The sequence below is a fragment of the Poromitra crassiceps genome (assembly GCF_964638095.1).
Source record: "Poromitra crassiceps genome assembly, chromosome: 29".
Lineage (NCBI taxonomy): Eukaryota > Metazoa > Chordata > Actinopteri > Beryciformes > Melamphaidae > Poromitra > Poromitra crassiceps.
The window spans coordinates 14414477-14486565 of record NC_139641.1 but is presented as its reverse complement, the minus strand read 5'-3'; the positions used below and the strand labels follow the sequence as shown (position 1 = coordinate 14486565).

The following is a 72089-nucleotide window of genomic DNA, read 5'->3' as shown; positions in this document are numbered from 1 at the left end:
GTGGACATGCATGTTAATTGTCCAGATTGCTATAGTAGTTTCACAAGTTATATGTGAAGTTGATCTATGTTTGGGCATAACGGTACTTTAGCGCATCATCAGTCTCAATAGCAGCGGTGGACATAACGTTTGTTGTTGTTGAACATAGATTTGTTTTAACAATCATTTTCTACATTATGCCAGAATTTAAACTATTTGGACAAATTAGTGGCGTTATTACTGCAGTCACTCAATCAGCAAATCTAGTTCAGACAAGACAAGAGTGCTGGGTTTAGTCCAATCAGATCGCAGTTAATTTGTAAACAACCTCTCAGAGCCAATTGAGGGCTCTGCTTTTCCCCAGGTTGGTCCCGCCTACTACATTAGTTATGCCAGAATGTCAAAAGCCCTGCTTCCTGGTTGTATTCGAGACCTTTGACGTGAGTTGAGCGTTTTTATTGGGGGGGGAAAAAACTCAGACTAGTCAACTACCTTTAGGGACGACTAGCCGACTAGTAAAATTCACTAGTCGTGAATGCCCTACAGTACATGCATGCTCATATACTCTCTCTCACACACACACACACACACACACACACACACACACACACACACACACAGAAACACAAGCAGAATAAGACAGACAGACTCACTGAGGGTCTTCCTGTTTTCAGCGCAGGTCTTGTTGAGGGTCTGCAGTTTGTTGAGCGTCTCTTCTAAGATGGCAGCTTTTGACACAGGAAATACAAACAATGGTGGACAAATGTGCACATCATCTTCTAGCTTTATACAGAAATAATAGTCTGCAAGAGGAGAGGATCTGAAGAGTGAGCAGCAAATAAAAGCACCAATCTATGCACACAAATGTACAGTACATTTGTACACACACACACACACACACACACACACACACACACACACACACACACACACACACAGACACACTTACTCACACACACACACCTACACACACACACCTACACGCACACACACCTACACGCACACACACCTACACGCACACACACACACACACACACACACACACACTCACTGAGCTCAAATAAATCAAAAAAGCAAATAAAAGCACAAATGTATATGCAAACTCATGTTAATGCACACACACACACACACACACACACACACGTGCGCGTGCGCGCACACACGCGCATATCCCTCGGGCACACACACACACACACACACACACACACACACACACACACACACACACACACACACACTAGGGATGCAGCGGTTTCCGGTTTGAAGGTATACCCCGGTTTGAAAAAGTCACGGTATCAAAACCACTAAGATTTGCCGTCATACCTTCTCCACGGTATCAGCTGTTTCCCCAAAACAACGTGCCGGTTGCTTGCAGAGTGCAGCTTACGCGGCCCCTCCCCCTTGCTGCATGCCTACCTAGACGCACAGTAGTGAGGAGCTGCCCTTGACTGTGTTTACAACCGTGTGTGTGATAAAGCAGGAGAACGCAAGGAAGGACCCCCCTGAACTTTCCCCCCATCTAAAAAGACGACGTCGGCTGTATGGGAATATTTCGGCTATTGTAAAATCACAGATGGCCATAGCCTCAACGCGAGACTCATCAGAATGACTGATGAGTCTCGCGTTGAGCCTAGGATGGCCAGGGCTTAGATCTGTGTGAGCACGACTCGTTATTTGTCAAATTCAAGCTACATTAAAACGTTGTCTTGCTTCAACATACATCGCATTGGACATAAACTATTTCCACCCGCAGGTTTGAGGAGTAGCTAACAAACGTCAGATAAGTGCTAAATGCTGAAGAGTGCTAATCTCTTGTGCGATAGAGGAAGTGCATGCCTTACAGTGGACCACAACGCCTATGAGGGCAGCCAGTAGGAGAAGACATGTCAGCAGCAGACACACCGTAGTCGCCTTGCAGGGCTTGGTCACTGGCTGGATAACAACACCTGGAAGAACAAGACAGGCCAATAGAGGTTAGATTCCGAGACCCGAATTTCCCCTCTATTCCTCGGGCTCGGGCCGGGCCGTGCTCATGGTCATATAATACCTTTTTAGGGGTCCAAGCACGAAGTGCGTGGACCCCTATTGTAATTGTTCCGATTATTGTTTTTCTTCTTCTCTGGTAAAACTGTATGTACAGCAGAAACTGTAATGCTCAGCGTAGCCAGACTGGGCACATAGATTGTAAATGTGCCTCACTACTCAGAAACAAAAAATGACCCATATCGGCCAGATGGTGGCGCTATAACAGACCATTTCGCGTTATGGTCCATATCTTCTGAACCGTGTGTCCTATACTCAAAATGTCACTTCTCCTGGATTCCTTGGATCAATACGCATCTATCCATATAGGCCACGCCCATTTGCGTGTGCCTAGATTTTCCGCCATTTTGAATTAGATCAAAAACCTACTTTTGCGAACTCCTCCTAGACCGTTTGGCCAAATCACACGGAAATTCTTCTGGGTCATCTATGGACTACCCCGACCTAAAGTTATTAAAGGATTTCGGATACGTGAAACCGTTTTGAAATTATAAATGTCTAAACTTTTGTGTATTTGCTTTTGTTCTTTTCCTGCCCTAAAAGTGTGTGGATCTCAGAAACCATACACCCCCCATCACCCAAACTTTCCACACAGGTTCACGACATCACCCACTACTCAGAGAGTAAAACAATTACACCAATCCACCAGATGGTGGCGCTATGACAGTTAATTTCACGTTTTTTGGTCCATAACTTCTGAACCACGAGCCGTAGAATCAAAATTCCACATCTACTGGTTTCCCTGGAGCATCATGCATCTAACCTACTAGGCCACGCCCATTTCTGTCTGGTAGATTTCCCGCCATTTTGAATTTGATCAAAAACCTACTTTTGCGAACTCCTCCTAGACCGTTTGGCCAAATCACACAAAAAATGTTTTGGGTCATCTACGGACTACCCTGACCTAAACTTATCAAAGGATTTTGGATACGTGAAACGGTTTTGAAATGATAAATCTCTAAACTTTTAATGAAACACACCCCATCAATTACAACTAGCGCTGCTACTACTGCTACCACTCCCACTACTACCAACACTACTACTACTACTATTACTGCTACTACTACTACTGCTTGGAAACCGTCAGGTCACCGGATCTCAACCAAACTTTGTTTACTTGTGCACATACCAACTCTGAATAAATGTGCACTATTCAGTGTCTATATTATCTGACATATACCCCCCAAGTCACCTGAAGCTTGAACCCCGCATCGCCGCTTGCAGCTATATTTAGGGGTCCAAGCACGAAGTGCGTGGATCCCTATTGTATCTGTTCCGATTATTATATTATTATTTTTTCTTCTTCTCCGGTAAAACTGTATGTACAGCAGAAACTGTAAGGCTCAGCATAGCCAGACTGGGCACATAGATTGTAAATGTGCCTCACTACTCAGAAACAAAAAATTACCCATATCGGCCAGATGGTGGCGCTATAACAGACCATTTCGCGTTATGGTCCATATCTTCTGAACCGTGTGTCCTATACTCAAAATTTCACTTCTCCTGGATTCCTTGGATCAATACGCATCTATCCATATAGGCCCCGCCCATTTGCGTGTGCCTAGATTTTCCGCCATCTTGAATTTTATAAGAAACCTACTTTTGCGAACTCCTCCTAGACCGTTTGGCCAAATCACACCGAAATTATTCTGGGTCATCTATGGCCTACCCCGACCAAAAGTTATTAAAGGATTTTGGATACGTGAAACCGTTTTAAAATTATAAATGTCTAAACTTTTGTGTATTTGCTTTTGTTCTTTTCCTGCCCTAAAAGTGTGTGGATCTCAGAAACCATACACCCCCCATCACCCAAACTTTCCACACAGGTTCACGACATCACCCACTACTCAGAGTAAAAAAATTACACCAATCCACCAGATGGTGGCGCTATAACAGCCAATTTCACGTTTGTCGGTCCATAACTTCTGAACCGCGAGCTGTAGAATCAAAATTCCACATCTACTGGATTCCCTGGAGCATCATGCATCTAACCTACTAGGCCACGCCCATTTCTGTGTAGTAGATTTCCCGCCATTTTGAATTTGATCAAAAACCTACTTTTGCGAGCTCCTCCTAGACCGTTTGGCCAAATCACACAAAACTTTCTGGGTCATCTATGGACTACCCCGACCTAAGGTTATTAAAGGATTTTGGATACGTGAAACTGTTTTGAAATGATAAATCTCGAAACTTTTAATGAAACACACGCCAACACTAAATTGCCCACAACTCATTAACCGGTCAATTACAACTACTGCTGCTACTACTGCTACCACTCCCACTACTACCAACACTACTACTACTACTATTACTACTTCTGCTACTATTACTACTACTACTACTACTACTACTACAACTACTGGAAGTTGGAATGTAGCATTTTGGGTGGGGTTAATGTGTTTTGGGGTTCTGCATCTGCTGTAGCATAATACATAGTTCGTTTAGATGTCACACAGTAATGCCCGATCCACAAAGACTTGACACCCACGTTTGAATAAAAACTAGTTTATGCCATACTAAGGTTACATCCGTGCCTTGTCATTGCTGTAGAAGGATGGTTTAGGGGTAGGGTAGCAGACACCAAAGCTGGAGGTCCTGGGTTCAAACCACGGCCAGGTAACTGTTTTATTTTTTGAAAATGTAGAATAAAGGTTAATCTGGATATAATTATGTATAACGCTGCTGAATACACACTGTGTACATAGCAGAATAACTGAATATGCCTATTCATGGTAACGTCATATTTTGACGTCATCTTGACATTCCTGTGTAGATGTCTAAATGATCCCCAAATCGGCTGTGATTTGGCCTAGTCCTGGACGTCACTGAAAGATGATATCAGAACATCATCATGATGTAATTGTGTTTGCTGGGAGCCTTCTTTCAGATATATGAGAGGAAAAACATTCCAATACATTATTGTGTCTTCAGATGTGAAAGGTCCAAAAAGAGAATTATCCTTGTCACTCATGTGCTCATTGTAACAGCACAACCCACACCAATTAGTTCAAACACCTCCATTCACGGCAGACTTTTAATGTAAAGTGGTGCATTATGTGTGTAATACAAAACTGTCCTTAATGGTAAATAGACTGCATAACAAGCTGCCATGCAGGGTGCTGGCTATAGTCACCAAAAGCAATTTCAGGGATAAAACCCATCAACCATCTGTAGTGGACGCCACTACGCCCTATGGTTTGATGTGTGTGTGGGAAAGACACAATGACAACTGAAAATTCTGATTTCAGAACACAAAATCTCTATCATGAGACAAGAACTAACCTCTCCTGTTGCAAAACACGTTCTTGAACACAGCCACGCAATCTCCAGCTAACATTTCCAAGATATTGAAAAAGTTCATGAAACACCGCAAAATAAGGAGGCAACATGTGGGGTTTTAATTACTGTTACTGACTTAACTGTTTGAAGTTGAAAGTTGTTCATCCCACGTGGGGTTTGAACTTTGAGCCGCAATGGTCTTTAGTTAGCTTAAGTCAAGAGCTTTACCAAGTGAGCTATCCAGACTGTTGTATTTTATTTTGTAGACCATATTATATGTATCTGCAGAGCCAGAGAAGTACTTGATGTATTGACAGTATGTTCTACCCAAATACCACTTTCTGTCCAGATACTTAAAGGGATATTGTACACAAAAACTGACACCCTGACTGACCCCATCACCCTTACTGACCACTACACCCTTACTGAACATGCTTGGACCCCGTCATCGCCGCTTGCGGCTATATTTTTAATATATAATTGGTGTGATAATCAGAATGTTATAACATTGTAACCTTAAAACCTTATGTATTCATAGTGAACAGACAACATGGATATAGTTTAGAGATAATAAGCCAACTTATTAAGAATATTTTGGGTTTGAGCCGGGCTTGGGCCCATAAATGCAGCCAATGGGATGGGCCAGGTCGGGTCAGGCTTGGTTTTTTTTGGGCCGTCTACGGCCAGGTCATGTTTTAGTAACACAAGCACCACAGGGACTGTTACACAATTACTGAATATTGCTGTTCATTACCAGTGTTGGAGGTAACTCATTACAGAAGTAACATATTACATGTAATATATTACTTTTAGCAGTAACTCAGTAATATAACTTATTACTTATAGGATTTCAGTAATATTATACCAGTTACTTTGTAAAGTAACTCAAGTTACAAATTGAGTTTCTTTTTTAATCAAAGCACATATTTAAAAAAGATACAATCATGTCCTAATCAAACTGTGTGTTTTTATGCAAATAAACACTATAGATGACAATAACAAAGGAAAATAATAACATTTAGAATGTTGGATTGTTTACACTGACTTCAAGGCAGTTGAAATTATTTTTTGGGATGGTTCCGGGACGGCGATGTCATTCTGCTGCTGCTGTTGTTTTGGTGAAAGTAATGCAAAAGTAGTGTAATAAGTAACGAGTTACTCTACACAGACAGTACTATTGTAAAGTAACTTATTACTTCCAAATGAAAGTAACTAGTAATATGTAGTATATTACATTTTGAAAGTAGCTTGCCCAACACTGGTTCTCACCATGTATAAATTACATGTACCTAAATACTTATTCAATTAGGCTATGAATGTAGTGTAATAATAATAATAATGAATGATTGTACTGACATCAAACAATACACTCATTAACACAACATAAAATAAAGACAAATGTATCCTAAGGGAGACAATAGGCTAATATAATCTAAATGAATTGTATCTTGTAGAGTTGGATCTCAGAGGTGCCGTGGAGACAGAACTCCAGCAGCAGAAGCAACGTTACTGTAAGTGTTGTGGTTTGTGCTTTATGATTTTCATCTTTTATGTGAGCACAGGCAGCAGGATCAGCCACAGTACTCTATCTTGTGGCAGGTCTAGACATGATATTTCTAGTATACTGTTGAAGGCCACAATCTTCTAGCATGTTTTTAGCAGGCAGCAAGCTCAGACTTGGACATGAAGCTATGCGGAAGTGATGAAATCTGTAGTTACTCAAATGGCCATGATGTGAGGCTGGCTCCAAAAGCCAGTCAGTCCCTGTTCACCCCCATGTTAAAATGCACTGTCTTTACAACAGGATTAAACATGTTTACAGCCTGGTTCAAAACACGGTTTTGTTTTGGTGAGTTATATAACTCACTAAATGAGTGAGTTCTATAACTCACTTGTTTAGTGAGTTATATTATATATTATATTATTATTACAGCATGACGCACTGTGTGTGTGTGTGTGTGTGTGTGTGTGTGTGTGTGTGTGTGTGTGTGTGTGTGTGTGTGTGTGTGTGTGTGTGTGTTACTCACCTAGTTGTTGATCTGGTGTGTTCTTTGTATTTGATCTGGGGTCAGGACAGCGATAGTTGTCTGCCCTTTCATAGATGTGAACGTGCTCACACATCTCCATCTTCTGTCTCAATCATCAATCACTGACATATCTGGACTTATCTTATGTTCAGTTTGCATTCATTTTTTGTGATCTAAGTCAAAATAAAGCCTGTGTTTCCTCGCTCCATCCCTTCAGTATCATGTGTCTCTGTGCAGCTTCTATACAATAGTTTCTGATCATTTCCTCCTCACCTCTCTAGGAGTGGGACTTTATATTAGACTATTTTTAGCCTGGGTGCTGTGGCCGACCAATCACACAGCTCACAGGAACCTGTCTTAACAGGAAAGACTCATTGTGGTAGTGGGGTAAAGTTCAAGTCAAGTCAAGTCAAGTTTATTTATATAGCCCTAATTCACAAGCATGTCTCAGAGGGCTTCACAGAAAGTATGTCTAGCTAATTCTAGCTGACACAACAGTAACAAGAATATACAGAATAAAGATAACATTTGAACAATTGATAATATAGAAAATATAGGAATGAGGGGAGAGCAGAGGAGAGCGCAGGAGAAGGGAGAATAGCAGGGGGAATGTGAGAGAGTGATGGGGTGGGGAGGGTATAGGAGGTGGGGAAGGAGCAAGAGGAGAGAGCAGGAGAGGGGAAGGGAGGGGAGGTGTGGGGGAGAAGAGAGCAGGGGGAGGGAGGAGGTGGGGAGAGAATGAGCAATATAGACGGAGGAGAGGTGGGAGGTGGGGAGAAAATAGGAATGTGGAGGAGGAGAGAAGGAGAGATGGGGGTGCAGGGGAGGGAGAGCCAGGGTAGAGAAGCAGGGGGAGCGCGAGGGAGGGAGGAGGCGGGGAGACCTCTCCGCCCCCCCCCCCCCCCCCCCCCAGAGAGGACAGAGAGGAGGAGAGAACAGAGAAGGAGAGGTGGGAGGGTGCAGGGGAAGGAGTGCAGGGGGAGAGGAGGAGAGAACAGAGAAGGAGAGGTGGGAGGGTGCAGGGGGAACGCGGGAGGAGGAGGCGGGGGAGGGAACAGACCTCTCCGCCCCCTCCTCCCCCCCCCCCCCCCCCCCCCCCCCCGAGAGGACAGAGAGGAGGAGAGAGCAGAGAAGGAGAGGTGGGGGGGTGCAGGGGAAGGAGTGCAGGGGGAATGTGAGAGAGGGGAGAGGACAGAGAGGAGGAGAGAACAGAGAAGGAGAGGTGGGAGGGTGCAGGGGAGGGAGAGCAGGGGGAACGTGGGAAGAGGCGGCGGGGGAGGGAAGAGCATGGGAAGAGAGGAGGCGGGGGGGGGGAGTGGGAAATGTGGGAGAGGGGGGAACAGGAGGGGGAAGAAGGGAAAGGAGCGGGGGAAAGAGAAAGAGAGGGGGGGGGGAGATCAGACAACTGACTACTCTAAGCATTAACCAGAGCTAACTGGGACATAGTATCTAGCTAATCTACAGCCTAATCTGGCCTATCCTACTCTGCTCTAGTCTGATCTTTGCCTGAACACTATAACAGGTCAGCCTTAGGCTGTAGCTAATCTATCGCCTACCTAAACTGTTCTAAACCAACCGGCAGCCCTCGACCAGTGATGAAGGGCACCGATGCCCCCCGCCCCGGCCCCCCCCCCCCCCCCCACATAAGGCGTGGGAGAGAAGGCCGGGCCGGGACACAGCGGCATCCCCACACCCCCAGTGAACGCAAGAAAACCTTTCCACCATATGGATTGCCTCAGTGACTTGGCTTGGCTGAGGAGGAACCTTGTGAGGTCGTTGTGCTACAGGGGCCCAGCAATGGTCGCCTGGGTAAACCCACCCCCCACGCGACCCGCTCCCAGACCCGCCCCCAGCTAGTGACTGGGAACTGAGAGAGCAGGCCACGCGGGGGGCGGGCCCACCCAGGCAGTGGACCCAGCAGTGGACCCCCATCCGGGGACTCCCCTCCGAGACAGGCCGAGAGATGCCGGGCTAAACCATGTACAGAGTTTTCCGGCAATGAAACTCTGTAAATGGTTTATTATGGAAATAAAATTTACAAAAGAACAGAAAATTGAAAATGTAAAAAAAAAGAGTCCAACAGAGGGATATAAAAATGTAGTTTTTAAATTATCCTAAAATCAGGGAAGGGAGTTGAAAATGTAAAAAGTAGAGTCCAAAGGAAATAGAAAATGTAGTCTTTAAGTGTTCGTAGGTTTAGAGAATACTAGCTAAGAGGAGGGGAGGGGAGGATAAGAGTCGGAGGTGATGATTAAGGGGAGGGGAGGATAGGAGTTGGAGGTGATGAGGCCGGGGGGGGGGGGGGGTCCCCCCCTTCCCTTAGGCAGGCAGGTGACCAGGATGATGAGGATAGGGGTCGGTGGTGGTGAAGAGCCCGGGGTGTCAGACAGTAGAAGGAGTAGCGGGTAGATGGCCTAGAGTGACGACAGGTGGCTAGGGCGATGACGGCCGGACCTAGGGCTGCAGCGGCGGGGGTGTACGTCAGGCCAATGAAGGACACCTGAGGGGGAGAGAGAGAAGAGAGCGGGGGAATCTGCGCAGAGGTGGAACTAACTCTATAGACAATAAAATTAGGTCAAAACAAAATTTATTAGGATTTTTTTTTTTTAGGATGACTAATACTATACTGCTAATTCAGGTCTAAGTACCACCTAACACCACTGTCAATGATTCAGCCCTGTTGATGCGGACCGTTAATCATGACCTACAACAAACAAAACTAAATTAGGTCAAGTCTAAGTTTATACTGATACTGCTGGCTTGTGATTGCCCGCTCAGCAGTTCAGGACTAAGTTTATTCACCAGCTATTAGATTTTGTATCTAAGCTACTGGGTCGACTGATGCCATATTATTAAATTAGGTCAAGTATAGGTTTATACTGATATTGCTGGCTTGAGACAGCCCGCTCAGCAATTCAGGATTGTATGTACTCAAGAGCTAATAAATATTTCTAGAGAATGACATCATCAAACACAACCATCAAGCACAACCAAATGATTGGGAGAATAAATGGGTTTTGAGTCTAGTTTTGAAGATTTCAAAGGAGCCAGCTTCCCTAACTGACAGAGGAAGCTGGTTCCAGAGATGTGGAGCACGGTAAGAAAATGCTCTGCTACCTGCTGATTTTTTCTTAATTTTAGGGACGGTAAGATAATTACCGTCCTGTGAGCGGAGAGTACGCGTGGGAACATAAGGAATGATTAGCTCAGATAAGTACGGGGGTGCGAGCCCGTGCAAAGATTTATAGGTTAACAGAAGCACCTTAAAGTCTGATCTGGCCTGAATTGGGAGCCAGTGGAGGGAGATTAAGACCGGAGTTATATGATCAAACTTCTTAGTTCTAGTTAGAATTCTAGCAGCGGCGTTTTGCACGAGTTGTAATTTATTTGTGCTACAAAGTGGAAGGCCAGAGAATAAGACATTACAGTAGTCGAGTCTAGATGAAACAAAGGCATGTATTAAGGTTTCGGCATCCGTTGCATTTAGCAAGGGACGGATCTTTGAGATATTGCGAAGATGAAAGAAAGCTATTTTAGTGATATCCTTAATGTGAGCATTGAATGACAGAGTAGGATCAAAGGTAACACCTAGGTTTTTCACCTTTGAGTTTGGAGTAATTACGCAGTTCTCAATGTTCAGACTAAGATCAGTGAGAAATGGAAGTTGGGTTTTTGGGCCAACAACTAGTAGTTCAGTTTTGTTGGCGTTTAGTCGTAAGAAATTATTTGACATCCAATCTGTAACAGCGATTAAGCAGGATTCAAGATTAGCGAGTTTAGAGCGATCGTCTGGTCTAATTGGTATATAAATTTGGGTATCATCGGCATAACAGTGAAAGTTAATGCCATATCTACGGAAAATTTCGCCAAGAGGCAGTAAGTAAACTCCAAAGAGTAAGGGACCCAGGACTGATCCCTGCGGTACACCAAACTTCACTGAGGAGAAAGTGGACATAATATTTTTATATGAGACACAGTGTGTCCTATCAGACAAATATGACTTTAGCCAGGATAGGGCAGTGCCCCGGATACCTACGTAGTTAGATAAGCGGTCTAGGAGGATCTTATGATCGATTGTATCGAAGGCTGCGCTTAAGTCTAATAAAATGAGAAGAGAGGAGAAATTAGAGTCGGACGCAAGGAGAAGGTCATTGGTTACTTTTGTAAGAGCAGTTTCAGTACTATGGAGTGATCTAAAACCAGATTGAAAGGGATCGAGAAGTTTATTATGTGAGAGGTAGTCAGTTAATTGTGTCGAGACTACTCTTTCAAGAACTTTAGAGAGGAAGGGGAGATTTGAGATTGGCCTGAAGTTGTTAAGAACCTCAGAATCAAGGTTTGGCTTTTTAAGTAGAGGTTTGATTACAGCAGATTTGAAGGAGGCAGGGACAATGCCAGAGGAGAGGGAGCTATTGATAATGTTAAGTAAGGGGGGGCCTAGTATTGGAAGGAGTTCCTTAATCAACTTTGCAGGGAGAGGGTCGAATAAACAGGTTGTGGATTTAGATGAAAGTACAATTTTTGAAAGTGCATTTAGAGAGATAGTCTCAAAATTCGAGAGTATAGTACTCTCGTCTAAGGTTCTAAGGACAGGGCTAGGAGAGGGGTTAGCACCCTTTGTGAGTAATAGAGAGTTGCTAATTTCATCTCTAATACAGATAATTTTACGGTTAAAGAAGTCAAGGAAGTCATTAGCTGTAAATGGAGAGTTTGTATTGGGGGAGGGTTTGCGAGTAAGATTTGCGACCGTGTCAAATAGAAATTTAGGATTATTTTTATTAGTGTTAATAAGATCTGATAGGTAGGAGGCTCTTGCAGCGGAGAGCATACATTTGTATTTTAGTAGGCTATCACTCCAAGCTAGTCGATAGACTTCAAGCTTGGATGATCGCCATTTACGTTCTAGTTTTCTGCATATTAGTTTTTGTGCGCGTGTATCGTCAGTATACCAAGGCGAGGGTTTTTTAGGGCGACGGATTTTAGTACGTAGAGGTGCGATAGAATCAAGCGAGGCGAGTAGGATTGAATTAAATTGATTTGTGAATTCATTAATGGAGTCGATCCGCTCTGGGAGAGAGGAAAGCGGCCCCGATAACAAATCAGCGAGTTCAATGGGAGTAGAACTATCGATACGCCGGGCGGTGTAGGTATCGGCTAGGTTTGATTGCCGGAGGGGCAGGTCTATTTTAAATTTAATGAGATAATGATCTGACAGTGCTGGAGGGTATATCATGACTGACAGATCTGAGACGTTAATCCCACGAGCGAGGACGAGATCAAGCGTGTTGCCGTTAGAATGCGTTTGTTCATGAACCAGCTGAGCAAAGCCAAGGGTGTCGACTAAAGATAGAAAGGCTTTGCAGAGTGGGTCAGCTTTACAGTTAACATGAATATTGAAATCGCCAATGATAAGGATACTATCCGTGCGGGTTACGAGGTCAGAGAGAAAATTGGAAAATTCATCAAGAAAAGATGAATAGGGCCCAGGTGGGCGGTAGAGCATAACTAGGTAGAAGGCTCCGAGGCCAGCTATATTAGAGTGTCTCATAGTAAGTATCTCACAAGATAGGAGCTTATACTTTTGATCCTGCAAAAGACCTAGATTTGAGTTATAAATTAGGCCAACGCCCCCACCATTTCTTGACATTCTGGCAACATGCGAATTGTCAAAGTTAGGGGGGGAGGCTTCAATGAGTGGAAGAACAACGTCCGGTTTTAGCCAGGTTTCGCATAATCCCATAACGTCAATATTATGTTCAATGATTAAGTCATTGACCAGGAGGGCTTTATTGGTGATTGATCTGATATTAATGAATCCAAATTGAATAGATTTATCATCAATGTTAGTTAATTTAGAGCATTCGATACCAGGAGTAGATTTAATCTCAATGAGGTTGGTGTTTAACGTTTTGGGGGGTGGACGAGAGCGGCGTGAGGGGACGGAGCGACGAAGAGAAACTGTGTTAATTTGAGAGATCGTGGTATAATATGGAGACGGAGCGGCGGTGGTAATAGTCAGATTAATAACAATAAGGTTTGGGTTAGGATATTGCAGAGCGTTTATGGGTCGGTTACTAGTAATAGTGCGTCGCGGACGGAGCACAGTCTGTATTGGATAGACTAAGTTAATTAAACTAAGACGTTTGTTATAGTTCTAATTGTTGTGAGACACATAAACTACATGGCATTGTAAATCTACACTTCATTTGAAATCTATGCATCCATGCATTCATAAAGAAATATGAAATCATAAATGAATCAATCTATTTTGAGTTGCCATGTCATTTGCACAATCAAGACTTCTGTTCAAGTTGCACATGCTCAGAATGCAGTTTTTGCACACTGCTAAAACAGACTTTTCGTAAAAGCATAGCCTTGATCGTAAGCCTTTAATCCAGGGATACTCAACTTGCTTTGCCGTGAAATGATAGAAGGCCAGGGGCCAGTTAATAAACAAACAATATACATTTTTCTGTCGCGGATTGGAGGTTTTTGGGGTGTCAGCCGGAGTTTAGTCTGACAATGTTGTGCACACCGGATAGTTAGTTAGGTTAAGTTAGTTAGATTAAGTACATACATAAGTACGGGTGACACGGGCCAATTCGACCCGTGTCACCCGGGCCATTACGAACAAGGTCTGTGAGGTCCCCTTTAGAAAAACTTCCTTTAGCCAGAAGACCTTATCCTTTACGGGAAGCACCCTCTGGAATAATCTACCTCCCTCTATTAGAGAATGCCCTAGTCTCGCCACTTTCAAAGGCCAGTTGAAATTATGGCTCAGATCAAAACAACAATGTGACCACACTTAACATCTGTCATGTTTCGCTGCATGCTCTGTGTGTTTTATTCATTTTAGGTTCTACTAACCTTTTGTACTATTAATTTTTTGGTTCTATTAATTGTGTGTGTTTTAATCATTTTTGGTTTTACTAATCTTCCGTATTATTAATCTTTTTTGTACTATTAATCTTTTTTCTCCTTCATGATTACATCAACCTGCCATGGGACTACAGGTGGAAACTAGCCCTTGGGCTATAACCTGACATGTTTACTGTACGGCTGTACTGTTCATTAACGTGTAATGTCCCATTCTTTAAATAAATGAATCTGAATCTGAAGTGCCTGGGTAGCGAGCAGACGGCAGTATTTGACGATTTAGCAGCTAAATTATAGATTATTGAAAGATATTCCATATTCCAGACTGAAATGCTATCACAGAAGTGGAGTATTGGCCAGAGTGACATGAACATTTGGACATTTATTCAGCAGGTATCTTGCATGTTGCATTCAGGTGCACTGTACATTTTTTTTTTTTTTTTTCCCGCAATTCCATGCGGCCCGCGGGCCGCAAGTTGAGTATCACTGCTTTAAGCCTTTACAACATGTAGGCGGCTGTGATCTGAATGGGTAGTTACACCCAAAAGGAACAATGGCCAGAGGATTATTCGATTTTGATTTGGGGTGGCCGTACCAACAAAACAGATTTTATTTGACACTGATTAAAAAAATATTGAAAAAGTCCAGGGCACAATTGCATCTGTGACAATAGGAAGAGGAAGAGAGAGAGCATGACATGCAAACACTGCCAGAAACATTGTATGTTGGCTCATTGTATCTGGACACACAGATCCGACTTGAACACTTGCCCAAATCAGATTTGTGGCAGTGCGGACACACTCCCAAATCAGATTTGGGAAACCAATCAAGATAATGATGATTGATTAATGACTTTAGCAGCAAATCGGATTTGCCTGTAATGTGAACATGGCCTATGAGCCCCACTCTGAGGGACATGTGCTGTCTGCACTGCATTGTCGGAGGCCACAAAGCACACACACAGAGCTGGCTCATCAGAGTATTCACACAAACACACACACACACACACACACACACACACACACACACACACACACACACACACACACAGATCCCGTGTTGATTTTGTTATTATTATATTTATTTAATTGGTGGTTGTTTTCCTTATAATGATCACCGACTGGAGGTCATAGTTTGCCCACTTTTTTATGTAGCCCACCACCACAGCACATCACCAGCAGGCTATGTCATATGTTTCCGGATTTTCTTAGATTGGTGAGGTTTGGTATATGGATTTTCTGATCCATAACCCTGAACCCTGACTTAATAACACCAGTTAGAATTAGGGATGTCACAATATATCGCAATATCAAAACGTGACAATATGTATCGTTGAGATGAAATCTCATATGGCGAGAAAAAGAAGCTGAACATGGTGGCACTGATCTGCATCTCATTGCATGCTCACTCTCCTTTTCATTGCTTTGTTTGAACAGACGAGGGACGTTACAGACACGGAGGATGAAAATGGTGAAATGACTCAAATTAGCGTGGAGGATGCCCCCTCAACTTACAAAATGATCGCAAAAAAATATTGTTAAAATATCGTATCGTATCGTTATCGTAAACCCAATATCGTGTATCGTATCGTATCGTGAAGTGAGTGTATCGTGACACCCCTAGTTAGAATGCATTGTGTTGACAGGGCGTATGCACTGAAGGCTATTACATTTCTTTTTCGGTTCTTGTATACGAGGGATCAGCCGATCAGCATTTTGGTAAACAAACGGTGTCACTGGGGGTGGAAACGGATCACTTTATAATGGGACCCTAATGGAGCCAGCCTTAAGTGTCTCACTCAGCCGTGCTGTTTATTAAATTCACTTCACATTTTAAACACTGCAACACATCACACAACTTTAACACGACATGCATATATTGGTAACCCTTTATTTTACAGGTACCCTAGTTACATATGAACTATTTGTAATTACACATGAACACCAAATGTAATTACACAGTAATTACCAATAGTTATAAATGAAGTTCATATGTAGTTACATTGTAACAGACCTGTAAAATGGAGTGAGTCTATTCAACTGTAGTTCATATGTACTTACATTAACAGACCTTGTAAAACGGAGTGAGTCTGTTCAACTGTAGTTAATATGTAGTTACATGGTAATGGACCTGTAAAGTGGAGTGAGTCTATTCAACTGTAGTTCATATGTAGTTACATGGTACCGGACCTGTAAAGTGGAGTGAGTCTATTTAACTGTAGTTCATATGTAGTTACATGGTACCGGACCTGTAAAGTGGAGTGAGTCTATTCAACTGTAGTTCATATGTAGTTACATGGTAACGGACCTGTAAAGTGGAGTGAGTCTATTCAACTGTAGTTCATATGTAGTTACATTGTAACGGACCTGTAAAGTGGAGTGAGTCTATTCAACTGTAGTTCATATGTAGTTACATGGTACCGGACCTGTAAAGTGGAGTGAGTCTATTTAACTGTAGTTCATATGTAGTTACATGGTACCTGGACCTGTAAAGAAGCTCCGGGCTGGGACAGAGATTGCTAAAACCCAGTGGTGGATTCGAACCACTGAACTTCAGATTGCAAAGCTGGCAGCTTTAACCACTCAGCCACGAGGGCTTTCCAACTTTCTTAGTGGAGTTTGGGAGGATAACTGTATGTCAGTCAGATGTAGTTGCCACTTCATAGCTTTGTTATTATAAACAGAGGCTTGGGAGTTTTTTTTTTATACTTTGTTAGTTGTAGCTTGAAAGACAGGCAATATTGATTAATATGAATGCATTTCTGCAGTGTGACTGTGCCAGACAGGTGTCTTACGAAAAGTGTCAGACGAGAGACTGAGGTCACACACACACACACACACACACACACACACACACACACACACACACACACACACACACTCACGAACTATAACCATAACTTTCAAAGTCTGAAGGGAAAGAAAAGTCAGTTTCCTGTTATTGACTGCAGTAGCGATGGTTGTGGTCTCGGTGCTACAGATATCTGTGTATCAGTGCACGGCATTTCTGCAGTGTGACTGTGCCAGACCCCCCCACCCCCCCCACACACACACACACACACAAGCTGTAAATGGCTCATGTGACTATTTCCACCTCAATTCAGAAAATGATTAGAATGTATTTAAAAAAAATATATATATATATATATAAATAAATGTTTCTAGAGCACAGTGCATACAATTTATTTAGCAAATTGGGGGGAGTTCCCCCTTATGCTTCACATCGGGGGGATTTATAGACTTGGGGGGAGGGGGTAGACTTTGGGGAGAGATGATCCAGGGGTCTGGTGACCACAGGGGCTTCGACTGGATCCCCAACTAATTGAGAAATTGGGAAATTGATGGGGAAAATGACTCATTTACAATAAGCTAACAATTAGAATGTAGAAGAATGGCTATTTTGATTATAGATTCACTGTTACCTCTATACCTACAATACCTTTATTTTAATTTTTGTATGGGAATTCTGGACAAAATCATATCTACAACTAAAAATAAATATTTTCAATATTATAACAATCAATATTTTCCCCAAGTCTCTGTTTATAATAACAAAGCTATGAAGTGACAACTACATCTGACTGACATACAGTTATCCTCTCAAACTCCACCATGAAATTTGGAAAGCCCTCGTGGCTGAGTGGTTAAAGCCGCTTGCTTTGCAATCAGAAGTTCAGTGGTTTGAATCCACCACTGGGTTTTAGCAATCTCTGTCCCAGCCCAGAGCTTCTTTACAGATCCGGTACCATGTAACTACATATGAACTACAGTTAAATATACTAACTCCACTTTACAGGTCTGTTACCATGTAACTACATATGAACTACAGTTAAATAGACTCACTCCACTTTACAGGTCCGGTACCATGTAACTACATATGAACTACAGTTGAATAGACTCACTCCACTTTACAGGTCCGGTACCATGTAACTACATATGAACTACAGTTGAATAGACTCACTCCACTTTACAGGTCCGGTACCATGTAACTACATATGAACTACAGTTGAATAGACTCACTCCACTTTACAAGTCCGGTACCATGTAACTACATATGACCTACAGTTGAATAGACTCACTCCACTTTACATGTCCGGTACCATGTAACTACATATGAACTACAGTTGAATAGACTCACTCCACTTTACAGGTCCGGTACCATGTAACTACATATGACCTACAGTTGAATAGACTCACTCCACTTTACAGGTCTGGTACCATGTAACTACATATGAACTACAGTTGAACAGACTCACTCCATTTTACAGGTCTGGTACCATGTAACTACATATGAACTACAGTTGAACAGACTCACTCCATTTTACAGGTCTGTTACAATGTAACTACATATGATCTACAGTTGAATAGACTCACTCCACTTTACAGGTCTGTTACAATGTAACTACACATGAACTTCAGTTATAACTATTGGTAATTACTGTGTAATTACATTTGGTGTTCATGTGTAATTACAAATAGTTCATATGTAACTGGCGTACCTGTAAAATAAAGGGTTACCCCTATATTATACATCAGACTCTTGAGCTCCTTCTAGACTCACTCAGAATGTCAAAATATAAGCGATGTCATGTATAGTTTTTGAGATATTAACGTTTGTTTGGCACAACTCATACTAGTTAACTGTTGCGGGGTTCTGCATTTCTTTTCTTTTTTTCTTTTCCAGATTTTGTATCCCATTTTTTATCCCCCATTAGTGCTAATTTAATTTATTTATCCTGGTTGCTGCTCCACCCTCTGCCGATCTGGGGAGAGCCGAAACTGGCTCCATGCTTCCTCCGAGACATGGGCAGTTAGCCAGCCGCTTCTTTTCACCTGACAGGGGAAGCTTCACCGGTAGGACATAGCACGTGGGAGGATCACGCTATTCCAACCAGTTCCCCTCCCTCCGAACAGGCGCCCTTAATGACCAGAGGAGGAACCACATTAGCAACCAGGATATTGTATGTTTTGGTGAAGGGGGTTCCTATATGAAGGAAACCCCCGGGAGGCACAGGGAGAACATGCAAACTCCACACAGAAAGGCCCTTTTGACGACCCCACCCGGGCGGTGGGCACTCGAGGACATGCGGACGGGCACGCATTCATTCAGCGTTCACAGCGTCCCAGGTGGGAATCGAACCCAGGACCTTCGAGCTGTGAGGCGACAGCGCTTACCACTGCACCACCGTACCCCCACTCTAAACACTTTCTTAGGCTTTGATTGCACTGCTTGTTTCACATCTTAATGTATGGGGCCTTGTGTTCACAGTTTGCTCTCTCCCCTTCGACCTTCATCTTCAGCGCCCTCTGCTGCCGTTTTGGCACAGCTGCAGTTTCAGCTTGAGAGGCTGAGGGGTGGGATTAAGAAGCCTGTAGCCTCTGTGGCCTTTTGTGTGACACATCTCTCAAGTCCGTCCATAACCGTATTATTTTATGATGCTGCCTGTGTGTTTACATAGTTTCTTTATGTCACACACATCCCACCAGCCACTCCCCTACCCACCACTTGAACCCCGACTCTACGACCTGCCTAGTCTGGGGGCAAAAGTGACGTACTTGTGACGTGTCTTGTGACCAGAGTAGGAAATTATCTTTTTTAAATTAGGGCTATTTTTGCCCCTGTGAAATGTAGTTCTAACGTAAGTTCAAGCCAGGAAGACTATAATATGCATTTTACACTTCCTTAATTCACTTTTTATATCTCCACTCTTCAATCTACTCACAAGCTCATAATAAGCTGTCAATTTCCAGGTTTCAATTGAATAATCAGCTGGTTGCCGCCTAGTCTCTTTTAACCAATAGCATAGAGTCACATCACTGCTCATCACCTCTCACCCCACACACCTCCAGTGTAAGCCTATCACATTGCTTCGCACCCCCGTCGTAAAAGCCAATCGCTTGGAGGCGGTTTCCTTAAATATGTTTTTTCTGTCTCATTCAGCCTTTCAACACCGCTGCTGTCAGTCTCGCACCCTCCTCCTCCCCCTCTCCTCCCAGTCTTTGCAGACTCCTCCTCCCCCTCTCCTCCCGGTCATCGCAGACCTATCCGTTTCTTCAGTCGGAAGAGTCTCATCATGATGAGTCTCAGAAGGAGATCACCAGCACTACCAGTATCTAGACTCCACAGGGGGATATCTGGATGCTGATCTGGGCTGATGCAGCTCTCTCAAGATCTCCCTGCGGTGTCTAACCGCCAAAGACTAATAACAATACCTTATTCTCATCATTCTTTCTGTAAAGCATCATTCACGTTATAAATATAATTTTATTCATTCTTTGGTCTCTAGTCTCTCCTGATTGAAATATATTTTGGGGGCATTTTGGATAATTTCCAGGGCAATTTCATCAAATGTCGGGAAATACCTATGTAGCATGAGAGACCGATCAATGACTCTTATCTAAGCATATTTTATTTCTAAAAGTTCATAAACAATCACAGATCTCCATTTCCTATCTCAACAACACTGTTGATTGTGTGGCATGTTATTAATGTACTTGGCAAAAACATGAGTGAACTAGCTGACCAGCTAGCTTGTGCTGCCTGTCACTGAGCTAAATAACGCTAGTAGGAGGAGGGGCGGGGGTTGTACGGATGCCTAGCTGGCCATTTTCGAGTCACGCTTTGCAAATACAGAATAATGTTAAAATACATAAAGTATTAAAAAGTATTTTATTAAAAGTATACTTTATTTTATGGGGGAATTTAAAAGCCCCCGTCACCCCAATTCCAATGGCAATTCTAGATTTTTTAGGGGAATTTTGCCCCCGAGCCCCCACTCATTTCCTACCCTGCTTGTGACGTTTTCAGAAAATGGCGTTGATGTGGATGGAAAGTAGGCTACCAAAAAAAATCGATAAAACCCCCCAGAAATAATTGAATTGATAAATGACCCAAAGACAGCAAACATCAAACTGTCTGGACTGATACTGCCTCTTTTTGCAGAAATGATGCATTGCTGCCATCTACTGGATGCTAGTACACACTTTTAATCATATTCAATCAGTAATAAGTTAGTTCTATTCATAATGGAAAGCACAGAAGCATATTATTCACAATCGAGCCGAGCCTCAGTTGTCCTTAAATCCACAAATGTAGTCATACTTTTACCATATCAAATTGCATATTGAATGTTAGGCTCTTGAAACCTACAGGAAGTGGATTGCAAATGTAATGCATATTTTGAACATATATTAATCAATGTTTACATTTCTAATCCAATTCAGTCTGTTGTTCTGACCATGTTTACTGGAATCATAGAGACAGTCCGCATGTGTGGGAACGCCCACAAAATGTTAAACGGCTGACGCGCGAGTGGGGTAAAACCGCCGATATATCTCATGGGCTGACTCACCAAAAGACGGTGCTGCTGCTCTAAACTACAGGTTTGGGGGTTCTAGAGCAGAACACAAGACGTCTGCTCAGATGTGCGTTTACTGCGGTGGTTAAATCCCCGATCATGTCTGCCTGGGCTGGGCTATCAGCTAAATTCTAACTTTGCTGAATGGATAGAACGGGGGATTTACCCCACCCTGACCCCACCCCCAGGCTAACCCAGCGTCTATTGTGGGCGTTCCTAGAGCCTGTATGGGCGTTCCCAGACATGCGGACTGCTCTCTATTCTGCAAAGCAAGATACTGACCAACTGACTGTGTTGATCCCATTTGTTTAACTGATGAGTCAGTTTGTGAGAATTGTCTGTGGCCACACTCAGTGAATAAAACCATCACAAGCTCATACAAAATATCCATTGTCGTGCAAAAGTCTAAGCACGTTTAAGGGGGGCCTGGGGTAAGGCATGAAGGGGTTCAAGGCTGAGGGATGCCGTAGGTTAGAATAGTTTAGGTTAGGCAGATTAGAATAGATCACATTTTTTTAAATGTTATATAGTTCAGATTAGATTAGAGTATGTTAAGATGAGCTAGATTCCTTGTTTGCTAGTTCATTCTGGTTAAGGTTAGCATTGTCAGAATGTCTGCAGCTGTTGCTCGTTTGGCTGCCGGCCGAAATGAGTAACAGCTGTATGCCCATAATTCAGTACTATCGTTTGTTGTCTTTCAGTGGTATAATATCGTGACATGACAATTGCCAAGTAATTATAATATTACCCTATTATTAATAATTAATTAATTAATAATTATTATTAATAATAATTATGACCCTTATGATCATCGTGAGATTGATTTCACCCGTTACGCCCAGCCCCAGTATGTACCCTGTTTGTTCTGCTCTCTTCTCTCCCTCACCCCCCTTGTTCGCTCCTTTCTCCCCCCTCTCCTCCCCTTTTCTCTCCCCACCTCTCTCTCTAAAAAAATGTCAATCCTGTTGATTGATAGTGCTTAGTAGACATAGGCCCCTATCGTTGCATCGGCGCTGTTTCTAGGCCGAGCGCCTGGCGCAGCGCAAATCAGTGGGCGTGGACCAGCGCACTTGATATCTTGGTCTTGGCGCTAGACGCAGCCCCAACCATTACAACCACGCCTTTTAAGCGTAAAATTATGCACCGTCAGTTCATTGGATAAGTGCAATAAACGAATCGCATGCTTGCCTTTTAAGCTCCATTCCAGTGGTCCAACAAAACCAGACGAAAGCCAAGCGCTCTGCCCCCCCCCTCCCTTCATCCAGTCTGTCTGTCTCCATATTATAGGATATTATTCCATATTATTATGCTTCTCAAACCAATCTAACTGCAGTTTAAATACTGCAAGCATGTAAATATGCTACACTATAGCAAGATCAAAGTGAAAAGAATGTTCTAAATGCATCAGCTAGAAAAATATAGCCTATCCCTATATGATGAGATTCATTTTATATTGGTGAAAGTTTGTCCAGAAATATATCGTTTTCTCTCCCCTGCTGCAGGTAGAATTATGCACATAAATATACCCTACAATACATTATGTAAAGTCATTGCATAAATGTGTTTTTATTGTAAAACTAAATGTGAAGTAGGGCCAAGTTATTGGAGCGGACATCACAGTATAGCACATGACAGAAGCGCGTTCCGCTGTCACTTATCTAAATCACGTTAAATCCACAAAGGGTATATATAGGCTCAGCTCAAGAGGACATATATGTTTCACATAGGGTGGTGTTTCATTTCGATGTTTTATTTGGTCCAATATTGAAATGTTCTACAATTGCAGGTTGTCTTACCATTACACATTCTTTTAGATCTACCTTTTATATCTATTTCGGCTCATTTGGTTGCTATTTAGTAGCGAAATGGAGGACCCAATTGCATGCTGGGACATTCACAGGCAGTAAACTTACAACTGCTATTTCCTATGGGAAGCTGGGTGCTGCTATGTGTTGTGTCTGTCAGAGCGAGGGAGTCAGAGAGAGAGAGAGAAGGGTGACAGAGAAGAGGCAGAAGAGCACTGGCGCACTGAATAGGCCTGGTTTCAGAGAGAGACAGAGAAGGGTGACAGGGGAGAGGCAGAAGAGCACTGGCGCACTGAATAGGCCTGGTTTGAGAGAGAGACAGAGAAGGGTGACAGGGGAGAGGCAGAAGAGCACTCCTTGACACTGGCGCACTGAATAGGCCTGCTTTTCAAAGGCGCAAAGCGCTAAATGTACGCCAGGTCGGAAGATATCAGTAGGCCGGTATTTAGCGCCGACACGCCCACTTTGGCCCATTCTGGGACTGCGCCACGCCCATTCGGCCTAAAGCGCATTTGGCAGCGTAAAGCCATATTGATATCGTCCCAAAACAGGCGCAAGGCACGTTTTTTTTGCGTTTAAGGCCCGTTTTAGCGCCGAAGGCCTGTGGGAGAATAGGGGCCATATTCTCTGACATGCTTGTGAATTAGGGCTATACAAATAAACTTGACTTGACAATTTTCTAAATATAAAATGACTATAAACAGCAGTCTACTGACACCAATGCAGGAAACAAATAAATAAACTGTAAGACAAAAAAAATGAAAACATTGCACAGTGCTGTATGGGAACCCTAATAAGTATGTTCTAAAAATGGACCGAAAAAAGTCTGATTGTCAAAATAGTTTATTAAATGTGACAGTTTAGAGAGCCTTTGTATTGTTAATCTATTCTATGCAGTTTTGGTGGAATTAAATATATACAAAGTGAAGAGCTGCAATATTATATAACTTATTAACTGGATTTAGGCCGGGAGTCAGGCCCACTCCTCAGGGTGTTTTCTGCTAGCCTGGGTAAACCCAGCCCCCAGTGACCTGCTCTCAGGCTCACCCTGCTTACAGTCACAAGTGACTGGGAACTGAGAGAGCAGGTCACGTGGGGGCTGGGTTTACCTAGGCTAGTTTTCTGCTACCTTGGGCCATCTCAAGTGCATAGGGGCCACGTTCAACTCGGGGCCACGTTCAACTCGGGGCCGTTTGGTCTCAGGGGCCCAAAAAAAAAAACGTTTTGGGGCAAAAATCATGTAAATGCTGGAACATAGGGGCAGGTAGCAAAATAAGATTTTGGGGCTTGCTGCAATTCTATTTTAAAATGTACCCACAAAAATACAAAAAATACTGTCCGTTTTACAAATTCTCCTCAAAAATGATTATTTTCCAGCACTTTATGGTGAATATCACTTCCTCAATTGTATTTAGAAAACTGCCCAAGTTCATAAGCTTCAATTTGAGCCCAAGATGAGCTTCCTACCTCAGACATTACACTTGCTTTGGCCAAAAACCTGCACTATACCTCAAATCAGAGAAAACAGCATTTTCACTCACTGGTCGTCCAGGTGATGTTAAAATTATGTAAATTTTTTCATAAAAGCATGAAACTTGGTGTACTTGTACAGTTTGGGGCTCTGAACATTTTGAGACAGGGAGCCATGTGGCCAACGCCTTGTGGTGGCCATGGCAGCCATTTTATTCTCTGCCATAACCGGATTATGCATTTTGAATCATATCTCCTGAACCACACATGATAACGCAGAAAAGGTGATGTCTACCCCTATGTTTTGATGGTCAAGGATTACAATGAAACTATAACATCATAAACTACTCAGGTAAATAGTTAATGGTGAATTCAATGACATTGTGGGAAGGAAATAACAGTATCTGAGAATAGTCTATTTGCCAGCCTATAGAGAGCTCTATTGTGAACCCAGAAATGTTGAGTAGCCCCAATGTTTATGTTAAAAATGTACAGTATTGTCCCCAGCACATAGAAACTGTTGGATGTTAACTTGCATATGTTGGGCAATTTGCATAATTAGCATTAACATACATAATTTATATAGACAATATTTCAGCAACTGATTGGCCAATTTGGACCTATATATATATATATATATATTAGGGCTGCACGATATGGATTTTTCAACCGATACGATAAATATCTGCTTCTCCTGGCCGATAACCGATACAATAACCGATAATTATTATAATAAATAAATATATATATAAAAAAATATATATATATGCACACCTGGGGTTAAAAAAAAGTGACAATGTGACAGTGAGTGTGGCTCCCTTTCTGAAAAGTTTCAGAACCCCAGACTGTACAAGTACACCAAGTTTCATGCTTTTATGAAAAAGTGAACATCATTTTCACATCACCTGGACGACCAGTGACTGAAAGTTCAGTTTTCTCTGATTTGAGGTATAGTGCAGATTTACGGTCACAGTGTAATTTTTGAGGTAGGGAAGTTCATCTTGGGCTCAAATTGAAGCGTGTGAACTTGGGCAGTTTTCTCAATACAAAAATGACAAAGTGATATTCACCATAAATTGCTGGAAAATACTCACTTTTGAGGAGAATTTGTAAAACGGGCAGTACTTTTGTGTGTGTGTGTGTGTGTGTTTTGTTATGTTATGTTATGTGGCCCCTATATGCACTTGAGATGGCCCAAGGTATAGGATAACAGGAAATCATAGTGGGAGAAACCATCCTGAGGAGGGGGGCTGGCTCACAGCCTAATTGAGATAGCTTCTCTCATCAGCACCATAATAATCACTTGTGGGACGGGTAGCAACCGAGTTGATTGAATGACTCTGTCATCAAACTGACATCCATGCATAGTCTTTCAACTCCTGGTAATACAAAACCTGAATCAATTTGGATCAAAAGCACATGCTTAGAAATCTGATATTTTCAAATTTTCAAGTATTCATTGTAAGAACACTACTATTTAGTGAAATCACTAAGCCACAATATTTCATAACCTCCTTCCATCATAGAAAACATGATCAGTGTGCTCGGCAAAACTGTCGTCGGAGCTGGAAGGCATCAGCAGAACTGAAATTGAAGGGGGAAAATTAATTAATATTAAATATTTAATTAATTAATTAATTAAAAAAAAGGTATTTCTAAAAGTAAAAAGAGAATTACACTAATTACAGACAGATACACTGTACAACATAATACATCATATAGAGACTCACCTTCCAACGGTTTCCACACTCGTTACACAGGACAAACGTGGTCATTGGCTCGTCAGCGCTACGGGTCTGCACCTGAAACACACACACACACACACACACACACACACACACACACACACACACGCACGGAGCTGTGATGCACAGGACTCAAGAGGTGATGGTGGAGGTATACAATCTAGGGACCTGCTGCAAAACCAATTACTCCTAATTACTTAATTAACGAGTAATGACTCCTCTCTAAGTGGAACTGGTGTTTTTCTGCCACTTAACCTGGAAGAATTGCAAAACTGCCAATCCTCCATTCCGGTCCCAAGTGATAGAAATGCTGCAGCCCAGCACTCACTTTCTCAATTTAAACAAGACATCAACCCATTGGACCTCAGACCAAGCAGTAAGACCCTCTAGTCTAGCTCCTGTTATCCTCCTGTACTATTGATAATGGGTTGTCTCCTTGACCACTCAAAAGCACAAAACATGAGTGAAATATTTCCGGCCTCAAAGTCTCTATTCACTGGCCTTCTCTAAATGCATAGTGATTTTAAAGTCGAGCTGAACCCAAAAATGACTTTTCTTTTCTTAAAGTTCAAATACCTGGGTATGCAGTGCACCTATTTAATAATCGTTTTTCACACTTTTTCACATCAAAAGTTCATTTTTCAAGATTTCATTGATAACAGTAATGTACAGTTTGCTGACGTCACCTAGTACTATCAAATTTCTACCCCATTTCAACCAATCATATCACGACATGCAGCTGTCAATCAAATCTTCATTTCAGGATCATTTTCTCTCCCAAAAGAAAGAGAAAATGGCGCCTAGCGCCTGTCATCTGGCAGAATTCCTATCCCATAAACTAACTACTAACTTGGCCAATTGTTAGAAACATGAACAAAAAACAAAAACTATAATCTCCAAGAATGCAAAGAAATGTAACTGGCTCATTAAAACACGCATTCCAGGAATATTAATGGCGCGCGCCTCCGAGCCTGACAGCCTCCCTGGCTGTCAGGGGTCGTCTCTCGGAGATTCCAGGCGGGCGGGCAGCACCCATGCATCGGATTGTCCACTCGCTCCGCACGAAGCCGGTGGCTGCCTGGTGCTCCGCGGATCCCACTCGCGTAGCACGACAACACGCTGAATCCCACCCTATTTGGGGGTGGAACACGCCAGGATTGGCCGATGCCAAAGCCAGTCGACAGAATTGTCAAATCAAATCATCGACACCGTATATGGTCCGCCTCTCAATTTGTTTGCAGTCTGAAACGGACTCAGATGCACGTGACGAACGGGTTCACCTCGACTTTAAAGCCATGCAACTGACTTCCAAATCCTTCTCTTATAGGGGCCCCCTCCCTCTGGCATAAGCTATAATTGTATATTCTATAATTGTTTTGTACAGCTTACAAACCATCTTCACTTCCCCATTACCAGACACACACGCGCACAAAAGCTCTGGTTCCATTTCTCGGTTTGTAACCTCTTGTTTCTACTCTGGCAAAAATACATTCAAAATGTATTCTGTAAATGACAAAGAGTTACTCATTAAATGATCAAAATCAAAAATAAATACTGGTGTCAAGAAATCTATTTAATTAAAATATGTGTGATTACAATGAAGAATTTTTAATTTATTGTCATTATGATTATGGTTTAATTAGCATTGACTAAAATGAAACCTTTTTTAATTGCAGTTTTCTTTTCTACATTTTGCCACGGGGATCATTAATTTCCTCTCATATCATGTAATTAAAATACTACCAAGACACCATGACCCTCAGATTCAGTTCAGTCAGTCTGGATTGAGGCATTTCACTTACTTTATATCTGTGCGCTATTAGACTTCATCACAGTTCACAGCGCTTGGGGAAATAATTCTCTACAAATCCTTTACCAGCAGGCGGACCATATACGGTGTCGATTATTTGATTTGACAATTCTGAGGACTGGCTTTGGCATTGGCCAATCCTGGCGTGTTCCACCCCCAAATCGGGTGGGATTCAGCGTGTTGTCGTGCTACGCGAGTGGGATCCGCAGAGTACCAGGCAGCCAGGCTGCTTCGTGCGGAGCGAGCGGACAATCCGATGCATGGGTGCTGCCCGCCCGCCTGGAAACTCCAAGAGACGACCCCTGACAGCCAGGGAGGCTGTCAGGCTCGGAGGCGCGCGCCATTATCGTTATAAATGTAAATAATATTCCTGGAATTCGTGTTTTAACGAGCCAGTTACATTTCTTTGCATTCTTAGACATTACCGTTTGATTTAGTTTGCATAATTTGCTCAAGTTAGTAGTTAGTTTATGGGCTAGAAACTCTGCCAGATGACAGGCACTAGGCGCCATTTTCCCCTTCATTTGGAAGAGAAAATGATCCTGAAATGAAGATTTGATTGACAGCTGCATGTCATGATATGATTGGTTGAAATGGGGTAGAAATTTGATAGTACTAGGTGACGTCAGCAAACTGTAAATTACTGTTATCAATGAAATCTTGAAAAATGAACTTTTGATGTGAAAAAGTGTGAAAAACTAAAGAAATTGGATTTTTGTGATTTGTTTTGCATACATTATTAAATCGGTGCACTGCATACCCAGGTATTTGAACTAAAAGAAAAGAAAAGTCCTTTTTTGGGTTCAGCTCGACTTTAAAGTCAGAATTCTGTGGGGGGAAAGAAGCATACTATCAGTATGTGACATCACTGACGATCTCACCGATGATATTATCGATGGTGTACAGGAATTTGAATGTCTCGGGTACCTAGATTTTTGTGACATCAAAAGGGGCGTTCACACCGAGATATTTATTTTTCGCTCTGTCGCTCAAGTCAACCCTTTGGAATCGCTCTGTCGCTCTGTTTAAATCGCTCATCAACAGGCACACGAAATGACGGACATGTGGGGGATATAACGTTACGCAATGTCATGCTGTTTGTCCACTACGAGCCACCGTCATTGTTTACAAGCTAAGCCTATCAGCGTGCTCCTAATGCGAGCTGCATACCGGTAGTACAGACTTCACTTCATGTCAGCTGTCAGCCTGTCAATGCGGTTTGTTGCCACACAATAAACCAGCGGTTTGTTCCAAGCCAGAGTGATCCTTGACTCGCTCTCACACGGCAGCCAATCAGTGTTGAACAGCCAGCGACTGATGCCAGCGTATTTTCGCTCGAGTTGGAATATTTCATCTTGAGCGACAAGCGTATTTTCTCCCTATCGCTCTGTCTCTGTCGCTCGGACGCCCAGCGATTATTCTCCCAGGCGAATATACGCTCAATCACTCGTTTGCATTGACTTTGTATGTAAACTCGACGCCAGCGACATACTTTAATAGGTCGGTGTGAACGCAGCTAAAGAAGGATCACGAGCCCAAAAAGTTTGGGAACCCCCCTGCTGTAGAGAGTGAAATTTGGAAGTGAAAACTGCTGACATGGACATTCAGAACTAAACATACGCCTACGACACGCAGCCTGGATCTGTCTCTCACTGTCTCACTTTCAAAGTCCTATCAGAGCTACCATGGCTGAAGTAAAGCAAGTAAAGCTGGCCTTTGGTGCACGTTTGTGTGTGTGTGTGTGTGTGTGTGTGTGTGTGTGTGTGTGTGTGTGTGTGTGTACGTGCACAGTATGTTTGTAATGTGCCTGTCTGTTTACCTGATTGTAGGTGCAGTTCTTCTTCCTGCACTTGCTGCACTGCAGCAGGTCGGTGGTGGTGCCACTGGTTTTGGCCAACTGATGCTCCCTGATGGCATCCTGGGTCATATGACTCCTCAGCTGTTTCAGCTCATCACTGGCCATTTCCTAGGCAGGAGAGGAGAGGAGAGGGAGGGGCCGCAGAGAGAGAGTGGGAATGGAGATGTGTGTGAGAGGCAGTGTTGGGCAAGTTACTTTCAAAATGTAATCTACTACATATTACTAGTTACTTTAATTTGAAAGTAATATGTTACTTTACAATATTACTGTCTGTGTAGAGTAACTCGTTACTTATTACACTACTTTTGCATTACTTCTACCAAAATAACTGCAGTAGCAGAATGACATCGCCGGCACAGAACCATCCCGAAAAACAATTTCAACTGTCTTGAAGTCAGTGTAAACAATCCAAAATTCTAAATGTTATCTTTTTCCTTTGTTATTCTCATCTATAGGGGTTATTTGCATAAAAAAACAATTTGATTAGGAAATGATTATATCTTTTTTAAATATGTGCATTGATTTAATAAAATATAACTCAATTTGTAACTTGAGTTACTTGACAAAGTAACTGGTATAATATTACTGAAATCCTATTGTAATAAGTTATATTACTGAGTTACTGCTAAAAGTAATAGATTACATGTAATATGTTACTTTTGTAATGAGTTACCCCCAACACTGGTAATATGTTAAGGAGTTAGCTCTGCAGCTGCTGTACCTCAGCACTCATGCTGGCAATGCGTTGCAAGTCGATGGCTCCGGCGAGGACGTTCCTGCGAAGCCCCGGGTTCTTGGGGTCCTTCAAGTTGCTGATGCGACTTCGCACCCTGTTCTTGTATTTCATATCCGTGGTCTTTGACTCCTGGTAGATATGTGCGACCGCAGAGTTAAGGCAGCATCGATTCCACTGTGAGCGAGAACACAGATCTTTTTCTTTTCTTTTTATCCCATTTTTATCCCCCATTAGTGTTAATTTAATTTATTTATCCTGGTTTCTGCTCCACCCTCTGCCGATCTGGGGAGAGCCGAAACTGGCTCCATGCTTCCTCCGAGACATGGCAGTTAGCCAGCCGCTTCTTTTCACCTGACAGGGGAAGCTTCACCGGTAGGACATAGCACGTGGGAGGATCACGCTATTCCAACCAGTTCCCCTCCCTCTAAACAGGCGCCCCTAACGACCAGAGGAGGCACCACATCAGCAACCAGGATATTGCATGTTTTGGTGAAGGGGTTCTTATATGAAGGAAAACCCCGGGAGGCACGGGGAGAACATGCAAACTCCACACAGAAAGGCCCTTTTGACGACCCCACCCGGGCGGTGGGCACTCGAGGACATGCGGATGGGCACGCATTCCTTCAGCGTTCACAGCGTCCCAGGTGGGAATCGAACCCAGGACCTTCGAGCTGTGAGGCGACAGCGCTTACCACTGAGCCACCATACCCCCCAAGAGAGAACACAGATCTAACCACAGTAATCATATCAAATGGGATGTTTTCCATTAGACCTGTCAGTGAAGGAATGACGAGTCATTCGTGCCATTAGGCCTATGCAACAAAGTCAAGCCAGCCATAACTGCAAATTATGGACTAAATTGCAGGATATGATCCTCGAGCTCTGCTGCCATGCCGTCACAGTTTGCTCCGAAGTCTTTGTAGTCATCTATGGAGAGAAAGAAACAATTCAAGCTCATCTGCAGTCATATTTCTATGTTTTTTATGGGGTGCAGTGCTACTGACTTACACCATACAGTTTGTCTATGACAGATTCCCTGCTACAGTATAATGTATATTATTTTTATTTATTTTATTTATTACTGTCAGAGTGCAACTCTGCTAATATAATACCAGGCAATAATGCTATGCAATAAATAAATAAATGTTCACTGCAATCACTATCTATACTCCAAAAAAGAGCCATAAGGATAATTCATAATGCCAGATATCACACTAATCCACTATTCTTAAAGTCCAAAATATTAAAATTCACTGATCGTGTGGAATTTCTTGTGGAACAGCACAAATAATGTATAAAGCCAAAAATAATCTAGTACCAGGAAACATTCAAAAAGTGTTCTTTAATAATGGACTGCTTTTAATAGAGGAGGGGGTTATAATTTGAGGGGGGAATTAAATTATAATAAAAAAAGATGTATATATATATATATATATATATATATATTTATATTTATATATATATATATATATATATATATATATATATATATATATATATATATATATATATATGTATTGTATATATAAATATTGGATTATAATAGGTTAATAGGACATAATTATGGAAGTCAATAGATGATTATTAATTACTGAGTAATGGAGATGGGGTAGGAGTAAATAAGTTTATACTTCTTCCTATCCCTTTTCAGACATGTTAAGTTAATATTGTTTATTTGTTTTAACAATTTTTATTTTATTTTTTTATTGTTTTTATTTCTCAGATGTTCGAAAAACAAAGATTTCATTCATTCCTAATTGAGTCACGTCTGCCTCACCGTCAGTGCGCAGGGCAGCAGCCAGCATCTCGATGCACTTGTCTCTGATGGACTCCCCGGTGGTGAGGCGAGGGGACAGCGGCCCGCCCGCAGAGCTGAAGCTGGGCGACATGGGGCTGGTGGGGGTGGTGGGCATCTTAGGCGCATCGCTTTTGCTGCCCCTTCTGCAGAGACGGAAACACAACGTGATTCTGTGCAAAACTGCCATAAGCAGAAGCGGTCTCGCAAGATCATGGCTGACCCCCTCCCACCCTGGCCACAAACTCTTTAAGACACTCCCCCACGGCAAGAAACTGAGGTCTGCCAAGACCAGTGCCACCCGCCACAAGACCAGCTTCTTCCCAACCGCCAAGGACCTCACCAACAACCCCCCCCCCCACACACACAAACTCACTACCTCCTCCTAAACTCAACTGAACTCCCCCCCCCCCATAAAACTGGAACTCATACTGTATCTAATTTAATGCCTGTCTAACTGGGACTGTAAATTCATGTAAATTCCCTGCACATTAATGCCTATTTAACTTGGCCTGTACATTTCATGTACATTCAATGTAAACTCTTATTTAACTCTGACTGTAAATTCATGTAAATCCACTGCCTATTTAACGTCTATTTAACTCAGTCTGTAAATCTCATGTAAATCCAACGTAAATTCATATTTATCATCCACAGAACACTTCAACAATTGTATATATTTACTCGATTTGATTGCACTTGCAACTTTGCGATTGTCTTTAGTTCTCTTCCTACTTCTTATCTCTGTATATTGATGTGACCGCTACGCTGCATACAGACACTAAGGCAAATTCCTCGTATGTAACTTGCATACTGTGGCAATAAAAGTTATTCTGATTCTGATAATTAGGGATGGGTTTAAATTTCGATAGATCGAATAGTTATGAAAATGGAGGTGATGGTGAAACAATTGTCATTAATAAAAACGTCTTTACTGAAATTCTTCTGCAGTAGGCGGCTTTAAATGACATTATCAATGGAATGTTAATCATAGAGTAGAGTCCAAATGACCATTGTTTGTGTGCTGTGATCAGCTAGTTACGTTCTCGCCAGGCCCGGCGCCACGAGGGGGCCTAAGGGGGCTTAGCCCCCTCAGTTCAATTTTCGGCCCCCTCACTTGAAAAAAATAAAATAAATTTAAAGAATAGTTAATCTATAAAGGCCAGTTAGGCAATGTTTGTACCTGACATTTTTAGGCTGCTGTTTCTGCAGTCTTCATCAAATTTGATCAGTTTAAGTTGATGTTGGCTACCCCCTGTAAACATAGCTCTGTTGTTTCAGAATTGGCAGGGAAGCACTATTTGCTGTGCTTTGGTTGTCACAAGGTGTCATAGATGTAGCTATTCATTAAATTTGAACCTATGAACCCTTGAACCTCTATTAATGCCTTAATCTGCTGCTGTGAAATAAATGTTTTATTTGATTTTGAATAGTAGACTTTCTTGTGTTGTTATTGCGCTTTTCAGAGGTTATTATGGTTAAAAAGTCCAGAAATAGGCATAGCGGGTATATAACCTATGTTTTACGATATAAAAATATCATATAAAAAAATAAAAAATAAAATATATATATATAAAAAAAAAAAAAAAAAAACAGCCCCCTCGCCAGTTATAACAGCCCCCTCAGTCATTTCATCCTGGCGCCGGCCCTGGTTCTCGCTAACCCTGATTGGTTGTTTGGTGTCAGACTGTAATACCTACTCAACCAAAATTTCAATGAACTAATATTGCCTACTGCAGCTTTACCTCCAGCCAAAAACGTCCTTCCTATTTCCTGGCCCTTTTTTTTATTTTTTATATACAAAGACAGGTTACAATACAAAGGAGACTTGTCCTCAAAGACTTGCGACTTAACTTGAGATTTGGGACCTGTGAACAATTTGTATTTTTTATTTGTCGCATTAACATTAAGCAAATGTCTAATGATAATGTCAACTCATCAATGCTGAGACTGTATTTTAATAGATAAGGGAGTGAGTGAGGATAATACAGTAGCTTTGAATTCCTTAGTTTTAGCTATGCGGTGTTTTAAGCAGACATGATGGCATGCAGCCGATGATAGAATGCTCATCCATAAGCAGTGGTGGAAATGACCAGGTTTTACTCTGGGAACCCTACTGCTAATAAATGGGAAGCTATCAGGTGTTAAGAGTAGGTGTTAAAGGAACACTCCGCCCATTTTCAACCAGCTTTGTATCATTAGAACATCAGTAGTATATCAGAAAACTGTAAACTGTTTTGAAGTCGGTCATTTAATTTGACAGTTATTGAGTGTTAAGTGTGGACCAGTGACATCACTGGTCCACACTAACTCAAATTAATAACTCATTAACTCAAATCAACTCTCAATAACTGTCAAACTAGATGAATGATGAATAGTTTGACAGTTATTGAGAGTTGATTTGAGTTAATGAGTTATTAATTTGAGTTATTGTGGACCAGTGATGTCACTGGTCCACACTTTAACACTCAATAACTGTCAAATTAAATGACAGACTTCAAAACCGTTTACAGTTTTCTGATATACTACTGATGTTCTAATGATACAAAGCTGGTTGAGAATGGGCGGAGTGTTCTTTTAAGTACCGTTTCTGGCTGGTATTCCGACTTAGATATTATCTGTTTATTGGGCTTAAAAACAATACAGTATCATATCATAATTATTTTTTTCATTTGTTAGCCTACATTTTGGCCCATGGACCATCTAAACCAAAACATTACAGCACCCTAAGAGGCACAATTTATGATGAATCTATACTGGCTGGAAAATGTGATCATTTTGACATTAAAATACCTTTCAATGCCATCAGAAGAGGTCTTCCTCTGCAGGGGGGCCAGGTGAGAAGACTTGGAGCCCTGAGACTCTCTCCTGGAAGACAACGTCAGTATCACCATCTTCATGCTTTCCACAGAAACACAATCATTTTCACCAAGTGAGGGCTGTTAATGGCGACTGTGTTACTAAAACCCTAGTCTCGCTGGCCAGCCTCCCCTCGCTTCCGTCCGAGGAGTCTGTCGCCACGGAAACAGGCAACAGGGATAAACCCTCCCCTGCTCTACAGCTGCTCTCCCATTGGAGCGACTGTTTTTCGGTGGCAGCCGGATGTCCGCTCCCGGGTTATCAAAAACTCTGTCGTTGGCTCCGACCATGTCAATCAGAGCGGCATCCGCTCCCTCCTCCCTGTGTGTCGCTGTAAATAGTGCCCTGCCGCCTCAGTGAAAACAACAACGCTAACTAGCTAGCAAGCTAACGGCAGAAACCTACACGCTAGCTCGTTGCTGCTACACGCTGAAAACGGCAAGTTGGATTGGTGAAAACTATTTTCCAAGGGCACTGCCGCCAAGCGCCGCCCATCGCAATCCCACTATGAAGACCTGCGGCGCCAGACTCCTCGGACGGAAGGGAGAGAAGGCTGGCCAGCGAGACTACTAAAACCCTTTTCCGCACTAGTGCCCGCCTCTGGTCGGTCGGGGCGCCTGTTTGGAGGGAAGGGAACTGGTGGGAATAGCGTGATCCTCCCACGTCCTACTGGTCACCGCTGTCGGGTGAAGAGAAGCGGCTGGCTACTGCGCATGTCTCAGGGGAAGCATGGTGCTAGTCTACGGCTCTCCCCAGATCAGCAGAGGGTGGAGCAGCGACCACAGGAGGGGGTAAAATTGGCAAAGTACAATTGGGGAGAAAATAGGGTAATTATAAAAATAATATTATTATTATAAAAATTCTAATAATAAACCACACACACACACAGCTGGGTGATTAAAGTGAATCAGCACTTACCTTTCACCTGTAAGCTTCTTTGCTGGTGGTGAGCTGCCTTTCTTGGAATCTGTGGACTCCCTCCTGAATAATTTTACTTTGTTTTAGTCTATTGTTTTATTGTTTATTTTTTTTATAACTAAGAGTGAGTAATTGAACAGTCCCTCCAGGAAATTGCGATTTTGCGATCGCAATAATTAACACGAATTCAACCAAACTCCGCGATATTTGCTTGCAATTTTTCAAAATTCCCGCGATTTCGCCGCAAAAAGTTAGTAAAATGCTGCATCTCTACCTGGGTTTGAGATATGTGTGCGCTGTCATATTGCCTGGTTGCCGTGGGAACGAGGGACAACAATAGGAAGTGACGAGAGTATGGGACGTAACGTAACACGTCATCGCACTGCGATGAGGAGGGCAAACCCCTCACATTTGCCAACAAAAATAACCGCAAAACAATTACCAAATGTTTTGCATGAAAGTGGAGGCAAACTATTTTGCACTCCGTGCAACACTGTCGTGGAGGAACACAAACGGAAATCGTCACTGGACGGCCACTTTGCTAGCGCGAAGCATTTGAGACTGCTCTCACTACCCTTACCCCACTAGCCGGGCGCTTCTCGCTCATACTGAGCATTAGCGCCCGGCGACCGTCAACGCATTTCCAATCAAACAATCGTGCCGCTCTCACGTCTAGGTATAAAAAGCCAACCCTTACCTGAGCCAAACACGTGAAGTGAAGACGCTATCCGATGCGCAACATCCTCTTCTTTTAAATAGGTGCCTCTTCCAAATTGTTGCATAAAATCCACTTTTCTGTCTTTGAAAAACCGAAAATCATTCATCTGGAGCAACCCGGAAATATGACTCACTGTTTACTCACTAATGCCCCCTACACTTCCGGAATGGTATTGCACCTACATTTTCGGTTTTTCAAAGACAGAAAAGTGGATTTCATGCTACAATTTGGAAGAGGCACCTATATGTATTTAAAAGAAGAGGATGTTGGGCATCGGATAGCGTCTTCACTTCACGTGTTTGGCTCAGGTAAGGGTTGGTTTTTATACCTAGACGTGAGAGCGGCACAATTGTTTGATGGGAAATGCGTTGATGGCCGCCGGGCGCTAATGCTCAGTATGAGCGAGAAGCGCCCGGCTAGCGGGGTAATCACTACCCCAGCATCGCCATAAAAGACAAATCACACTCACCGAAGCAGCAACATCAAAATCAGTGTGCGAGTGCTGAGAGAATCGAGGTGAGTAGCTACAAAATTGAAGCTGGTCAGACAATGAAAGAGTTGATAGTTTAGTAAAAACAGAGGGAGACACAGAAGCGACTGTCTCACAGTCTCACTATGTGTGTGTGTATCTCCCACACACACACACACACACACACACACACATAGTCAGCGTATTTAGCTTAGGGTCTAGTAGTTTGAATATTTAACAAGGAACAAGGGATGAGGAGGACAGGGAAGGCATGAAGAGGAAATAATGATAAGAGGAAAAATATGAAGCACTAAGCAAAAAGTATGAGAAGAGGCAAAGTGATAATAGCATTATTGAGGATGAGGAAGAGAGGAGAAGAGAAACGACGAAGGGAGGAAAAGAAAAAATTTACCGGTAATTAAAAATTAAAAAATCAAATTAAAAAGAAATCCGCAACTCCGCCATTTTTGCCAGTTCCCTCAATTGTACCGCAAAGAAAATCACATAAAATGTCGCAAATTTTGAGAAGAGCCGCTGCAAAATGAAGCATTTATGATCGCAATAATCACAAAAAAAACTCTGCGAAATCCTGGAGGGACTGATTGAACGTGGTACATATCAGCCTTACCGGTCAGGTTTGGAATCAGTTGACTGTCGTTTTACTGGCTGGCCCGGTTTGGAATCACAGGAGTCCTTCCTACAACAAAACAAAACAGAAACCACCTTTGAAACACTGAGAACACTCTTTTTTCACTCGAGTGTGCAAGGTATGAAATGACACAGCTGTAGTTTAGATGGGAGTGAAAATCATTACACAGATGTAGTTTAGATGTGAGTGTAAATCATAATATTCTGTGGAGCTTAGGGATATTCATTTTGAAAAATTTCCATAATCGAAAATCGGGAAAATTAACGATCAATTATCGATTATCGATCATATTAAAAATATTTTTTTAATATATATATATATTCTTTTTTTTACAAAATGAATGCCTATGGCAGAAAATACGAAAGACAACGTGTTCTCCTCAATGAACTCTTTATTTCAATGTGTCTCCTCTCCAACACTCCGCTGTCCACGGCGCATGCCGGTGTGAATTCCCCATGTTTAAAACAGTTTTGTTGGCACAAAGGCCCGTGCCCAGCCAGAAAACTAGAGACTATATGAAGCTCCACCTCACGTTAGTCGGCTGTGCAATGGAGTGGGGCGAGGAGGAACGAATTCCACCCAAACCTAGTCCGAAAAAAAACACACACACACACACAACTGGTAAAAACACATTTTGTGCGTCCTCTCCCTGCTCGTGCACACCTGTTCTTCTCTCTCTTGACCTCCAAACTGGGCTTTTTGTGAGGTGGCGGTTTAGAGTCGGACGAGTCTTTCCTGGAAGAGGGAACATTTGCGTGAGTCTGGAAACACCACACCCATGGCCACCACATAAAGTAGAAGTGAAAGTGAAATGTCTCTCTATGGAGAAGATTGAGTCCAGTCACACAGCCACCACCATGCAGCATAGCAGGCACTGTCACACTCTTTGACTAGCTAACCTTTCTTTCTTGGCGTCCACAGAGGGTTTTCTAGGCACTTTGCTATCCGATGAGTCTTTCCTGCGAAAAGAAAACAGTCTAGGTACCAAAACTATTCCAGTATCAATTGTTAAAGACAACAGTCTAGGTACCCAGGCCCGGTTTTACAGGGGTGCAAAAGCATGCATTGCACCCTTATTTTAATTGTCTGCATGCTCAGTTGAAAAGAGTGGTAAAATGATTATTATTATTTTTTTTATAACATGCTGCAGGTGCACACTTACTGTTTAAACTTGAATTATAATTGTTGTTTTTCTTTGTTCTTTGATGTGAATTTATGGCTTTTTGGCACCTACATGTAACCTTTTTAAGGTTGAGATAATTGTATTATCATTATATGGTCCAAATATTTCAGTAAAGCACTTGAAACACTTGAAAAATATTCTTGCTTGGCTGGTATCATTCTACTTGAAATGATGGTAAAATGCATTATTCTTAGTAAAATAACATGTCAAATTTTTTGGGTCGGCCCGTGCATGTGCACCTCTTCCTATCTAGGATGCATCCCTAGTCATCTTGTTCTGGAACCGGCCCTGTAGGTACCAAAACTATTCCGGTATCAATTAGGGGTGTGAATCACAAGAACGTGCTGATAAGATGACATGATCCTTTGAAATCTTAATATCTGGCGAATATATAATTTGATTCTACAATTAGATTGAATCATTAACAGCGATGTAATAAAAAGCTGAAAGCTTATCCTCTAGTGCAATATAATTAAGGTTGAAAAAGTGAAAGCGTTAAATAAACTAGGGATGCACCGATCCACTTTTTTCACTTCCGATCCGATTCCGATACCTGAATTTGGATATCTGCCCGATACCGATATTATGCCGATACCAATATTTTTCTTGAATATACAGTATAGGCAAAGATTTGGCCAATTACTGGCCAATTAATTATTATTTTTTAAATATACCTTGCAAAAAGCAGACAAAATTAAGAAAATATATAAGGCAAAGAAGGATACTATTATACATGGGCAAATTACGGCCAGCGCCCGCGCTGGAATTGCAAAAAAAAAAAAAATTGGATCGGATTTTTCTCTCTCAATCCGATCCGTGAATTAGTGCCTATATCGGCACCCAATACCGATATTGGATCGGCCCCATCCCTAAAATAAACTAGGTGAAAGTCAGGACTTGTCTGACTATTAAACATTCCTTTGTTTGTCTTTGTTTGTCTTGTCTTTGCCGTTCCAAATCTTAGTCTTTCCTTTGTAGCCGAGTTTAAAGAAAATAGACGCAGTGCTTGTCAGCACATGCAGCACTGATCTCACACATGGTGGAACGTGCACTGACACAGCTTTTAGTTCACTGATCTCACACTGTGGAACGTGCACTGACACAGCTTTTAGTTCACTGATCTCACACTGTGGAACGTGCACTGACACAGCTTTTAGTTCACTGATCTCACACTGTGGAACGTGCACTGACACAGCTTTTAGTTCACAGATCTCACACACGGTGGACCGTGCACTGACACAGCTTTTAGTTCACTGATCTCACACTGTGGAACGTGCACTGACACAGCTTTTAGTTCACAGATCTCACACACGGTGGACCGTGCACTGACACGGCTTTTAGTTCACTGATCTCACACTGTGGAACGTGCACTGACACAGCTTTTAGTTCACAGATCTCACACACGGTGGAACGTGCACTGACACAGCAGCACTGATCTCACACTGTGGAACGTGCACTGACACAGCTTTTAGTTCACTGATCTCACACTGTGGAACGTGCACTGACACAGCTTTTAGTTCACAGATCTCACACACGGTGGACCGTGCACTGACACAGCTTTTAGTTCACTGATCTCACACTGTGGAACGTGCACTGACACAGCTTTTAGTTCACAGATCTCACACACGGTGGACCGTGCACTGACACGGCTTTTAGTTCACTGATCTCACACACGGTGGAACGTGCACTGACACAGCTTTTAGTTCACAGATCTCACACACGGTGGAACGTGCACTGACACAGCAGCACTGATCTCACACACGGTGGAACGTGCACTGACACAGCAGCACTGATCTCACACACTGTGGAACGTGCACTGACACAGCAGCACTGATCTCACACACTGTGGAACGTGCACTGACACAGCAGTACTGATCTCACACACTGTGGAACGTGCACTGACACAGCAGCACTGATCTCACGCACTGTGGAACGTGCACTGACACAGCTTTTAGTTCACAGTTCCTCCACAGAGCAAATTAGCAGCCAACGGAAATGTTCCTTTCCCAGGATGAATGAGTTAGTATAACGTCCCAGATCCCACACCTGTCTTTCTTCACATGCTCCGACATCTTCTTCAGTGACGGGGGCTTGGAGTCCGATGACTCCTTTCTGAGGTGGCAAACAATACGAGAACTCAGGACACAAAACAGCAACAGGATTTGGGGAACGGTGAGAACACTCCCAAAGAGAAATGACAGCCTATCTCTGAAAAACGGGTCTTCCCAGACTCTTCCGGTGAACATGTAACCCATCATCGACATGCAGCCTGTGTTAATGACAAACAGATCTGATCCAGACCTGTCCTTCGTCCCTCCGTCCACTGAGGGGCGCTGCTTCAGAGCCGGAGCAGGCGGGTGAAGGTGAAAAGGAAGCGGAGGGAGAGGAGCGTTGGGGTCTGCCGGCTCTTTTCTAAATGACAAGAACACACCTTGTATTGTATATCGGTGGAATCACCGCCTGCTAACTACTGTTAGATGTGTGATAATAATGACAGAGGACATGCAGAGTAGACCCTGACCTGGGAGGAGGAGGAGGAGGGTGCAGATGAAGAGGAAGAGGGGCAATTGGAGCGTTTGGGTCAGGAGGCGGAACTTTCCTAAATAGAAAATCAACATCCTTTAAGAATACTCTCAAAAGTCACGCTTTCAGCACCGTTCTCTAGGGGTGCTCCAAAAAAATCGATTCTTGAAAGGATCGCGATTCTTAATGCCATGATTCCTGGATCGATTCCAAATCGATTCTTCTTCGTATTGTAAAAAAAAAAAAAAAAAAAAAAAAATGACAGTGCACCTGAACGCAACATGCAAGATACCGGCTGAATAAGTGTCCAAATGTTCATGTCATTCTGGCCAATACTCCACTTCTGTTATAACATTTCAGTCTGGAATATGGAATATCTTTCAATAATCGTTATGACTAAAAGTGGAAATGGGCGACAAATCCAGCAAGAAAAAATTCTAGAAAAAAAGATATCATGCAGCCATAATAACAACAGATTTTCAATCCAGACCTGTCCTTCTTCCCGTCCACTGAGGGGCGCTGCAGAGGAGCAGGGGGGTGAAGGTGAACAGGAAGTGGAGGGAGAGGAGCATTGGGGTCTGCAGGCTCTTTTCTAAATGACAAAAAAACACCTTATAGATGTATATAGAGGATATATATATACGGTATATATATACATATATACACATATATATATATATATATATATATACATATATACACATATATATATATATATCTATAGATATGTATATATATACATACATATATATATACAAACACATATATATATGTATATATATATATATATATATATATATATACATATATATATATACATACATATACATATATATATATATATATATATACATATATATATATATATATACATACATATATACATATATATATATATATATATATATACATATACATATATATATATGCGCCACCGTACCCCGGTATATATAGAGGATGTGTGATAATAATGACAGAGGACATGCAGAGTAGACCCTGACCTTGTAGGAGGAGGGTGCAGATGAAGAGGAAGAGGGGCAATTGGAGCGTTTGGGTCAGGAGGCGGAACTTTCCTAAATAGAAAATCAACATCCTTTAACATACTCTCAAAAGTCAGGCTTTCAGCAGCGTTCTCTGCACAGTGAAAACGCCCAACTCACTCAGCCGTCGCACACAAACTTCAATGCACGTGAAGAAAACATGGCTGACCTCTCTTTCTTTACTTCCAGTGAGGGGCGGAGCCTAGCCGGAGGAGAGGCGGACCGAGGAGCGTGTGGATGTGAGTCTTTACCGTCTTTCCTGAACAATTGTCACAACACAGATCAGCGCTCCGCCTGTCTAACACACACACACACAGACACGCACACACACACACACACACACACACACACACTAGGGCATTCACAGACTAGTCGACTAGTCGACTAGTCGACTAGTAAAACCACTAGTCGACACTGTGCTTAGTAGTCGACTAGTCGTTTTAGCAAAAAAAAAAAAAAAAAGAATTTTTTTTTTTTTTTTTTTTTTTTTTTTTTTATATCTTTAAGAAAGAACATATCCCATATCCCCCACAAAGAACATCAAAACACAACAAAACAAAACAAGAAAACTGCATAAGATACACAATAATCCAAGAACAAACAAGACTATTGGACAAACAACCAAACAAAAACAATGCATTCAAAGTAAATACATAGATCTTGCCCTGTTGGCAGCTAGGAAATGCATAGCTTTAAATTGGAAAGCATCCAATCCCCCAGCTGTAGTTCACTGGTGGAATGAACTCTCAAGCTACCATACGTTGGATAACATTTACTACAAGAGCAAAGGCAGATTCTTAGACATCCCCAAAATATGGCAACCACATACAGAGTTTGACTTTAAGAACTTTTTACCCCAGTGTCATTAGGCTTATCAGGATAGGAGCTGAATGCATTGTTTTTGTTTGGTTGTTTGTCCAATAGTCTTGTTTGTTCTTGGATTATTGTGTATCTTATGCAGTTTTCTTGTTTTGTTTTGTTGTGTTTTGATGTTCTTTGTGGGGGATATGGGATATGATAGTCCATGTATGTCGTGTAAATACCTCATGTTCTTTCTTAAAGATTAAAAAAAAAAAAAAAAAAAAAAAAAAAAAAAAAAAAAAAAAATTATTAAAAATAAATTAAAAACGGTTAGTCGACTAGTCGACTACCTTTAGGGACGACTAGTCGACTAGTAAAATTCACTAGTCGTGAATGCCCTAACACACACACACACACACACACAGACACACAGACACACACACACACACACACACACACACAGACACACACACACACACACACACACACACACACACACACACCACTCCCCGGCATGCCGCTCCAGCTAATAACACTCAAGACAGCCCAAATGTTGTTTTACTAGACACACACCTGACTGACCTTTCCCATCGTGCACCATGCACAGCAGCAATTCAATCTACTAGGGACGTACTCATGCATGGTGTTATCAAGGAACGATTCAATCTACTAGGGACGTACTCATGCACGGTGTCATCAAGGAACGATTCAATCTACTAGGGACGTACTCATGCATGGTGTCATCAAGGAACGATTCAATCTACTAGAGACATACTCATGCATGGTGTCATCAAGGAACGATTCAATCTACTAGAGACATACTCATGCATGGTGTTATCAAGGAACGATTCAATCTACTAGGGACGTACTCATGCATGGTGTTATCAAGGAATGATTCAATCTACTAGGGACGTACTCATGCACGGTGTTATCAAGGAGCGATTCAATCTACTAGGGACGTACTCATGCACGGTGTTATCAAGGAACGATTCAATCTACTAGGGACGTACTCATGCATGGTGTTATCAAGGAACGATTCAATCTACTAGGGACGTACTCATGCATGGTGTTATCAAGGAACGATTCAATCTACTAGGGACGTACTCATGCATGGTGTCATCAAGGAACGATTCAATCTACTAGGGACGTACTCATGCATGGTGTCATCAAGGAACGATTCAATCTACTAGAGACATACTCATGCATGGTGTTATCAAGGAACGATTCAATCTACTAGGGACGTACTCATGCATGGTGTTATCAAGGAATGATTCAATCTACTAGGGACGTACTCATGCACGGTGTTATCAAGGAGCGATTCAATCTACTAGGGACGTACTCATGCACGGTGTTATCAAGGAACGATTCAATCTACTAGGGACGTACTCATGCATGGTGTTATCAAGGAACGATTCAATCTACTAGGGACGTACTCATGCATGGTGTTATCAAGGAACGATTCAATCTACTAGAGACATACTCATGCATGGTGTTATCAAGGAACGATTCAATCTACTAGGGACGTACTCATGCATGGTGTTATCAAGGAATGATTCAATCTACTAGGGACGTACTCATGCACGGTGTTATCAAGGAGCGATTCAATCTACTAGGGACGTACTCATGCATGGTGTTATCAAGGAACGATTCAATCTACTAGAGACATACTCATGCACGGTGTTATCAAGGAGCGATTCAATCTACTAGAGACATACTCATGCATGGTGTTATCAAGGAATGATTCAATCTACTAGGGACGTACTCATGCACGGTGTTATCAAGGAGCGATTCAATCTACTAGGGACGTACTCATGCACGGTGTTATCAAGGAACGATTCAATCTACTAGGGACGTACTCATGCACGGTGTTATCAAGGAACGATTCAATCTACTAGGGACGTACTCATGCATGGTGTTATCAAGGAACGATTCAATCTACTAGGGACGTACTCATGCATGGTGTTATCAAGGAACGATTCAATCTACTAGGGACGTACTCATGCATGGTGTTATCAAGGAACGATTCAATCTACTAGGGACGTACTCATGCACGGTGTTATCAAGGAGCGATTCAATCTACTAGGGACATACTCATGCATGGTGTTATCAAGGAACGATTCAATCTACTAGGGACGTACTCATGCATGGTGTTATCAAGGAACGATTCAATCTACTAGGGACGTACTCATGCATGGTGTTATCAAGGAACGATTCAATCTACTAGGGACGTACTCATGCATGGTGTTATCAAGGAGCGATTCAATCTACTAGGGACATACTCATGCATGGTGTTATCAAGGAACGATTCAATCTACTAGGGACGTACTCATGCATGGTGTTATCAAGGAACGATTCAATCTACTAGGGACGTACTCATGCATGGTGTTATCAAGGAACGATTCAATCTACTAGGGACGTACTCATGCATGGTGTTATCAAGGAACGATTCAATCTACTAGGGACGTACTCATGCATGGTGTCATCAAGGAACGATTCAATCTACTAGAGACGTACTCATGCATGGTGTTATCAAGGAACGATTCAATCTACTAGAGACGTACTCATGCATGGTGTTATCAAGGAACGATTCAATCTACTAGAGACGTACTCATGCATGGTGTTATCAAGGAACGATTCAATCTACTAGAGACGTACTCATGCATGGTGTTATCAAGGAACGATTCAATCTACTAGGGACGTACTCATGCACGGTGTCATCAAGGAACGATTCAATCTACTAGGGACGTACTCATGCATGATGTTATCAAGGAACGATTCAATCTACTAGGGACGTACTCATGCATGGTGTTATCAAGGAACGATTCAATCTACTAGGGAGGTACTCATGCAGGGTGTTATCAAGGAACGATTCAATCTACTAGGGACGTACTCATGCAGGGTGTTATCAAGGAACGAATCAATCTACTAGGGACGTACTCATGCATGGTGTTATCAAGGAACGATTCAATCTACTAGGGACGTACTCATGCATGGTGTTATCAAGGAACGATTCAATCTACTAGGGGCGTACTCATGCAGGGTGTTATCAAGGAACGATTCAATCTACTAGGGACGTACTCATGCAGGGTGTTATCAAGGAACGAATCAATCTACTAGGGACGTACTCATGCATGGTGTTATCAAGGAACGAATCAATCTACTAGGGACGTACTCATGCATGGTGTTATCAAGGAACGATTCAATCTACTAGGGACGTACTCATGCATGGTGTTATCAAGGAACGATTCAATCTACTAGGGACGTACTCATGCATGGTGTTATCAAGGAACGATTCAATCTACTAGGGACGTACTCATGCATGGTGTCATCAAGGAACGATTCAATCTACTAGGGACGTACTCATGCACGGTGTTATCAAGGAACGATTCAATCTACTAGGGAAGTACTCATGCACGGTGTTATCAAGGAACGATTCAATCTACTAGGGACGTACTCATGCACGGTGTTATCAAGGAACGATTCAATCTACTAGGGACGTACTCATGCATGGTGTTATCAAGGAACGATTCAATCTACTAGGGACGTACTCATGCATGGTGTTATCAAGGAACGATTCAATCTACTAGGGACGTACTCATGCATGGTGTTATCAAGGAACGATTCAATCTACTAGGGACGTACTCATGCATGTTGTTATCAAGGAACGATTCAATCTACTAGGGACGTACTCATGCATGGTGTTATCAAGGAACGATTCAATCTACTAGGGACGTACTCATGCACGGTGTTATCAAGGAACGATTCAATCTACTAGGGACGTACTCATGCATGGTGTTATCAAGGAACGATTCAATCTACTAGGGACGTACTCATGCATGGTGTTATCAAGGAATGATTCAATCTACTAGGGACGTACTCATGCATGGTGTCATCAAGGAACGATTCAATCTACTAGGGACGTACTCATGCATGGTGTTATCAAGGAACGATTCAATCTACTAGGGACGTACTCATGCATGGTGTTATCAAGGAACGATTCAATCTACTAGGGACATACTCATGCATGGTGTTATCAAGGAACGATTCAATCTACTAGGGACATACTCATGCACGGTGTTATCAAGGAACGATTCAATCTACTAGGGACTAGGGATGGGCATCGAATTTTCGAATAATCGTTGTTATTATCAAGGTCGACTTTTATTATTGAAAGTCGAAATTCGTTTATTGAATTTTTTTTTTTTTTTTTTTTTTTTTGTGAGTGAAATGTTGCATTGTCTCCCCTGATTCTAAGTATAGTCGAATTGCTTGGTTGGAGCAAGTAAAACAATTTTTATAAGCAACCTCTCCCTCTTCATGGGATTTCGTCCGCCATTCATTTTTCCATAAACCTTGCTTAAAATGCTTATAAAAATTGTTCTACTTGCTCAAACCAAGCGATTCGACTATACTTAGAATCAGGGGAGACAATGCAACATTTCACTCACAAAAAAAAAAGAAAAAAAAAAAAAGATTAATTCCCCCCCCCCCCCCGAATTTCGATTAAAAGTCGACTTTGGCCAGCGAATTTCGAATAGTGTTTTTCCTAGAAATGCCCATCCCTACTAGGGACGTACTCATGCATGGTGTTATCAAGGAACGATTCAATCTACTAGGGACGTACTCATGCATGGTGTCATCAAGGAACGATTCAATCTACTAGGGACGTACTCATGCATGGTGTTATCAAGGAACGATTCAATCTACTAGGGACGTACTCATGCATGGTGTTATCAAGGAACGATTCAATCTACTAGGGACGTACTCATGCATGGTGTTATCAAGGAACGATTCAATCTACTAGGGACGTACTCATGCATGGTGTTATCAAGGAACGATTCAATCTACTAGGGACGTACTCATGCAGGGTGTTATCAAGGAACGATTCAATCTACTAGGGACGTACTCATGCATGGTGTTATCAAGGAACGATTCAATCTACTAGGGGCGTACTCATGCACGGTGTTATCAAGGAACGATTCAATCTACTAGGGACGTACTCATGCATGGTGTCATCAAGGAACGATTCAATCTACTAGGGACGTACTCATGCACGGTGTTATCAAGGAACGATTCAATCTACTAGGGACGTACTCATGCACGGTGTTATCAAGGAACGATTCAATCTACTAGGGACGTACTCATGCATGTTATGAAGGAACGATTCAATCTACTAGGGACGTACTCATGCATGGTGTTATCAAGGAACGATTCAATCTACTAGGGACGTACTCATGCACGGTGTTATCAAGGAACGATTCAATCTACTAGGGACGTACTCATGCATGGTGTTATCAAGGAACGATTCAATCTACTAGGGACATACTCATGCATGGTGTTATCAAGGAACGATTCAATCTACTAGAGACGTACTCATGCACGGTGTTATCAAGGAACGATTCAATCTACTAGAGACGTACTCATGCACGGTGTTATCAAGGAACGATTCAATCTACTAGGGACGTACTCATGCACGGTGTTATCAAGGAACGATTCAATCTACTAGGGACGTACTCATGCATGGTGTTATCAAGGAACGATTCAATCTACTAGGGACATACTCATGCATGGTGTTATCAAGGAACGATTCAATCTACTAGAGACGTACTCATGCATGATGTTATCAAGGAACGATTCAATCTACTAGGGACGGGACGATCTGCTCATCTCATGCTATGATTTGCTAGGCGATATGGGGTTGACGATACGATGTCATAAGAGCTTGGTGACAACCAAGAATGTTTATTTCTGAGCCACAAATCTTCTTAGCGGTGGCATTGTCTTGCTAGGATGTAAACAACACTTTGCGAAGTTGTGATGCGATTACTACAGCAGAATGAAATGCAGCCAATAGGTTGAGGCCACGTCTCGTCATAGACAGTCCGCATGTCTGGGAACGCCCACAAAATGTTAAACTGCTGGCGCGCGAGTGCGAGTGGGGTAAAACCGCCCATATATCTCATGGGCTGACTCACCAAAAGACGGTGCTGCGGCTCTAAACTACAGGTTTGGGGGTTCTAGAGCACAACACAAGACGTCTGCTCAGATATGCGTTTACTGCGGTGGTTAAATCCCCGATCGTGTCTGCCTGGGCTGGGCTATCAGCTAAATTCTAACTTTGCTGAATGGATAGAACGGGGGAATTTACCCCACCCTGACCCCGCCCCCAGGCTAACCCAGCATCTATTGTGGACGTTCCTAGAGCCTGTATGGGCGTTCCCAGACATGCGGACTGTCTCTATACGGCGATTCAATGTTTATGTCCCACAATAGTATTGCCACATATTGAATTTCAATATATCGTCCCGTCCCCGATAACACGCATGGACTCTCCAGTGCAGGCAGGCAGCAGGCATCCTGACCTGTCTTTCCTCTGGTCCACAGAGGGGCGTTTGGCCGGCAGAGGGGGGCGACGAGCGGGGCGAGCGCGTCGAGGAGGGGAGGGGAAGCGGGTGGGATACAGAACGCTGCTGTCCAGCACTCCTCTCCTATAAAAGGAAGAATTCAAACAGCTCTGAATCCAAGAGAGGAGCTGCTGGGTCATATTCATCAGGAATAATAACGGACGATCTTTTTGAGCCCAACTCCCTCTCCTCACCTTTCAAACAGCGGTCTGTCGGCGGGTTTCGGTCTCTGGGGTTCGTACGTGTCGGCGGGTTTCGGTCTCTGGGGTTCGTACGGTGGCCTCTCTCGTTGGGGCGCGTGCGTCGGCTTCTCGTTCCTGGTCTCTTCAGTGTGTTTTTCCCTTTTGATGTCGTCCGCGTGTCTGTCCCTTTTGATGTCGTCCGCGTGTCTGTCCCTTTTGATGTCGTCCGCGTGTCTGTCCCTTTTGATGTCGTCTGCGCGTCTGTCCCTTTTGATCTCGTCTGCACGTCTCTCCCTTTTCATGCCGTCTGTATGTCTGTCCCTTTTCATGCCGTCAGCGTAGGTGTGCCTTTTGGGGTCTTCGGGAAGCTTCTCCTTCTTCAGCTCTTCCACGTGTCTCCATGTTTTGGGTTCCTCTGATGTTCCTCTCTCTCTTCTCGGCTCCGGCTTGTGTTTTTCACTTTGCGGCTCTTGCGTGCGCCTTTCCTTTTTGTGATCCGTCTCCCGCTCGGGCTCCTCCGCAACCCTTTGTTTTTGGTCTTCTTCCGAGACCGAGAGCCTCTCCGTTCTAATCTGGGGCTCCTCCTGGGGGTGCGTGGTGTCGTCTCTGCGGTCTTCTTCTGCGTGTCGATTTTTGTGCTCCTCGTTATGTCTTTCTTTTCTGTTTGGATCGGTGCGTTTCTTTTCAGGATCGGAGTCACGTTTCACTTTGACCTCCGGTCTCCTGTGACTTAACAGAAGAAAGCAACTCTCATTTTTGTTCCCGTGCAAAAGCCCCGTAACACATTCACCAGCCTCACTACAGCAGCTTAAAGGAGACTGGGGGTTTTGGCGAGGGAGAGAGACAGAGGGAGAGAGACAGAGGGAGAGAGAGACAGAGGGAGAGAGACAGAGGGAGAGAGACAGAGGGAGAGAGGCAGAGGGAGAGACAGAGGGAGAGAGGCAGAGGGAGAGACAGAGGGAGAGAGGCAGAGGGAGAGAGGCAGAGGGAGAGAGACAGAGGGAGAGAGACAGAGGGAGAGAGACAGAGGGAGAGAGACAGAGGGAGAGAGAGACAGACACAGAGGGAGAGAGACAGAGGGAGAGAGACAGAGGGAGAGAGAGACAGACACAGAGGGAGAGAGACAGAGGGAGAGAGACAGAGGGAGAGAGACAGAGGGAGAGAGACAGAGGGAGAGAGACAGAGGGAGAGAGAGACAGACACAGAGGGAGAGAGACAGAGGGAGAGAGACAGAGGGAGAGAGAGACAGACACAGAGGGAGAGAGACAGAGGGAGTGAGACAGAGGGAGAGAGACAGAGGGAGAGAGAGACAGACACAGAGGGAGAGAGACAGAGGGAGTGAGAGGGACAGAGGGAGTGAGGGGGACAGAGGGAGAGACAGAGGGAGAAAGAGGGACAGAGGGAGAGACAGAGGGAGTGAGAGGGACAGAGGGAGAGACAGAGGGAGTGAGAGGGACAGAGGGAGAGACAGAGGGAGTGAGACAGAGGGAGGGAGAGACAGAGGGAGTGAGAGGGACAGAGGGAGAGACAGAGGGAGTGAGAGGGACAGAGAGAGAGACAGAGGGAGTGAGAGGGACAGAGGGAGAGACAGAGGGAGAGAGACAGAGGGAGACAGAGGGAGAGAGAGACAGAGGGAGAGAGGCAGAGGGAGAGAGACAGAGGGAGAGAGAGACAGAGGGAGAGAGGCAGAGGGAGAGAGACAGAGGGAGAGAGGCAGAGGGAGAGACAGAGGGACAATTGTCCCTCTGTCTCTGTGCCAATTGTGCATTTTAACCTGTGCTCATGTTTGCTTTTTAACCTGTAAATTGGTTATTAATTCAGTCTACTGACTACTATGTGCCAAATTAAGTACTACTACTACTACTACTACTACTACTACTACCACCTATTCACTAATATACCAAAATCCATTTGAATTGAAAAATGTTGCTTCTTGTGTCAAATATTGATATGCGATTCATTTAGATTAATTAATTACAAAGCCTCTAATTAATTAGATAAAAAATGTTAATCGAGTCCCACCACTAATATATATATACTGTATATATATATATATATATATATATATATATACAGTATTGTAACTAAAATATCGATATCGAATCGTATCGTATCGACTTGGGACCTTGTGTATCGGAATCGTATCGGGAAGTCAGTGGCGATACCCAGCCCTAGTCAAGATAACTATCAAAGTGACTCATGGTCTGATTCACAAATGGTATGAACATGTGGGGTAGGTGCAGTCTCTCCCCAGACTCAAATATTACATTGAATCGCTGCGCTCCGCATACTACATAAATGAGTCTGTGCCACTTCACAGCCACTGCTGGTTTTTGAAGGCGGGTTGAAATTGAATGAGTGACAGGTCGTAGCACCGATGAGAGAGCGGTTCGAAAAATGGGCTGCGCCTCCCGCGTCGTCCGATCGCAAAGTCGTTAACTGATTGGAGAGGACTGAAGCCATCACTGGCATATATGACTGGCCAAGTGAACGGTTCCCTCCCATAACCAGCCCTCTGAGGGAAAGTGTCCCAGACCCAGAGAGAGCTCTGCAGCATGCAGTAACGTAGTGTATCAGCGTAAGAACTCTCACGGGTCTGCCGTCGAGACTAGGGTAGGTGTGGCACAAGTGTCAACTACAATCAAAGATAACAGGCCATTTACACCTGGCGCTAACATGCGTTTTCTGTGATCAGATTGCAATCAGATTGTATTTTATCACTTCAGCCTGATTCCATTTACACCTGGCGTTAACATGCATTTTCTGCGATCTGATTGCAATCAGATTGCAGAAATGGTTGTCCTCTCAATCCGCATAAAGTTGCTGTATCCAGATTGAGAGGACACATTGCATTTACACTTGTGTTCAATGTGTACACAATGCATCCCTGACCACCTCCGGAGGTGGTTTGGCCAATCAGATTGCAATCCTTCTTCAATGCGTTTTGGGGGTGTTTACACCTGGCATTTCAAGTGATAAAACACAATCTGATTGCAATCTGATCACAGAAAACGCATGTTAGCGCCAGGTGTAAATGGCCCCTATGTGACCATGACATGTGCACCACGCCCTCAATGAAAGACATTACAACGACATTACAATTAAACGCCTGTGTTTCCATTGTAAAGTCGATGTAAAGGGTAGGCGTTGTAGCTGCTGGTACTCTAGAATAAGGGCCCACAACTGTATTGTAATGTGCCCACTTGTGTGTGAACCGGCATGTTACTTATCTCTGCCTGTATAGTTTCTGTTCCGACTCCTGGAAAAGCACTAACCTGCGTTGGGTCTCAGAGGGCGAGCGGTCTGGAGACGCTGCCGTTTTGCCCGAGTCAAAACCGTTCTTCACTTTGTCACTCTGAGTATGGCCGGGGTCTGTGGGGTCAAGTCAATATCAACAACATCAGGAATCATTCAATTCCATGATTAGGGCTGGGTTAAAAAAAAAACGATTCTCCGATATTTATTTTAATCCTTTGATATCGATTCATATGTCCAGAGATCGATTATTTTATTTTTAAAAACGTTTTCTTTTTTTTAAATAAACATAGGCTATACTATTATAGGCTGTGTGTGGTAGTCGAAACATAGTTTCAAGTTGACGTTTATTTATGTTTGTAGTTGAAACAAAAACATAAATACTGTAGGCTACATAAATGGAAATGTTTGATCATTAATATCTACTTTTAGAAATTATATAGGCTGAAATCAAATCACTGTGCATAATTGTGAAAGTGTCTTTATTGACAGATGAAAAGGCTGTTATTTACCCTTTTTCACCACCTGGGGCCGGTTGCACCAACTGGTCTTAACTATGCCTGGTCGTAACTCCTACGTCGGTCTTAGTTAAGACCAGTCTTTAGAGTGGATTTATGCCTGTTGCACCAACACGGCTTACGTCTGCGTTCATGTGAATTGTCGGGGAATGCCCTCTGATTGGCCCACAAATGTGCCTCGCGCTCTGCTATTTCACTGACCCCCACGAAAATAACTTGCTTTGTTTTTTTACAGTGGCCACTACTGTATGTGCGTCACTACACTACACTCCTCCCACCCTCCCTCGCTCCGGGGGAAAAATGGCGGCGATTGAGCCAGACAGACGGTCTGAATGAAATTGAATGTAACGTTCCCAATTCTATGTATTAAATTCTAAAAAAAAATACGGCAACATTTGGGAAGGCTAAGCCACACAACTAGTTAGTTATAATCTAACATCGTGCTTCAAAGACGGAGAACTGGCTGTGTTACGACGATGACGGTAAGGAGTCAAAAAGGTCTCCGCAGAGATCTCTGTTACAGGCAGGCGCTACGCCTCCTCCTGACCAGGCGTAGGAGTTACGCCTGGGCGTAGTGAAAATAAGGCTTAAGCCGTCTTGGTGCAACCGGCGTAGCTGTTAGGTCGTAAAGTTACGACCAACTTAGCTTAAGACCAGTGTAAGACTAGTTGGTGCAACCCGCCCCAGGTGGGTAAATATATGTGTAACTAAAACCATTAAAATTGACAACCGGTCCGCAACTTTTTTCCCCCATGTATCTACTTGGCGCAAAAAAGGTTGGGAACCTCTGTGTTACATAACTGGACAGTCATGTAATTCAGGTTACAGCTAAAAAAACATGCCTATGGTATCACTAACCAAATCGATATTGAATACCCAGCCCTATCCATGATGTGTTCTATTGCTCGAGTACAAACAGCTGTTGACATGCACGACCTGTATCTGTCTACAAAGACATGTACTGTACCCAGAAGTCTTTTCCAGTCTTTAATGAGGACTTTTGCCAAGGCGATCACTTCCTCATCTGTGCAATGCTTCCTGATACCATTCACAGACATGCCAATCCTCGTTTCCTGAAAACACAACAAAAAGAAAATCAAACTATTGTGCATGAGTTTAGATCAGTGGTTCTCAAAGTGGGGTCCGGGGACCCCCGGGGGTCCTTGAGGGGGTTGCAGGGGGTCCCCAGCAAAAGGGGGATCATTTATTATTGTGCTTGCTGGTACACTTCGTAGGTAGGTTTACAGCCTCACCTTTTACTATGGGCAGGAAAAATTACACTAGTTGACCACTAGGTGGCGCTATAACAGCCCTCTTTATGTTTTGGTCCATAACGTCTACAATCAAACTTCCTTTTTCCCTGGATTCCTTGGGTCATTCCGCATCTGCTGATATAGGCCCCGCCCATTTCCGTCTAACTAGATTTTCCGCCATTTTTTATTTTGTCCAAAAGTATTTTTTGCTATTTCTTCTTCAAATTTTGACCGATCTTCACCAAACCACATCACACACAGTGTGTGGACTGTCCTGCACAAAACTTATTTCGCAGTTTTTTGAAAGACCGCACCGTTGCGATATAATCGACTTCTGAGGTTTTGTGGGTGGGGCCTAGTTCACAAAAAAACCCATAACTCCGGACCACATTGTTCAATGTGAACCAAACTTCGGCCAGGTGTGCACGTATGTAGTCTGAGCTGATAAAAATAAATTGTCTCATTTCGCCTATAGGGGGCGCTATAGCAACATTAAGTACCTGTATCTCACAAACCATAAGAGCGACTGTTCCCAAATTGGGTACATAGGTTCATAGAGTACTCTTCTACTCTGGCCTAAAAAATTACACCAATTGACCTAACGGTGGCGCTATAGCTGCCCTCTTTACGTTTTAGTTCATACGTTTGGGACCGTAGCTTCTACGATCAAAATTCTTTCTGCCCTGGTTTCCTTGGCTCCTCCCGCTTCTACTCAGATAGGCCCGCCCATTTCCTGCCCACAACTACTTACTACAGCCTAGCAACGATCTACGAATGCCCTATACCGATCAGCTGAAAACACCCTAGCAACCAGTTAATACACCCTTGCAACCGCCTAAACACGTCCTAGCTACACATTGCCGATTGGGGCTGTATTTATACTGGATGGGAGGGGCGGGGTCTAAGGCAGGGGCGGTGCAAGGGGGGCGGAGCGTCGCGCCACAGCAAGCACAATTCAATTTGCTTTAGCAAATTTAGCCCGTTCTAGTTTTCACTATAATTCCATCCATAGTAACACAATGAGAGAATGTATGGCTATTTTGGTCATGGTTTCATACACTTTCTATAGCCTAATAAAACATCTAAAAGCAAAAACCGTATCAGATGGGACAAAGTCTTATCAAATGGGGGTCCGTGGTCTAACTTGTGTCAGTTTAGGGGTCCTTGACGTGAAACACGTCCTTGACGTGATAACCACTGGTTTAGATCATCAATAACTATTTCATTAATTTGTTTATTTATAACCTGGAGGTGGCAATACGTTGACGGGTCTTTTCTTTTGTGTTTTCCGGCACTGCATTTGTCGTCATGATTATGTAATTTGAGTGGGCATTGTAAAGCTGTTTTCTAACCTATATATAAAGCAGCCATATCAAGACTATTTTGTCTGTATGTGCATATCAAGCAGACTATAGAGCTCAGCCTACCTGAAGAAGTTTGAGTGTCAGGTTGAAATTCTTCAGTTCCATCAGCAGGTCGATGGCGCCCTCCTGCACAAACAAAACACATAGCCGGTTCCAATTAGACCTTCTATCTTCTATGTTGAATTGACCAAAAACATATATTTAGAAATGTACATTGGTATTTGCAGAATATGGTCTACCACCTTTTTACAGAGACATACATATTTATGCCATAATTCATAATATACATAATAATAAGTGACATCACACTGAAGTTACTTAGGCCAGTGGTTCTCAAATGGGGGTCCGGGAACCCCCAGGGGTCACTTTGCCAGGGGGTCCGCGAAAAGTTTTCAGGAAAATAAAAACAAAAACTTTTTTTCTTCTTTTTTTTTTGCAAAAGCTTCATAGTTCAACGAAAATATTTTATACTTTAAAGTCGAGGTGAACCCGTTCGTCACATGCATCTGAGTCCGTTTCAGACTGAAAACAAATTGAGAGGCGGACCATATACGGTGTCGATGATTTGATTTGACAATTCTGTCGACTGGCTTTGGCATCGGCCAATCCTGGCGTGTTCCACCCCCAAATCGGGTGGGATTCAGCGTGTTGCCGTGCTACGCCAGTGGGATCCGCGGAGCACCAGGCAGCCACCGGCTTCGTGCGGAGCGAGCGGACAATCCGATGCATAGGTGGTGCCCGCCCGCCTGAAATCTCCGAGAGACGACCCCTGACAGCCAGGGAGGCTGTCAGGCTCGGAGGCGCGCGCCATTATCGTTATAAATGTAAATAATATTCCTGGAATGCGCGTTTTAACGAGCCAGTTACATTTCTTTGCATTCTTAGAGATTATAGTTTTTGTTTTTTGTTCATGTTTCTAACAATTGGCCAAGTTAGTAGTTAGTTTATGGGATAGGAATTCTGCCAGATGACAGGCACTAGGCGCCATTTTCTACTTCATTTGGAAGAGAAAATTGTCCTGAAATGAAGATTTGATTGACAGCTGCATGTCCTGATATGATTGGTTGATATGGGGTAGAAATTTGATAGTACTAGGTGATGTCAGCAAACTGTACATTACTGTTATCAATGAAATCTTGAAAAACGAACTTTTGATGTGAAAAAGTGTGAAAAACTAAAGAAATTAGATTGTTGTGATTTGTTTGGCCTACATTATTAAATAGGTGCACTGCATACCCAGGTATTTGAACTGAAAGAAATTGAAAAGTCATTCTTGGGTTCAGCTCGACTTTAAGCTTAGCCCAAAATCACAAATCAGAATGAGGGGGTCCCCCGGTATATTTTCTATCTTGTAAGGGGTCCTTGGCTGAAAAACATTTGAGAACCTCTGCCTTTAGACAACAACAAAACAATGTACTGTATTATGCATTTCTCTTTGGATTATGCATTATGATTATTACAAACCACGTTTTAATGATTGCAATACATATCTGCTGCAGAAATAGGCAAACTAGACTAGACTACACTTTTTCTTAAAATAACGGATTTTTGTTTATAAACACTGCTGACAGTTGGGCAGACTGTGGTCTAACTACTACACCACACTGTTTACAACTCCGCCAAAGTACTGTGCGCAAAAGACGGCCTATAAAACCACGGCCTACTTTCTGCGCACTGGCGCGCCTTTAACCTGCGCTGTTTACTTTCGTTTGTATACACGGAAGACTGCTGTCTGTTTCATAATGAAAACCACGAAAGGACTAGTAGAAAGTGGCCAAAAAAGTTAGCAAAACTTGGCGCACATTAAACGCTTTTGCTCAGGGGGACCGATTATATGTCCTGCAAGCAGAAACCTTGTTCCAAACACCTGTTCCAACATGTGTTACAGTACGACCAACTGTTTACAACGGATGCTTTCTCTCAGTCAACGATCGCAACGCTCTACACAGCATAAACCCGACAACAAAACTAAACTGGACGTTTTTGATTGAAGAAGGCCTACTAACAACGTTACAAGCCTACCAACTAACAACACGAGGTGGACGAAAAACATGCAGCCACCTGTGGGTGTCAAACTAAATAGTCTCCACGTACCGTGTTATTCCTGGACACCATCTTGTCGAGTTTCTTTGCAATCCGGATAAGATCTTCCTCTCGCGTCATCGCTGCATTTAATCGACTGCAGGCGAATTAATAATGTGGAAATATATTATTATGATTTAGGAAGTGAGAAAGGACAGAGGTTTGGATCCCTTGCACATTACGCACAGCGCGCAGTCCATTCAGCCAAGAGGGGCGTGTCCTCCTGAGACGCCAGCTGACCACGACACATGACAACAACAGCTGCATGGCATGGTGCTAGTGTGTGGACAGGGCCGCCCATAAGGGGGGTAAAGGGGTAAGCTTCCAGGGGCATCGCTACTAGGGGGGGGGGGCATTGGAGCCAGGCAAAAAAAAATAAAAATAAAATAACAACACTAAAATATATCTCCCATCCTGAAAATGCGGCAACTAATTTATTTTTTTGCAAGGAGTCGAACAAATACACAAAACACAGCAGCAGTAACAAGGCATGCTTGGGCAGGCAGGCAGGAGTAACCTGATGCTGCCAGATGGATGTAGGTTGGTTCACATTTGTTTCACAACCAATGCTGCCCCCATCTGGCGGAGTCAGGTTAGGGCAGGAGTGCTCCTGTGGAAAATAGAGGGTATGCATGTGATGTCACAGAGGCAGAAGTCACTGTGGGGTCACGCCCACTGAGTCACAGCAAGACTGAGCTTGAAGGCAGTAATCAGCCTAGATAAGTGACACCTGCTGCTCAGGGAGGAACTTGACACTCATTTTGACACTCATTCCCGATTGAGGGGGCGTGTTTCAGTGGGTGTGCATACCCTCTATAGTGCCATTCCGATGTAATCCCCCATCCGACCAGTGCAGTGAGAGGCAGCAATGTGCCGCAACTTAAGGCATCTAGTCTGCCGGAAAGCCAAAAGAAGAAGAAGAAGAAGAACAAGGCAGGCTTGGGGCGGACCATTTTGCTTGGGGCAGCAGCAGCTACAGTAGAGGGACCATTTATGGTGTAACACACAAAACAGACAGGTGATAGGAAACAAAACAAGACCGGCGATGGCAAAATGCCAGGAGCAAAACAAAAGTCAGGCATAGTGGCTGGACCCTTCCAGGGGCACTGCCATCTCTCTGGGCGGCCCTGAGTGTGTGGACCATAGGTGTGGACTAGTGGACCACACAGCGGTCACCTATATCGTATTTGGAAGGTAATTCATTTACAAGGGCCTGCGCGTTTGTCATCATATAGTTTTCATTTTGTGATTTCCGCCATTCGAGCTCTCGAGTTGATCCTACTATTCTGTCTTACTTTTTGGCACTACCTCGTCTGTTAGTGCAAAACAATCTTGTATGTTTTAGATAGAAGATGTCGATTAGACGCTTACAACTAGGTCAATATGGTAACGATTAACCAGGGCGCAGTGTGCACTGACTCTAGCCGCCCGACACTGGTTCCCTTCAGTCACAGTGGCTGGTTCACTTCACCCCAACTTCAACTCGTAGGCCTGTTCTATTCCAGAGCAAACTTATTATGGCAACGATCCTGGAGGTCTAACTTGTTTCCATTCAAGATGCAACGAGTACAATGAATTAAAATGTTCGTTTTCATGTTACAAGGGGACATCAGTTGCTGCTGCATCTGTGTTGACACCAGATTGCCACCAGAGGGTACTGTTACATAATGCTAGATGCTAGAGACATAAATAGCCTAAATGAATAGGATCTTTGCATATCAATTACTATTGCGGATTTCCTTGTTTCAAAACTTTTCCCTAACCACATGTTGTTCCAGGGTCTCCTCTGGCCTTCTACTTCTGGGGTAAACACATACAAATCCCAATTGTTGAAAAAGTGCATTATTTGCTGTAATGTCATGGTAAACATATAGGCTCTTCAGAGCATTCAAGTCATAGAGATAGAGAACGAATCCAAGTTCCAGTTCAATGAATCAGTTATTCAGGATTTAGACGTGGTTCTCAAACTTTTTCCACGTCAAGGACCCCTAAACTGACAAATTAGACCATGGACCCCCATTAGATACGATTTGAGCTTTTGTGATGACCCTCCCACTCTCCTGACCCTGTCTTGCAGGAGCCTGGCATTGGGGTCGTTAGGCTGATTGGGTGCACCTGGACCGGGCACTGGGTTTATGAAGACCTTCAGACCATTCAGTCTCCCTCCTCACTGATGCACCTTTTGTTCTGTTGGTTTATGTGTGGATTGGTTTGTCTGTGTTGTCTAGTTATTTTCCCTTAGTTTAACAGTAGTTAATACATTATTGTTTTAACTTTTCCTCTGGTGTAGGCTGACTCCCCTCATTTGCTATTTCCTTGAGCCAGGTTGTAACCCAGGTCATCCACCAAAGTAAAAGTTAAAACAACAATTTAAACTAATGGAAATAGACAACACAAACTACATTAAACAAACAGAAGAAAAGGTGCCTCGAACTTACTTACTTACCCCCTCTGGAACCCCCTCAAGGATAGCCTGGGTAAACCCAGCCCCCAGTGACCTGCTCTCAGGCTCACCCTGCTTACAGTCACAAGGGTCTGGTCCCCCACCTATGGTAATCGATTTCTAGCGGTTGTTGCGCCCCTCAAGCTCTCCAAAACACATCCTACAGGAGAACATAAAACTGTTATTCTTTGCAATTCTTTTAAAATCAATGCTAAAACATTTTAGGGTAAAATATTGACACGAGTAACTAGTGACTGGGAACTGAGAGAGCAGGTCACGTGGGGGCTGGGTTTACCTAGGCTACCTCAAGGATCCCTCGTGGTCCCCGGACCACACTTTGGAGAACCACTATGTTAGTGAATACATATTTCAGATGTTTTTTTAATAGACTATCAGAGGAACATCTTTCTAGCCTAGGTATCCCAAATGCTTCAGGCACACTGGAGTTAAAGTGTGAATGTTGCTTTGGCTGCAGAGACGTTTGACGTGGTATTGAATGATCACAATAAAGCAGTTTGTTTGAATAATAACTGCACAGGCCTGTGTTGTCCTTTTCAATCTGATAGGTCAGGGATACTCAACTTGCTTTGCCCGGGGGCCACTTTCGTGAAATGATAGAAGGCCAGGGGCCAGTTAATAAACAATCAATATACATTTTTCTGTAGCAGATTGTAGGTTTTTGGGGTGTCAGCCGGAGTTTAGTCTGACAATGATGTGCACACCGGATAGTTAGTTAGGTTAAGTTAGTTAGGTTAAGTACATACATAAGTGCCTGGGGGTAGCGAGCAGACGGCGGTATTTGACAATTTAGCAGCTAAATCATAGATTATTGAAAGATATTCCATATTCCAGACTGAAATGCTATAACAGAAGTGGAGTATTGCCCAGAATGACATGAACATTTGGACACTTATTCTTAGTATCTTGCATGTTGCGTTCAGGTGCACTGTTTTTTTTTTTTGCAATTCCATCGCGGGCCGCAAGTTGAGTAACACTGTCATAGGCTATATGCAGTGAGCTTGTGCTGTGAGCTGAGCTCAGTCATAAAAAATATTCAGAGAATGAAATGACTCCAGATGACTCTAGCAAGTGCTTTCTGCAAGGTCCTTTGTATCCTTGTTAAGTTGCCCTCTTGACAGCTTCTAGGAAGCCATCATTTACAGACTGTTTTGATAAGAAATGTCTTCCAGGTAAAGCATGCTCCTCCCAGAAGCTGAAGGTCTACTGTTCCTCCAGACAGTCCAGCGGGAACTGCGCCCCACACTGCAGATCATCAGATCCTAGAAACATCCCACTGCAGAGTGTCTCTGCAGCTGTGGGAAGAAGGGAAGCCATGGAAGATGTTAGACTGAAGCGGTGGTTCACTGGAGTTAGGTCGAATATACATACAGTAGGATGCGGCTTTGAGGAGGCTTTAATTGGCATGGGAAATCTTAGTCTGGAAATGTGCGTGTGTTTGTGTATATTATATATATATATATTATATTCCCAGCTCATGACCTTTGGAACCGTAAGATTACCAGTTCCCAGTTATAAAGGAATGCACGATAAATCTTTACCAATTAACTGAGGAGGACGTGGAGCTAACGAGAAGCAGACAAGTTGGATCGGAATTTCTAAGCTTTGAGGGAAATTCAGGTGTGGCTTGTGCTTATGATGAAGATGCTCCTAACATTTCTACTACTGTCCCAGCCCCCCCTCCCCCACCCCATTCCCCCCCCCACCCCTCAGGTTGCCATGGCTTCATACAGTAACTCCCAGCCCCCCCCACCCCCCCACCCCCAGCTCTCAGGTTGCCATGGTTTCATACAGTAACTCCCAGTCTTGTCTTTCCTTGTGACAGCAGCAGTGGAGAGTTGAGCTTAGCTTAGCTTTTGGTTCTCGTTTTCCAACGCTGCTAGCGGTCAGAGGAAAGGCGTCCTGCATCCATAGCAGCGCCCTGCAGGCTGCAATTGACGAAGAGTTTGCTGAACGCATCCGGCACACAGGACGTCCACCAGGCCAGCTCTCCTCCTCCTCCTCATGCATCTCTCCTCTTCCAGCCGCTGGTGTCTCTGCCAGGCACAGACCAGAGACGCCAGGCCTGGGCAATGTGGCGCTGGAAGTACTTTTAGGTAGGGGGTGCTGCAAGGCCGTAGCCACCAATTCAACATTGGGGGGGACGGCATGGCAGCACACAGTAGCAATATGAACAATTTTGGCAGAGAGTAAAGGAAGTACAGCCTGGGAAAAACCCTCTTGATAATGTGACCTCAAATTCTGTTTGGCTACATAGAGCCAATCAGAATGTGAGGTTATCAGGTTATACAGCTTCATGCAAACGGGTGGAGTTGATAGCCAACTCTTCTTCATTCCAAGTTTTGATGTGGAAATGGCATGAGGAAGAAAGAAAACAGTATCCTGTCATCAGGTACTCTTTGTTTGTTTAAAGGCCCAATCCGTCAAAACTCACTATTACTGACGCCGGTGGCCATTAGGGGAACTGCACCCAGGCGCTTGCATGTGCCAGAGCGCGTGCGTACCCATCCGGGAACGCGCCTCAACAGCAGCTCCAGAGTTGGAGACCGCGCAGGCGCAGTGTGGACTTGAATCACCCTCGCAAAAAACACCGCAACCGTTCTTTTCTCCAACTTTTAGCGACTATAAGCACCATGTCCAGTGATGAAGTAAGTAAAGTCGAACTTATAGTTTGAATTCAGTACACTAACAATAGTTGTCAATAAGCAAAGGAGGGGAAAATAGCGAAGTTAGACGTAGATGTAGAAACGGCAGCACATTGTTTCAGCCAAATGAGTGTTGCTATGGAGATTACCACAATAGATTTGGAAGGACATACGTTTAGTACTGTAACGTACTGTTGTCTCTACTTTACTAACTCTTAGCGTTAGCATCCAGCACATGCAGACTTACAGACGTGACACAGAAATCCAGTCGAGGTTTCATAGTTTTCATTCATTCAATGACAATTCAACGTGACTAGACGATAGGCTCTAGTATACAGTCCATAATGTCAGGAGGCATGGCATAGTTGCAGGACTGTAATGCATGTGAACGTCCAGATTTCGCAAACAGCCAGGTAACCTGGTTATGATGTTTTAGAAAGGCACTAACTACATTATCAGGGAAAACTGTTATGGATCTGCTAAGACAACTTCAAATGACAGTTAGACAAATGTCCCCAACTACAAACTTACTTTATATGTGAGGTATTAGGGCTGACAGTGCTTGGAGCCTACTTTATTGTAATTGGGGTTTACCATTTGAAACAGTGAGCTTAGCCTGTTATCTCATCTTCCAATGTAGTCTGTCACAACTTGCAAATCTGCATACGTCAAATGTAGGTTTGAGACTCAAACCAGCCTTTTGAGGGTTAGGGTTCAAGATTACACACCCATTTGAAAGCCATTCTAAACATGTTATTCTTGCTCAATATGCAGGCTGAATTGCAACAACTGAGCCAGCAACAGCGGGATGAAGTCCTCCAGATGGTGGTTGAACGCCTTCCAGGGGTGATGCTGGACATCATGGAGTACTGGGCAGCCGAACCAGGACCACAACTGCCAGACAGAGGACAGCCAGCATGGTGCAGATGCACAAACTGGAATGACATTCTATCCTTAGACGACAGCCAGGACCTAGGGGCCGATAACAAACAGTACTGGTACTCAGCTTACCGCCAGTTCAACGTCTGGCAACACGGACGTCTGGGGAGGGGGAACCGGCAAGTCATACCTAGCTGCTGTGTGTGGCGGGTCAGAGACAAATATCCTGACCCCTTTGGGAATTATGTCGGATACAAGGAAGCACCATTTAGGTGAATTTTCCCCTTTGAGATGTTCCTGTGTGTTTTTGTTCTACCTCAAAAAGACATTTCAATTTGACAATATCCTGACATCTTCTTGCGTGTGTTCTGTACCTCAAAAATACATTTCAATTAGGGTTAGGCTATACAACAGAAAGAGACTGCTGTTCAGTGTTTCTCGGCCAGTGCAATAACTGAAAGGAAAGATTTTTTTCCCCAACATTTTTATTTTATTTTCTCAAACACGGACAAAGACAGTCTCTGCCTACCTTTTCTTTTGCACATGTGAATTTCTTTTCTTACAAAGTTTTGTGTAATAAACAATTTGTGGTGCTGTAAACAATCTTTTTTTTTTCTAAAACATGGACAAGGGACAAAGTCTCTGCCTACCTTTTTTTTTGCACATGTGAATTTCTTTTCTTACAAAGTATGTACAAAGTTTTGTCTAATAAACAATTTCTGGTGTTGTAAACAATCTTTTTTTTTTTCTAACACATGGACAAGAGACAAAGTCTCTGTCTACATTTTTTTTGCACATGTGAATTTGATTTGTTACAAAGTATTTATAAAGTTTTGTGCAATAAACCATTCGAGGAACAGTAAACAATACTGTCAAGCCTTTATTGTTTCTCGCAGTCTCCCGTCCAAGATGCTGAAGCCATGTCCTTCACAGGGAGAGAGAGACAGAAAGAGATATTAGAACCAACACCAGTATTTCTCAAACCAAGTGGGTGCAGGCTTCCAAGCACAAAGACTAAACAAAAGTAGACAATTAATCAGCATACATGTGTAACCATCGTGTCATTATTGCAGGGTATTATTTTATAGCAGTGACTCAAATTGAGCCAATGAAATCAGTGCTGACCCAATCCACAGAATATTAGATTCTGCAGGAAGAGCTGAATGTCTCAAACGTTCTCAAAGTGGCATCCCCAGATGTTCCCCGGCTAAAACACAGTAGTTTATTTCATATATATATATATATATATCAAATACCATCCACAAGTGCCACAATGAGTAAACAAAGTACTACTGCTATTGAGGTCTTGTGGTCTAATTTGTGTGAGTTTATGGGTCCTTGGCGTGGTAACATTCTGAAAATCACTGATGTACAGCATGTCTAAAGGGAATTACATGGCAGACAAATGAAACGTATGTGTTGTTTGTTATCATATTGAAACTCGGTGGCTCCTTGTGAGAGATCAGGGATGACTTTTAGGATGGCGGTTGACATACCTGTCCTCTTTGGATCTGTGCCTTGACCAGTTCAGCTGTTGGAGGGGGCAGGACCCCTGTAATAGGTCCCAGACTCCGCGGGTCACCTGGCTTCAGACCTCTCCGTCTTGGGAGTCCAGTTGGAGCGGTGAAACGTGTCCTCAGGATGTGGATCAACCCCAGCTATTCCAAAATCCTCCCTGTTGAGATATCAATTTAGTTTCAACCAATCAATTATCTGTGTGTGCAGCTGTGGTACACACATAATCCAGCTGTACAATGCTGACAAATCATGAGCATTTTTCAGAGTATATAGATTTTACTTATTGATCATGCAGATAGTTATGTTGGTAGTTTGAAAGGGAAAACAAACTAACCAGGCAGATTCTTCTCCAATAGGTGATGTTTGGAGGGTCAATTGAAGAGATTTCCTCTTTCTTGGAGTTGACGCTGCTGGCCCCTTACTTTTCAGCTTCTTGTAGCTAGAAAATAAATGTAACGCTAGTCAGATTGGGAATGCTTTACCATGCACCCACGCTACGGCCGAGCTTCTTTGTAAAGTCAGCTGGTTCCAAACAAACACAACAAGCTAACGTTGCAAGCTTACAGTTTTTGCGTCACTTTTGGCTCAAAAAAAGTCTGAGAACACAGTAAACTCCAACACCGCTAGTATTAGTATGGACAACAAACTAACGTGACAACGTTGTTAGCATGCTACAGTCAGAAACACTATATTTGTCAGTCTTTTTCCGAGTCGCGTTCGGCTCCAAACAGCTAATAGCTACAACCACGTAGCGTTATAAATAGCTAGCGTTACTATTGCATATATGACTGAGCCCCCCGCAAACGTTAGTTTGCTAAGTAAAGGATATCCTCTTCTATGACGCTAAAATCAAATTCACTAAATCTTTGTAAATGTGTTCTTACCAGTTCAATAGGAAATGAGCCATATCGGGTTATCTTCAGAACCGAGCGAAGGTCTCTCCATGGGGCAAAAGCATAGCCGATGGTGATTCGGGTTTTGTTCCAGTTTCCTGATGCAAGTTTATGGGCCAGACGGGCTTCGCTGGATAAAACTTGCGGCTTTTTCTTTTTTGGTTGAGCTTTTAGTGGGCTCTGAGTTCCTGCTGGTCGTTTGCTGCTGCTCGCGGACGCCATTGCTTCGCTAAACATTTGCCTGTTGGTTGTCCCGCTCTTCTTCTACGGTTGTATTCATTGCTGTTTCCTGGAGGAGCTGCCTGAGCGCGTGAACGCGCGAGACGTCACATCCTCTAGCTGTGGCGGGAGATGCTCTCCACTTCGAAACTGCGTTTTTCCATGTAACTTCTGAACGGCTGGTCTGAGAGAAACGCCCCTGGTCGCCATTTTTAAGTTACGTCAAGGCGCATTCACTCAGTGCCAATAATAAACACTTTGTGCACATTTATTTCTCGCCAAAACCAACGGAATGGGCCTTTAACACTCAAAATTCCATTTGTTTCAACTGATTTAGGACAAACAACATTCTGCTTTTTTAGACCATATAAATGTAATAAACTCCAAGACGGGTTGAAGCTGGTCTCACTCATGCCAGTTGGACAGCTCAAATCCTTGGTTGAGGACTTCTTTAGTACTGTTCTTGCGTCAGTGGTTATTATTACTAACAATGTTTTAATTACTTTTAGGGGCAGTGGCGCTGGAAGTACTTTTAGGTAGGGGGTGCTGCAATGCCGTAGCCACCGATTCAACATTGGGGGGGACGGCTGCCAGCGCCCAAAGGGCGCCGGAAATTAAAGGTTGCCACCAAAAAAATTTTGGCCACTTTGTCGCCAGATTAGAGGAATATTAAAATTAAGATTAGACTGTTGTGTCATTATTCAGTCACCTTTTCTCACTCACCATGTCACCACTTGCTCCCACTGCTGTGTTGGAATCCTCATTCTCTCTCCCACCCTTTTTGGACTTTTAGCCATATTTAGAGGAATATTTAATTTTAAATTAACATTAGGATTATACTGTTGTGATGTCATTATTCAGTGTCTTCTCTTCTCTGCAGCATTACTCAATTTACCCTCAGGAATCAGGGACAGTGATAACCTACCTGCTATTACTCCCATATATCCAGGGCCGGATTAATAGTACCATGGGCCCCCGGGGCTATTCATTTTCTAAGCTATTCATTTAGCCTTTTAGTCATAAAGATTATATCTTCAAGTTCCAGACTGAAACGTTATAACAGAAGTGGAGTATTGGCCAGAATTACATGAACATTTGGACACTTATTCAGCGGGTATTTTGCATGTTGCGTTCAGTGACAAGAAAGAGTTTTAAGTCGATGGCAATTGTGGTGACATTTAGGAATGACAAATGTGTCTAAACAAGTTACTAGTGAATAATTTGCTTCATGAGCAACACTAGAATGAGAAAGGTGATCTAAACAGTAACCTTTATTTACAGAGGAAAAACATTTGTGCCCTGTTCACAGAAGAGCAATAATACAGTACAATAATAGACAATAGACAATAATAGACAATAGGAAAATACAGGGACAACTTTTTAAAACATACTCTCTTGTGTTATTAATATTATAGCTAGCCCAAGGGCACGGGAAGCTGGGTGCGGTGGGTGCTGCAGCACCCCCTGGTGGCAAGAGATGTAAAAAAAAAATATATATATATATATATATATATTTTTTTTTTACAGCATGCTTTTTTTCCCCTACTAAAAATCTCTGTGTGGTGGGATATTAGACTGATGTTGGACTGTAAAGTCTCCAGTTGTTTGAGGTGGAAGCTTTATTCCTTCTTTCTAGAAAGTGCCAACAAGGATTAGTGATCTAGTGATTTGGGAGGCCATGGAAGGAGTTGGACTTCAACTTTCTGCCCATGAAACCATTCTTGAATGTGTTTAGTAGGAGGCATTCTTCTTTGGTCCTTACAAAAACATGCAGAGCAATCATCGGAAAACAAATTCACCTTTTTCACTTCCCACCCAATTCACCCATTTTCAATAATGAGAGACTAGAGAGAAGGTACAAATAAACTTTATTGATAGTCATTTGATTTGGCCTATGACTCCATGATATGATGACGGTTCCTTCTGAGATGTGCGGAGGACGTCAGTGATTTATAGGATAGAGAATTCCCCCCATAGGGAATTCATCAGGAGCCATGACATTGGTGGTGATCAGGGGAGGTGGGGCGAAACATTGCTTTCAACAAGGTTTCAGCAACTGAGAGGTGACAGCACATAGGTGAGTTACAACACAGCGAGATACATGGGAACTTTTATACAACTCATTCAGTTGATTGGCCAGCAGAAAAACGAGGGAAATTAGCTGATTGGGTATAGTCCAGAGAGAGGGAAACCGTGGGAGACAGTGATTGGACAAGGAATGAAGGGGGCGTGTAATTTATTTGGTTTAGATAGGCTGTTATAATTATCACATTAGCGGAGAAGAGTGGAAATTCCATTCTCTATTAGTTGGCGTCACTTTGCAGGATATCTACGATAGAGCGGGTAAGTCTGAATTAATTTCATAATTCGTTACTGAGCTGTCGTCCGATATCTAAAAGAATCTGAAATGTTTGCATATTGTGGGTGTGTCAAAATGACATTGTATACTGTAAATATGTATGGTTTATATAATAACCTAAGTTAGTATCTTGTGGGTTTTCTTGAGACAAGGGGGGACGCCTCAATGTAAATAATAAAGATGACCTCAGGACCATTAGAAACTCTCTTGACAGGCTGTATTTTGCAGTGACCAGGATGGTCCAGTGGTAGTAGCTGCAGGGCAAGAGAGCCTGAGAAGCGTTATCACATATTGCCTTAAAAAGCCATAGGCCTGCTCAGTTGACCGACTATCATAGTCCAGTTGGGAAACTGCGGCGAGCCTAGGCATATGCTTGATACGGTCTTTAAGAACCACACGACATACTACTAAAACCAAAAGATTGTGTTTTTGAAATTCCCACAACATGTAATAAATAACAAACAACATGTAACAAACAACCCAAAAAAATAAGCAGCTATTTCATATAGGACTCAAGCGTGTAAAACAAAACAATTTCTTAAGAAGCCTATTTTTAAAGGAGAAAAAAATTGAATAGGAAGTTTGCAAAAAGTATATTTGATTGATTGATTGATTTTCTTTATTTAAGTGTCATGCTTCGAATGAAGCCCAGCCCACATGGGCTTACAGGACACTTTTACTGTTCATCATTTAAACAAACAATGATCAAAACATAAAACCAACAGAAAACACCCAAAATACATACAGTAAAGTTGTACAGCATGAAAACCACCACCTGAACCTACTTAAAGAGCTGTGCTTGCCTTCTATTCCAGGCCCTAGAGATAAAGTTAGCAGTCTTAAATACCTCAGTCTTAAACAACCACTCCAACTTCTGGCCATCATCTGCCCAGAAGAGCTCAGGTCTTTGCTTTTGCATTTCGTCAAATAAGGAAATCCTCAAATCATCATATAAAGTACAATAAAACATGAAATGAAACTCATTTTCAACATCTTTTAGATCACAGACATTGCATATCCTGTTCTCTTCTGGTATAGCTGTGAACCGCCCTACTTCAATGGCAAGAGGCAGAATACCAATTCTCAGCTGAGCACATAAAGACCTCTGGTTTCTGGTTAGAAAGGAAGTGACATAGGGCTCAGGACCAAAACACTGCTTCATCTGAACATATGATCTAAGCTTAGGTTTAGACCATATGTCGTTTGCCCATCCCTCTCTGTAATTAAGAGATAACTTTTGTTTCAACATATTAACATTACATATTTAAATGTTTGCATTTCTGAAAGGGAAGTCAAAAGTGCAATTGGTAGACTAAAACTGAGGAAAGCAATGGGTGTTGATAACCTGTCAAATGAATTATTGAAACTACCCTGTTTATTTCAAACTTTATGTAATCTCTTTTCTATTTGTTTTGAGTATGGCTCTGTCCCCTCAGTCTGGTGTAAATCCATTATAAAACCAATCCCTAAGTCAAAAAATAATGATCCTAGAGTTCCTTTGAACTATAGGGGGATAAGTCTCCTTAGTTGTGTTTATAAAATTTACTCCAGTATTCTCAATGAGCGATTATCTTGTTATTTGGAAACATTTGGTCTGTTGGCTGATGAACAAAATGGCTTCCGAAAGAAAAGGGCATGTATTGATCATATATACTCTTTATCTACTATAGTTAATGCTAGAATACAAGAAGGGAGACCTATTTTTAGTTGTTTTATTGATTTTCAAAAAGCCTTTGATTGTATTAACCATGATCTTCTCAGTTTTAAGTTACTGAAATCCGGTATAGATGGTAAATTTTATAGTGCCTTAAAAGCCCTTTATCGGACCCCAGTGGCCTGTGTGCAGGTCAATCAGTATAGAACAGGTTGGTTTCCAACTCCATCTGGTGTCAAACAGGGGGATGTACTCTCTCCCACGCTGTTTGCCGTCTATATAAATGATCTTGTTTTAGAAATTAAGCAAGCAGCTATTGGGGTTAGATTGGGTGACCTTACGGTCGGCTCTCTTCTATACGCAGACGATATAGTCCTCCTTGCCGAGTCTGAAAATGATCTTCAAAGTTTATTAAATGTTGTGTGTAATTGGTGTGGGAGATGGAGGTTGAGGATCAACAAGG

The 72089-nt window shown here is 42.9% G+C and overlaps 2 protein-coding genes across 7 annotated transcripts in view; both read right to left on the bottom strand.

Moving 5' to 3' along the window:
* LOC310799919 (hepatic lectin-like) overlaps positions 1-7576 on the bottom strand; it is a 9007-nt gene extending 1431 nt beyond the window's left edge. The window contains exons 1-3 of the mRNA XM_083662528.1: positions 7329-7576; positions 1821-1925; positions 633-707 (exon numbers count right to left, since the gene is read on the bottom strand). Of these exons, the coding sequence (XP_083518654.1) occupies positions 633-707; positions 1821-1925; positions 7329-7428 (280 nt within the window). The 5' untranslated portion in view covers positions 7429-7576. The remainder of the gene's footprint in view (positions 1-632; positions 708-1820; positions 1926-7328) is intronic.
* A 16654-nt stretch (positions 7577-24230) lies between these two features.
* On the bottom strand, positions 24231-59190 carry LOC310800179 (uncharacterized protein). Of its 6 annotated transcripts, none has more exons than XM_083662763.1 (21): positions 59011-59190; positions 56980-57042; positions 55267-55372; positions 53802-53898; positions 50539-51255; positions 50303-50428; positions 43309-43398; positions 43101-43172; positions 42590-42691; positions 39293-39352; positions 39057-39128; positions 38373-38441; positions 36558-36620; positions 35574-35648; positions 32763-32926; positions 31857-31912; positions 30971-31126; positions 30211-30357; positions 26567-26638; positions 24476-26420; positions 24231-24351 (listed from the first exon to the last, which is right to left on the bottom strand). In XM_083662763.1, the coding sequence occupies exons 1-20, from the start codon at positions 59077-59079 to the stop codon at positions 26412-26414; spliced, it is 2385 nt and encodes a 794-aa protein (XP_083518889.1). In that variant the 5' UTR covers positions 59080-59190; the 3' UTR covers positions 24231-24351; positions 24476-26411. The 6 variants fall into 6 exon arrangements, with proteins under 6 accessions (XP_083518889.1, XP_083518890.1, XP_083518891.1 ...); XM_083662764.1 differs by having other exon boundaries at positions 50539-51249; XM_083662765.1 differs by lacking the exon at positions 43309-43398.
* Between the last annotated feature and the right edge of the window lie 12899 nt (positions 59191-72089).

Bases quoted from the DNA above. Each gene is read 5' to 3' on its own strand.
- LOC310800179 (XM_083662763.1), bottom strand. From the start codon at position 59,079: ATGACGCGAGAGGAAGATCTTATCCGGATTGCAAAGAAACTCGACAAG. The intron at 57,043-59,010 runs GTACGTGGAGAC...TTGTTTGTGCAG, and splicing joins TGGTGTCCAGGAATAACACG to GAGGGCGCCATCGACCTGCT. The intron at 53,899-55,266 runs GTACAGTACATG...TTGACCCCACAG, and splicing joins AGACTGGAAAAGACTTCTGG to ACCCCGGCCATACTCAGAGT.